Here is a 72089-nt window from a genome sequence, read left to right on the forward strand (position 1 = left end):
CCACTGCCGAGATTCCCTCCCTGTATTAAACTGCAGCACCTGGTGTGGGCCCGCAGCGCTTCTCCGATTCGGTCCCGATCCGCCTCGAGTCTGCGCCCCTCCTCCCGGTCTCGGTGCTTCTTCAGTTCCCTGGTTGTAGGGCTTCTGTTCAGCCAGATATCAGGAGGCTCTGAGTGATGGTTGTTCTGTATTTTAGTTGTAATTTTGATGTGGTTGGGAGAGGCGGCGGGTGCAGCTGTTCCCTACGCTGCCATCTTGTTTCTCTCCTATTCTTTATTATATTTCCTGTTAATATTTTTGACAGTCTATTTGCCTTTTAAGCTATGAACATAAAATGAATGTGTGTGGTCAAGTCTATTCTAATTTTTGTGCTTCAATTTACTGCCTCTAAGCTTAGAAGGTTCTTCTCCCCAAGGTGTTTCATAGGCAGGCGTTTTTGTTTTACTCTGGTTCTATGGTTTAATTCATATTTAACCCTTTAGTCCAAATGGCATTTATGTTTTATTGCATGGTGTGGGTGAAAACCCTTTCGTCTGCCTTCAACCCATCTATAGCTCCAAGTTTCCTTCTCTTGACCCTGCCTTCTCACTCCACAGGCAAGCAAAGAGAGAGGGAATGAAGTGAAAAAGAAATACAAAATTGGGTGATTTTTGTTTTTGTAATTAGAAGGGCATAGTTATCTCTGCAAGTGACCAACTTTTTCTGGACACTTTCCCTTTCTCTCCAGTAGTCTATAATGTGCACGTTTTCTCAAAATTAAAATAAAAGGTCTTTGAAAGTATCCAGTAGAAACCTGAAATGTAAGGTGGAAAATCAACTTAACTTACTGTTAAAGCAAATATGAGAAAAGAATGCATTCAGCACGTCCCATGGGAAATGCATTGAATTGGAAAAATTACATTTTAACCCAATTCAGTATTATGCAGAGTCACTTTATGTAAATAGTTTTCATTTTTTGCAGTGGTTTGACTTTCTGAGTTGTTGAGAGTTTTAACTATAAGTTCACTTTCATGGGAGATGAGCAGATGAGAAAAGCTTTAATAAAGGTAGTACGGGAAGGAGGAAGGAGAGCAGGGGAAAGAGGAGGAGTGAGAACATTGGTGAGGAGGAGTAGAAAGAATGGGGGGCTCGTGGGAAAGTGGATGAGTTGGAGAGTTGGGAGGAAAGGAAAGAAAGGAAAGGAAAGAAAAAGAAATTGATTTCCAGTCATTCAAAAGGGGCTCAGGTGCTATGTTGTCAACTTTTAAAAAATCGCTCACGTTTATTAAGTGCTTCCTCTGTGCCTGACCCTGTTCTAAGGTCTTTACAGATATTCTTTTAAATCAGTTCTCTCTCCTGGTGTATGATTAGACATTAGTGTCAAAATTCACTTTCCTGTTATTATTAACACATGTTACCAAGTCTTTTAATAAATCTAAGACCCACATGGGGCAGGCTCCTCCCGGTCTGCTACCTGGGGAGTTAGTGAAACTTATGAACAATAGTGTGTGGGCTCCTTTTCAGGAAAATGAAAGACAAAATCTTGCATGCTCTAGTTTGGTCTCAAGTCACTATGAAGACTGAAGGGTACAACTCTAGAAGCGAAGAAGTTGGCCCACTATACTCAATGGTTTCTAAGCTCCTGATCTAGCAAGCCCTTTGGGATACAGTCTTAATGCACTGTGTTCCTTCCACTGAAATGTCAAGTCTGCATTTATTACGGTAATTATCCACTGCACGAATATATGGACTGAACATTGATCGTGAGCTCACACACTGTAATCTATATAATATCTACTGAGCCAAATAACACCATCAATTTTTCACACTGTTTTAAAGCCAAATTTGCTGCTCAGATACTTAAAGGCGTCTTGTATTCTGGTAAATAATTGACACCTGTTTTTTGCCAGTCTCAATAACCAGTGTTGTGGCTTGCCTACCCTTGGGGTTCTTACAATAGCAAGATGTCCTCAATAATAACCATCAGAAAACTTTAGGGGGGGTTATTACTTACAAATCCTGAAAGTTACACAGCACACCTGGGGCCACACATGGAAGTTGCAGTGGGGAGAGAAGGGGGGAGGGGGGGAGAGAACGCATGAAGCATAAGCCTGGGATTCTGCTTTTATTGGGGATGCAGGTGAGGGCCTAGGGTTTTGTGGGCTCACTATTGGTAAATTTAAAGTACAAGAAGACTAGACAAAAAGTTGAAGTCCTAGCTAGGGAGAGAGAGGAGAGACACATATATGCATACTTATGTGTTTGGATAAGACTGGATTGCTACAGTGTTTTCTAAAATGAGACAGCATTTATTAAAATGAAAAATTACAGTCCTTTTAACCCAACAATTCTACTATTGAGACTGCCCCAGAACACATAAAAGCAGCAAAGGATGTATAGACAAAAGCAATGCAGCATTGTTAGTAGGGGGAAAAAGGGGAAACACCCTAAGTGTCTACCTACAGGAGCATGATCCCATTGTCAGTGGTAAACCCATAGTGTAGGATGTTATGTTACTAAAATTAAATCACTAATTTTTAATCTATAACTTCTGACCTGGAATAATGTCTGTTATATTCTGTTGTGTAAACAAAGAATAATATACATATAAAAAATAATAACAAAGTGCAAGAAGAGAAAAAGCAAGCAGGCCAAATGGTCAGTTATCAAAATCAACCAAGATCTCAGAAACATAGGAGCCTGGGTGCTGGGAGGGATGGGGGCGTGGCCTGGTTCTGCATCTAGTCCAGTGGCTGGCAGTGTGTTTATTGAGAGCCACCTTTGAAGTGGATGCCTTGCCAAGCAAAGCTTAAGTCAGGCACTTGCATTACAAAAAGAAAAGCCAACTGTCAGGGCTCACACTACAACCGTGTGTCAGACCAGAATTATAATCTTCCGATAGAAGAGATGGAAAAACTGTGCAATTTGTGGTAATTAAAGAAATACAAATTAAACCACAATGCTTTATCATATTTGCAAAAATGAGAATGACTGATAATATCCATTGTTAGGCAAGGTGTAGAAATTCTCATAAACTGTTAGTAAGAGTATAATGTATTTCCAGGGGCCAATTTTGTAATATGTATACAAAAAGTTTAATGTGCTTTTTTTTTTTTAACTTAGTATTTCCACTATTTGGAGCTTATCCTGAAGGAATATTGGGTTAATATGCCAAGTATGGTTTATAAAAATTATTTATTGTAACACTGTTAATAGTAGTAAAAGTTTGGAAAACTTTTAATATCTATTAACAGGGACTAGTTAAATAAATTATAGTATAACCATATCATGGTGTGCGGAAAAGACTCAGGCCATACACTGGAGGAGACGAAAGGATACCTTTATTTAATGCATGCAGACCCAGAGGAGGCAGTCTCCAAATTCTGGGCCCCGAACAATGGTCTTGGGTCAGTTTTATAGGGTTGTAGGCCGGGCCTGCTTTTGGCGTGAAAGCAGTGGGCGGGGTTACAGAAGCTAGATACACATTCTGGCAAGTAAGCTGATACTCGAAATGAGGAAATCTTCCTAAAATGGCTGTGGTTCCTACCTCATTTCCCCCCTCTGATGCTATTTGTTGCTGTAGCAATTATTGCATCATGATACATGTCCCTATACTCCGGGTCTTCAGTTTCCTGGAGCCTATGATAATGGACCTGCTGAAGGGCTAGAATCTTGGCGGTGGCCCTCCTGGTAACAGTGGTTTCCAGGGTCCGGATGACCGTTCTAATTACATACGTCCCGATAGATATTCCTATTAGGATGATAAGAACAGGGCCCGATTAAAGGAACGAGCCACCAGATCCAGACCTGAGTGTCTAGGCCCCAATTCCAGTTCCTAGCCTCCTCTCTGATGCTTTGTATGCTTTCTTTTAGTTCCTTTACTTTCTGCGTTATCAACCCGGATTGGTTGACAAAATAACATTCTTCACCTAGGAAAAGGCGTGTTCCCCCCTTCTCAGCCGTCAGTATGTCTAGAGCTCGGTGATTCTGCAGGGTTATTCCTGCCAGTGAGTTTATCTGTTGCTGGATGGTGGCTAGGGAGTCAGCTACCTTCTCCATGTCTAGATTCAGCCTCTCAGATAGCTTGTAATATGTTGAGGCTGAAAGCCCTAGTCCTCCTATGCCTGTGCCGACTCCTGCGGCTACTCCTACCCCGGATAATATGGTGATCCCAGCTGCTCTCTTCGTTCACCCTGTGGCTCCCTTCGGGCGGAGTGCTGCTAATACATCCTGGCTAGTCCTTAGGCTGATGCTAGGTACTAAGAATATCTCTACACACTTTCCAGTCCAGTTAGCGGGCAGGCACCAGTAGGCCTCTCTGCCACACAGGAGGAACAGACCAGGGTCTGCACAGAGGCTGCTATTGTTGGGTATGCTGAGGTTTTGGCACAGAGCTCCGGGTTCAGGGTCCCTATTGAGACCGTTCCTGGCGAAGCCTCCTGGGGTATTATACAGGTAACATTAGATCCTCTGGGATCTAGGAAAACGTCTGTGGCAACCGGTCCTAGCGAGAGAGTCTGATTAGGGTTTATAGGGGGCCTGGAGTGATTCCAGGTCCCGGGGACCAGAATTCCTAGGAGTTCCTTTTCTCTGAAAGGGAGGTGTACCCAGCATTCCTTTGTGTGGTTGCTTATGTTCTGGTATGCTGAGTAGATGGTCTGTACTATTCCCTGGACCTGTAGGGTTGGACTCAGCTCCTGTAGGGCTCTTTGGAAATTTGTGAGGTTAACCCCCTTGTAGGTTATTTCCTGTTGTTTTAGTCTCCGGGTTACCTCCTTAATTGCATTCCTTTTTGCTTCCTCAAATTCTTCATGATTCATGTTACTTAATGGCCGTATGAGATTCCAACATACTCGCCACCCAGGTGGTCCATATCCTTGGCACCTCTGAGCTTGGTAGCCCCTAGTTCCCTGCATAACCCCTGTCCAGTAGACCTTATTATTCCAGGTACACTGCGCCTTGTTAGTTTTTACACAGTCTGGTGGCATGTCAGTACTGTAAGGAAAAGGGGCTCCCTTCAACTACATACGATACTAAACCCCCTGAGAGTCTTATTCTCTCTCTCGGGGTGCTGCACTGGCACTGGGGAACTGTGACAACGGCAGGGGCAATTATAGGAAGCAAACTAGATATCCACACAAACAAGCAAAACCGAGGTATAGCCCCCCGAGGGCTACCCGCCCCCATAGGTTCCAGTCCTGAGGTGCCGTCGCCGCCAGTCCTACTCCGAAGATTGTGGTGAAGAGCTTGGCAGCTGCGAGGTACCATTCTGGACAACGGTCCATTCATGGGTCAGTCCTTTCCTTAGCTTCAAGGAGGGCAGCCGCGGCTGGGGCCGGTCCTCAGGTTCTCCGTCGACCTTGGGGTCGGCTGCCCTCTTGACTCGGGTGTGATGGACCCAGGGTGCTGCTCCTGAAATCTTAAGGGCAGTAGGGGTTGTTAATATGACTAAGTGGGGTCCGGTCCAAGCAGGCTGGAGTGGCTCCTTCCTCCAATCCTTAACCCACACGTAATCTCCCAGCCTGAAAGGGTGCGCTGGCCCCCCTCTAGGGACTGGGTCTGGGCCTAGTCCGGCCTTGTGTACCTGTTCTAGTGCCTTCCCTAGTTTCTGGAGATACCTAGTCTGATTGGCTTCCCCAATTACTCGTAACTCTCCCCTCGGGATGGGCAGTATTGCTGGTGGTTGCCCATACACGAGCTCGAAGGGTGTATAGCCCGTGGAGTTAGGAGCATTTCAAACCCTGAACAAAGCTAAGGGAAGTAAATCAGGCCATGGCAGGTTAGTTTCTTGATAGAATTTTGCTAGTGTCTCCTTCAGAGTTCGATTCATCCACTCTACCTTCCCTGAGCTTTGGGGTCTGTACACTGTGTGTAGCCCCCAGGTTATTCTTAGTTGCCTTGCTAGCTCCTGGATGACTTTGGCGACAAAGGCTGGTCCATTATCACTGCCGACTGATAAAGTGGGGAATTATTTCCCTTAAAAGGGCTTTTACTACCTCTCGGCTTTTCTCAGTCCGGGTGGGGAAAGCCTCTACCCACCCCGAAAATGTGCAGGCAAGGACTAACAAGTACTTGTAACCCCGGCTTGGCTTTATTTCCATGAAGTCAACCTGTAGGTCCTCAAAGGGCTGCTGTCCCCTGTGTTGAATGCCGAAGGTCCTTTGTGGGTGTGGAGCAGCGTTGTTCCGAGCGCAGGTTGTACACCGGGCTACAGTTGTAGCGCATATGCTGGCCAGGTTGGGGAAGTAATACTTCTTTAGCAAGGCCTCTAGGGAAGTTTTCCCTAGATGAGTCAGGGTGTGGCATTGCCTCACTAGATGGCTCGCCTGAGTCTGAGGCACATACAGCTGCCCATCTGGCAGTTCCCAGATGCCAGTCGTAGTCTGAGTACACCCCATCTGGATCACCCACTTTTATTCCTCAGAAGTATAGTCTGATTGCGTAGGGCTGAGATCTAACACGGCTCCTTCTAGAGCTGGAGCGCTGGCTGGGGCACTTGTACCCTGGGCTGCTTCCTTGGCCACTCAATCTGCCCGCCAATTTCTTTTTGCTATTTCCGTTTCTTCTCTCTGATGCCCTCGGCAATGGATTACTGCCACCTTGGCCGGAGCCCACACTGCCTCTAGTAGCCTAAGTATTTCAGCCCTGTTTGTTTTTTGTTTTTTGTTTTTAAATATATCTTTATTGATTTCAGAGAGAGGAAAGAAGAGGGAGAGAGATAGAAACATCAATGATGAGAGAGTCATTGATTGAGCCCACGACCTGGGCATGTGCCCTGACCAGGAATCAAACCCCGGTCACCTGGACCGTAGGTAGACGCTCAACCACTGAGCCATGCCTGGCCAGGCTCAACCCTGTTTTTAATGTCCTTCCCCTCGGCGGTAAGTAGTCCGCTCTCCCGGTAGATGGCGCCGTGGATGTGTACAGTGGCGAAGGCATACCTGGAATCTGTGTATATGTTGACCTTCTTCCCTTCTGACAACTCTAGGGCCCTGACCAATGCCCACAGTTCTGCCCTCTGCGTGGACCACCCGGTTGGTAGGGGTTTTGCCTCTAGTGTTTCTTTATCACTTACTACCGCGTACCCGGCCAGCTGTTTCCCATCGGTCATGTAGCTACTGCCGTCCGCATACAGGGTCAGGTCCGGCTGGCTTAGGGGCTGGTCCTGCAGGTCTGGCCTGCTGGTGTACACTTCCTCCATCACTTCTAGGCAGTCATGGTCTGGCTATCTGAGTTCAGTAGGGAGGAAAGTGGCCGGGTTCATCCGCCGCACCGTATTAATCTTTACTCGGGGGTTTTCATGCAGTATTCCTTGGTATTGGGTCAGCCGGGGGTTGGACAACCATTTGTGACCTTGTCCCGCTAAAGGGTTAGATACAGCATGCAGGACAAACAGGTTGATTTCCTGTCCCGAGGTTAACTTGTCTGCTTCTTGTAGGAGTATAACTGTAGTGGCTATCGCCCGTAAGCACGAGGGCCATCCAGCAGCAGCATTGTCCAGCTGCTTGGACAGATAGGCGACTGACCTCCGCCATGGTCCTACTTTCTGCGTCTAGACCCCTAGGGCTGTCTTTTCCTTTTCATGTGTATATAGTTCGAAAGGGCGACTCGGGTCTGGCAGGCCTAAAGCAGGGGCTTGACCAAGGCGGTTTTTGATGATCTGGAAGGCATCTTCTTTTTCTGCCTCCCATAGGAAGGGGGCCGTGTCCGGACCCTTCAGTATAGTGGTTTTGCGAGGGCGGCATACCCGGGTATTCAGATGCAGCAGAACCCAGCTGCTCCTAGGAACTCACGTATCTTCCTTCTGGTTGTAGGGACGGGCAGGGCCTGGATATCCTGCTTCCTCTCCTGGCTTAAGACTCGCTTTCCTTGGGAGATTAGGAACCCCAAGTATTTTACCCTGGGCTGGCAGATTTGGGCTTTTCTCCACGAGACTCAATATCCCGCCTGGGTTAAAAGTTCTAGTGATCGGCAGGTCCCTTCCCAACGTCGGTCCTGGGTAGCCGCTTCCAGTAAGAGGTCATCTACATACTGTAGTAGTAGGGTCAGGTCAGCTTCACTGTCCATGAACGGCCTTAAATCTCGTCCTAGAGCTTCCCCAAAAAGAGGAGGGGAGTTCTTAAACCCCTGGGGAAGCCTAGTCCAGGTTAACCGTGTTTTGGCCATTGAGTGCGGGTCCTCCCATTCAAAGGGTAGGAGGGGCTGACTCTCCTTAGCCAGTTGGCGGCAGAAGAAGGCATCCTTCAGGTCTAGGCAGGTAAACCAGGCAGCCTCCGGAGGGAGTTTCGGAACTACTGGATGCAGGGTGACGGTTGCCTTGTTTACAGCCCTTAAGTCCTGGACTGGCCTATATCCTGTCCCATCTGGCTTCTTTACCGGGAGTAGTGGGGTGTTCCATGAGGACTGGCAAGGAACGAGTATCCCCTCCTTCAGGTGCTTTTGGATAACTTCCGCTATGCCAAGCCGTGCTTGCCATGGGATGGCGTACTGGCGGATCTGCTTTGGTCCTGCTCCAGGCTTCATATTTATGATGAGGGGGGCGTGGTTTCTGGCCAGTCCTGGTGGGTTATCTTCAGCCCACACTTGGGGATACTGCACGCAGAGGTTGGCAATTCTTTCGTCTGCGTCTGGGCCTCTTGTGCTTCCTTCTAGTTTCTCGTAGAGGCGGTACTCCTCTCCCCTGGGAATGAGGACTGCCACCACAGATGGTGCCCCGACCTGTAAGTGGGCTTCCCCCGATGGCTGGAAGGAGATCTGGGCCCCTAGTTTGGCCATCAGGTCCCGTCCTAGGAGTGGGACTGGGCATTCTGGGAGGTACAGGAATTCATGCCTTACTTGATGGCCCCCTAATTCTACTGTTTGGGCTTGGCACAACCCCTTCGGGCCACTTGATAGAGATCTCACGCCCCGAAGGGGGGGGGCTATGGCAGTGGTTACCACAGAGTGTTCAGCTCCTGTGTCTACCATGAAAGGGAGAGTTTGGCCCCCCACAGTTAACTTGACCATGGGCTCGTGGGGGCCAAGATTCAGGGAGCCCGGTCTGTCCTAGTCTGAGTCCATGCCTGCCAGGCTGAGGACAGTTGGGGCGGGAGTCTCAGGCTGAGGGGAGCCCTGGATCTGCCTCTTCTTCCTGTTGGGGCACTCCCTCTTCCAGTGGCCCCTCTCCTTGCAATATGTACACTGGTCAGCTTCTACCCGGCAGTGCCCAACCTTTTCTTTAGTCAGGGGTCCTCTTGGAGGCAGTGTGGGTCGTCCTAGGGCTGCCGCCAGGAGGGCTGCTTTCTTCTCCATTCTCTTTCTGGCCTCCCTTTCAGCCGCTTCCTCCCGGTTGTTGTAGACCTTATTGGCGATTTCTATGAGCTGACTGATGTTCATTCCTGCGAAACCTTCGAGCTTCTGAAGCTTCTTCCTGATATCCGAGGAGGACTGGGAGACAAATGCCGTATTTACCATCCTTTGGTTGTCTGGCCCCTCGGGTCAAATGCCATGTAAATTCGGTATGCCTCACACAGTCACTTGTAGAAATCTCCCAGGCGTTCATCTGGTCGTTGGGTTACATTGGCGACTTTAGACATGTTGGTGGGCCTTCTGGCTCCTGCTCGGACCCCACGGAGGAGGGCTTCTCGATACCTCTGTAATGCCGCCCTGCCCTCTTCGGTGTGGTGGTCCCATTCTGGCTGGACTTCAGGCGCAGCCATTCTGGCCCACTGCGCCTGGTCTAGTGCCATGGTTTCTAGGTATTGGAGGGCTCCCTGGAGTATGCGCCAGCGCTCCTCTGTATTGAATAGGGTGAGGAGTAGCTGACGGCAGTCATACCATGTGGGCTGGTGAGTTTGCATGATCGACTCCATAAGGTCAATTAAGGCCTACAGTTTTTCAGAGTACGAGGGAGTGTGATGTTTCCAATTGAGGAGATCAGTGGTAGTAAAACTCCAGGGCCTTTGGTTCCAGAGCATTCGGTTCCGGGGTTCTTGGCTCTGGGGCATAAGGCAGGGGTGTGCTAAATGGGGGCTCTTCCTCTGGATCGCTTTTGTAGATTGGTGGGCGCCAACCTTCCCTAGGGTAGGCCACTAGTACTTGGGAAGCTTTCTTCTTAGCCCGGCGACCCCGACGGTTCGGGGTGTCTGTTTCTGGTACTGGGGAAGCCAACTCTGTAGCTCCCGGGCTAGTTCCTGCCACCTGTCTATGTAAAGGTATTGGTTGGGATGTCCTGGCTTTCCTGTAACTATTAGGTGTACTGCCTGGGTAATTCCCAGATTAAGAGTTCCCTCAGGGGGCCAGCCTACCCCGAATGACGGCCACTTGACAGAGCAGAAAGTGTCGAGCTGATCCGGGGTCAGTGAGGGGTCCTGTCCCCTGAACAGGTCAAAGTTCTTAAGCATGCAATTTAATACCATTGATGAGGTGCCCCCCATGGTCTTTCCTTCCCACGTTGGCGCAGACAAACAAGGGAGGGGGCATTCAGTTCACCTGCCTGGCCACTCCCCTTGCAGGGATTTAGGTGCCTCTTAGCTTTGGCAGGTCAGTATAAACGCCTGACCCGGATCAGACTCGCAGGGAGGCATGGGGTCCCCCAGAGTCTGACGCTGCCCTGAGCCATATGAGGTGCACCACGGAACCACAGGTTGGGGCTCACTCAGACTCCATAGGTGAGCGCCTGTGGAGCCATACAGACATTCACTCACTCACACTCACGCTCCAGTCAACCGAGTTTAGGGATTTCCGCCCGAGAGGATGTCCCTACTTGTGGCCAAAGAGGCCAAGAGAGGTGATCAATCTCTCCTTCTACCCGTAGGGTGGGCCTGATCTTGGGCTCCTGGTCCCCGGGGCACTCACCAGTTCTGAAGAGATCTAGTCCTGTATCCGAATCCGTTCGTCCTCCCCCAGCAGCCCAGGTGGGTGGACTCCGTGGGTGGCCGTCCGCAGAACTCTGGATGGGCCGGAACCAAAAAGACCAGGGTGCGAGTTTCCCTCCCACCTCTGAGCTCCGCCCCCCGGCAGATCCCTCACCAGTGGCAAAGCGCCTGCACGCGTGAGTCGTTTCCTGGTCAGGGAACCAAAATGTTGCTGAAAAGACTTAGGCCGTACACTGGAGGAGGCGAAAGGATACCTTTATTTAACGCATGCGGACCCAGAGGAGGCAGTCTCCAAATTCTGTGCCCCGAACAATGGACTTGGGTCAGCTTTATAGGGTTGTAGGCCGGGCCTGCTTTTGGCGTGAAAGCAGTGGGCGGGGTTACAGAAGCTAGATACACACTCGGGCAGGTAAGCTGATACTCGAAATGGGGAAATCTTCCTAAAATGGCAACGGTTCCTACCTCAATGGGATATATGTAAATAATTTTAAAAATTTATATTTATATGGGGAAAAGTATGCTACAGAAAGTAAAACTAGTACTATCCTTACACATAAAGTTCACAAAGGCCTTCCAAATTTCCTGTTTGGTATACACCTAGCTCGAGTTTTATAAAGCTCAGGTACTGAATTTATCATTGTGCACCAGTGCTATTTTTTTGTTTCTAGTAGCAAGAATCTGAATGTAACCCAATTGTCCATTAATAGAGGAAAAGCTGAATACATTATGATCTGGCCAGGATGTGGAATTGGATAGGAACTAAAAGAATGATTTAGAGTTGACCTGGGGAAATCTGCATGTTAGTGTAAGTTTTTTAAAAGAGAACTTTCAGCCCGGTCGGCGTGGCTCAGAGGTTGAGCATCGACCTAGGATCGAGGAGATTGTGGTTCTATTCCTGGTCAGGGCACATGCCTGGGCTGCGGGCTCAATCCCCAGTCAGGGGCATGCAGAGGCAGCTGATCAATGACTCTCTCATCACTGATGTTTCTCTCTCTCTCTCCCCCTTTCCCTTCTTCTCTCTGAAACTGATAAAGATATATTTTTTAAAAAAACAACCTTCAGGGTAATGAGCATGGTATTATCTTGTTTTTATTTTACAAAGAAAGCAATTACACTTCTGTGAGAGATATATGTGTGTTATATATATGTGAGAGATATATAGGATATATATACACATATATATATGTTTAATTCTCTGCATTTTCCCTAACTGGTTATGACAATAGGGTTGCTATATATCAATCTTAGGTACAACTTCAAAGGGAGAATAGCACCAGGCTCATTGACTGAAGTCTCCATCTTAATTATAATAGCAGTGTGTGTCTGTGTATGTGTGTGTGTGTGTGTGGAGAGAGAGAGAGAAATGTGGAAAACACACCTGAACGTGTTAACACTAAATACCTGTGTGCAGGAGAATTGAAAGAAGCTGGTGAGAAGATTAATAATTTTTCTTTCTATGCCTCTGGATTCTTTGATTTATAAGAAAGAACATGTATTACTTTTATAATAAAAATTCAGTGTCACAAAATTTAAGTTAGGTTAGTGAAAGCAAAGCTTAAAAATGGAAGCTGTTTAATCAATCTCCTATATGCTTATGCCTCGGTTGGCAATTTTTTCACTCTGCTCTAAGACCAGCCTCTGGCTGAATGCTTGTCTGAATTGTTCACGTTCTTTGTGGGCTGATAGTGCCCAAGTCACATGGTAAGTGCATAACCTAACAAATTGCTGGGCTTTATATTTTTCATGACCCCAGGCTCCCTCGTTCTTTTATGCAGACTAGACTCTGTACTATGGAACTAAAGTTACCAGTGTCTCTCTCTCAGGAGTTTAAGCTCACAGGAAAACTCATAGACTGATTTCTTTTCTTTTTTTAAAATTTATCTTAATTGTCCCATTTTCCCCCCAATTGACTTCCTCCGCTTGGCTCCCCCCCCCCCCAGGCCTTCACCCCATTATTGACTGTGTCCATGGGTTATGCATATATGCATATAACTTCTTTGGGTAATCTCTTCCCACCCTCCACCTCCTTCCCTCTTCCCTCTGAAATATGATCGTCTGTTGCTTGTGTCAATGTCTCTGGATCTATTTAGTTCATCAGATTCTTTTGTTCATTAGCTTCTTATTAAAGAAGACCCTTCAACATTTCCTGTAGTGCTGGTCTAATGATAATGAACTCCTTTAGCTTTTTCTTATCTGTGAAGCTCTTTATTTGACCTTCAGTTCTAAATGATAGCTTTACTGGGTACAGCAATCTTGGTTGTAGGTCCTTGTTTTTCATCATTTTGAATATTTCTTGGCACACACTCCCTTCTGGCCTGCAAGGTTTCTGTTGAGAAATCAGCTGACAGTTGTATGGGTGCTCCCTTGTGGGTAACTAATTGCTTTTCTCTTGCTGCCTTTTAAGATTCTCTCTTTGTTTTTAACCTTTGGCATTTTAATTATGATCTGTCTTGGTGTGGGCCTCTTTGGGTTCTTCTTGTTTGGGACCCTCTGTGCTTCCTGGACTTGTAAGACGATTTCTTTCCCCAGGTAGGGGAAGTTTTCTGTCATTATTTTTTCAAATAGGTTTTCAATTTCTTGGTCTCTTTCTTCCCCTTCTGGCACCTCCAAAATATGAATGTTGGGCATCTTGAAGTTGTCCCAGAGGCTCCTTATACTATCTTCATATCTCTGGATTCTTTTTCCTTTTTGCTCTTCTGGTTGGGTGTTTTTTGTTTCATGTTTCAAATTGCTGATTTGATTGTCAGCATCCACTACTCTACTGTTGATTCCCTGTAAATTATTCTTCATTTCAGTTCGTGTAGCCTTCATTTCAAATTGGTATTTTATTATGTTATCGATTTTCTCAGTTATTTCCCTAATATTCTGCTTAAACATCCTTATAAATAAAATTCTGAACTCTGTATCTGTTAGCTTGCTTGGATCTATTTCATTTAGTTCCTCTTCCAGAGATTTCTTCTGTTCTTTCCTTTGTGACATGTTTCTATGCCTCCACATTTTGGCTGCTTCCAGGTGTTTGATTCTATTTATTAGGTAGAGCTGCTATGTCTCCTGGAATTTGTAGAGTGGCTTTGTGTAGCAGGTGTCCTGAGGGGTCAGAGGCTCAGCCTCCCCAGTCACCTGGACCTTCTAGGTGCTCCCCTGTGTGGGCTGTGTGCACTGTCCTGCTGTAGTTGAGCCTTGGTTGCTGTTGGCGTCACTGGGAGGAATTGACCCTCAGGACAATCGGCTGTGAGGACCAGCTGCAACTATAGCCAAAGAGCTGCTGTGCTGGAGACACTCCTGTGGAGCAGGATTTACTTAATGGGGCTTTGATGTTCACCAAGTGTGCCCCTTCAGTGTGTCACTCGTGGATGTGGTAGGGTTGTAATCCAGTGTGGTCGAGTCTGACCACCAGGTGCACTGTCTCTGGGGCCTCCTGGGAGGTGCAAAGTCAGCTTCTGCCAGTGCCTTGCCCAGGGTCACCCAGCATGAGCTACACAGCTAACCATAGTTGGCTGCTACTTGTGCTGGGCTTGGAGGTGTCCAGGAGAGGCCAAGCTATGAGCCAATGCAGGCTGCTGCTAGTGCCAGGCCTGGGGCCACTTATCAAGCCCTATGGGGCCCACTGCTGCTTGTTTGAGAGATTTTAGGAAAGTCCTAAGCATGAGACTTGAGAGGCCACTTGCATAGAAAAGCCCCTGGAAATGGCCTGGATGAGCCTGCAGGTGGGGAGGGGCGGGGCCTTGGGGAATCAAGGGGTGGGGGGGAAGGTGTGAGTCAGGTGCTGGCGATTCAAATATGGCGCCTGCCTGCGGCTGTGTGCGGGGAGGACTCGCCACAGGAGCCATGGCCTCCGCCAGCCCTTCTGCCTGGAAGGAAGCCGCCCCTCTGCCTCTCGCCTGGATCTCAGGCAGGTTAGTTCCTCCCCGAGTGTCCCAGGTCATTTCAATCTGCTGCCCAGCGCTGGGCTCAGAGGGAGCATGTCTGAGTGAGTCCGTGCGCGGGCCTTTTAAGAGGAAAGCCTGGGGCTCCTGCAGCCTCCGGGACCCTCAGCCACAGTCCCCGCTGGTTTCATAGCCCGAAGTTGTGGGGACGCCTCTTCCTGGCCCTCTAGCCCTGGGAGGGGGGCCTGCTGTGGGGCTAGGACCCCTCGCTTCTCCAGGAAACCTCTGCCGCCAAGATTCCTTCCCGGGTTTACCCCACGGCATGGGGTGTGGGCCCGCAGCGGTGTCTCTGCGATTCAGCCCCGATCCCCCCGAGTCTCCGCCCTTCCTACGGGTCTTGGTGCTTCTTCAGTTCCCTGGTTGTAGGGCTTCTGTGCAGCTAGATTTCAGGAGCTTCTGAGTGATGGTTGTTCTGTATTTTAGTTGTAATTTTGGTGTGGTTGCGGGAGGCGGCGGGTGCAGCTGTTTCCTATGCCGCCATCTTGTTTCTCTTTTTTTGTTGCAAAAGATTTTTAAGATTTACTGTTTCAGCAGGCATTGCTGAAACCCCAAGAGAAAATGGGAGCCAACAACACATTACCTAGCTAGTTCTAACAATAAGGTTGCTCTTAGGCACAGTTTCTGTTCTAAAAAAAAAAACACTTTTCCCCATTGATTTCAGAGAGGAAAGGAGAGGGAGAGGGAGATAGAAACATCAATCATGAGAGAGGATCATTGATTGAAACCTGCTGCCTGCACATTCCCTACTGGGAATCAATCCGGTCTGACCAGGAATTGAACCAGGATCTCCTTTTTCATTGGTCAACGCTCAACCACTGAGCCACACCAGCTGGGTTTAGACACAGTTTCAAAGAGAGAGTAGCACGAGGCTTATTTACTAAAGCCCCCTTCCTAGTTATAATAGGAGGGAGCGCATGGGCGTGTGTGTGTGTGTGTGTGTGCATGAAACCAGAAGGCGTTTCTCAGGTTGCAAGTTATATATCCTGCTAGCCAACAGCCAAGCAGCATCTGGGAGAAATTATGTGACCAGCTTCTTCTACGAGGACAGGAAGCACATAAAAAGATGATGAAATAGGGTCAAGGAGTGGCCAACTTGCCGTTTCTTAGGGACCCTCTTGGGGCTTTCAAGTACTGGGGAAGTATATCTGAGGCTTTGTGTGTGTGCTTAGCGTACTTCTTGATGTTTTGGTTTTAAAATCTAGATGTAACCCTAGAATTGCATTAGTGTTTGATCAATTACATTTGTGCTTTAGAATTGAGTTTTGAACCTACAAAACATAAAATACACTAACACGAGATCCTGAAACTCAGAATCTTACCTAGGACCCTAAAAGCCAACAGCCAAGGAAAGCTCTGAACACTCACTGGGGAACTTCACCTTTTAAAGTGAGATGAATTGCAATTCTTCTAAAGACTGAATCCTGTACTCTGTATATGTGAGCCCCATATCAAGTAGCCCGACCCTTCAAAAAGATGGAACTTGGGTTGTTCCTGATTAGCTGTAGGACAGTAGGCAAGTGTGTGGATCTTTTGTGTTTTGCCCACCTGCCAAAAGAAGTTGTTGGCGATGTCTCTTCTCTCTCTCTCTCTCAGGCTGTTGTACTCGGGCTCACGTGGGATTTGTTCATTTGAACATGCAGAATCCTTCAGTTCCTGGCTTTCAGATCACTGATTATTGATATGGAAGAGCTGGTCACTTGACCACATACTTAGAGGCCTGATTATTATTTATAATAGAAATAGGTAAAGTTATGAACCTGACATTACTTTTTTCTTCAGGGGTGAGCAAAAAAGTTGAAGGGTAAAAATATTTTTATTGCAAAATCCATGTTGATTTATTTTACCATCTTTCATTCACATTTAATTTAATTTATCCTCACCCAAGGATATTTTTTCCCCATTGCTTTTTAGAGAGAGTGGAAGGGAGAGAGAGAGAAACATCGATGTGAGAGGGACACATCAATTGGTTGCCTCCGGCATGGGCCCTGACCAGGGTGGGGGACGAGCCTGCAACCGGGGTACGTGCCCATGGCCAGAATCTAATGGGACCCTTCAGTCCCTGGGCTGACGCTCTAACCACTGAGCCAAACCAGCCAGGGCTCTCATTCACATTATAATCTGTAGAGATGGAAGAAAAAAATTATTATGAATAATAATAACTATTTATTGAGAACTATGGTGTGCTAGACACCTAAAATCTTTTTGAGATTATCTTACAAAATCTTCCCACAAATCTATAAGGTCCATACTATAATTATTCTTATGTTATAGATGGTAAACTTGAGACTGAAAAACTGACAGTAGTGGCTTGTCCAAGGTTCCCCAGCTAGTAAGCTGCAGAGCTATAGTGGTTTATTTCTGTCTGTAAGTAGAGTCACCATACATCTCTGTTTGCCTAGAATAGTCTGTTCACTTGTAACCTGAAATAATTATTAAATGGGCTCAACAACAAATTATATGGTCAGTCTATCTCAAGGCTTCTCACTTTTGGTACTGACATTTTGGGCTGGAAATTCTTTGTTGTTGGGGGCTTTTCTGTGTATTATAGGGTGTTTTGCAGCATCCCTGGCCTCTACCCACTAGATGCCCAAAGGAACTCCCACCCAAGTACAGGAACTCTCACCCAAGTACAGGAACTTTCACCCAAGTACCAGAGAAACAAAAATGTCTCCAGATGTTTTTCCCCGAGGGGTAAAACTGCTCCCAGCTGAGAATCACTGCATCTAAAGCCTATGCTCATGAAAATTTAGCTACAGAAGGAAAAGATATTCATTACAGAAAATGTATCATGAACTCAACCTACCTACTACAGTGGCTGGCACACACACTGTACCCAATAAAAGTTAATTTCTGGGGGCGTTACTTGACTTCCCAATTGTGGAGAGGCATAAGGGCTAAACAAATAATGAACGAGATGACTGGCCATGCCAGTGATAAAAGCCCGTTTGCTGCAGTTCTTACTAGGGGAGACTGAAGCAGTGTCCTGGCCGCCCAGTTGAATGACATTGTGGCTTTTGATTCTTGATTGTGCTGGGCCTGCGCCTTAGTAATGAACACAAGAGCCAGGGAGAGAGCCAAGGAGTGAGACAGGAAGTTCCATACTGCACCTTTCTTCAAAAAGAACAGCTCAGGATATTCAGTCTTCTATTTTCTCCGGCTCTTATACTTAGAAATGACCACCATTTCTTTCATACCACCATTTCCATTTATTAGCAATAACAGAGGAAATACCAATAGCACCAATTAAAAATGAATCCACATGACGTGTTTTATCCTTACAGCTGTAATAACTAGTAACTAACATGGGTTGGAAAGCACTTTGCAAAGGTAAAAAGTGCTGTACAGATACATTAGAATTATCATCATTAATAAATCAGCCCAATTCTCCTAGTATTCAAAAGGCACGTAAGGTCAGATACACGGGTTTCAATGGGGCAAAATGATCACAACCTACAATGCAGAATGGCTCAGATGCGTTGGCAACACGCTTTACCCCACGCAGTCCTGCAGAGCTGAAGTTACACAGCCTTCAAAATATGGGAGAATGAAGCTAAAAGTAGACAAAACAGATTTTTTTTGAGATTTTCTGTTTTCGTTTTAATAACAGACTCCTACCTCTTTTATGTTAGCTTTGAAAATATAATGTAATTACGCAAACTTCTAAATTGTACATTTAAACAAAATTAAAATTTCTTCTCTAAGGTGACAGTAGATCTTACTATTCTCTCTGAGCTGATATTCCAGGCGCCGTTAGAATTTCAAAGCACTCTGCAGCTTGAAAGAGGTCAGATTGGTAAATTTTGTGCTTGCATACCCTCAGGGAGTATCTTCAGTATTCATTCCAGAATTGTTACTAGAAAAAAACAGCTTTATCCATTCCCTTGCCAGCAGGAGTCTTGGCAAGAGACAGCTCTTGGCTGACCATAAATAAAATTCCTTGAATCACCAGTATCTTGATTTAAGAAATAAATTTTACTGTGTCTTACATACACAAAAGCTGATCAACAATGGTTAAAAAAAACACTACTCCACTTTTTCACAGGTGTACAAAAGGAAATATAATGGAATTACATTCAACAATAAAGCTTAAAGTTCACTCTAGGTAATAGTTGCATTAACATTCACATACACAAGCACAGAGTAAGTATATTTCAGGAGTCTTATAATAGCATACAGCATACATATGGGAGGTTGATCTCAGGTAACATCATAGGTGTTAGCAAGATTAGCAATTCAGAGTGGTATAGAAAAGGTAAACAAAACCAGAGAGAAGGTGTAGGCTAGCGCACCAAGACAAATCACAGAATTAGAGGATTGCAAAGTCTGCTCACTGTGTGTAAGAGAAAACAATATTTTCTTCAATGTCTGGGTCTTTACATACTTGGCTAGAGAAGGTTGTGTATTCAGAGTGCACATAATTGTTTCTTAGAAAAGAGACAGAGAAAGATCCTTTTATTTAGTAATTAATACATGCAAGAGGCAGCCCAGAGTGACCTGAAAGAGTAAAGCTGTGATTGGCAGGTGGCCAGTATAATACAGATGTTTCAGGCAATTCTCTTAAAGCGCTTCTGTAGCAGCAATGGTCATTTAAATGGCTGTAGACTCAGTTCGCTTTTGAGGAGAGTTTAGGGGAATTGTCTTCTTCATAGCTCTCTTTAAAGATTTATAGTTATAGATTTTTTCTGTTTTAAATAAATCTATCAAACAACAAACAGCATAAAGTGAGGCGTTGGGGTTTTCTGTTTTCTTTTGCTTTTGCATATGTGTTGTGGGAAAAGGATCTGGCCTTTTCATAAACACTGTGTGCAAAAGAATTTTTAATAAAGTGAGCACAAGGACATGTACAGGAAACACATCAGATCTGCTTCTGTTGCCCTGGCTGGCCTCCTGCTAAACACTGAACTGTTGGCTTGTAGACACAATTCAGGTTTTAGGTATAATGACATCACAGCTGACAGCCTTTAGGGACTGCTAAAGCCTTGTCAGTGAAGGCAGTTTTTGTCTGAAAGAGGGTGGCCACCACCTCTTGAGTTGTAAGATTTAGAAAGTCTGGTTCCTTTTAAGTTTCACATTTCCCCTCCAGACTGGTAACTCCCACTGTTGATTTGCCTTTGTTTCCCAGCCCTCCTTGCACCAACTAGTCTAATCTGGCCCATCCCAGCCCAATGACTGTCACTCACACACCCCCAGTGGCCACACATACCTAGTGGCCACAGACACCCAAGCTGTTCAATCTCAAAACTTTTCAGCCTGCCCTGCAAGTGTCATCAAGACAGGATCCCCGGAGCACAGGGCAGAGAGTCCAACCTCTCACTGGCGGGGCTGGGAGGCCTCTCCTTTGCGGCGGAGGAGAAAGGAAACTTGGGTCTGCATTTTAGGTTCTGCAAACAAGCCAGAGCGGAGAGAGAGAGTTAACACCAGACTTAGTAAAGCTTTTCAGACAAAACCTGTTCAATGCGATCTAGACAGACGGGGAACTTCCTGCAGATTTCTGAGGTCTATTGGAGAGGGCTCAGGTGGACAGGAGAAAAGGAGTGGGCAGTTGCTACATGGGAGAAAGTTGCCATTATTACAAAAACTGGCTAAGTGGCTTTTTTCCATCCAGGACCTCACTGGTCACTGTTGTCGGTCGTGCTGTTCCCTTTCTCTCTTTTCTCCTGGGTCTTGTTACCCTTCTTCTTTTTCTTCTTTTTCTTGGTCTCCTCCTTTTTGCCGAAAGTTATGAAGTCACTTTTGTCAATTTGGCTGTTAGTGGGCTCCTGCCGGATGGAGATGATTGCAGGAGATCCTGGGATAATGAATTTGTCTGGTAACTCACCGGGACCAGATTGTTTGGGGTTGGCTGGTCCGTATTTAAAGGTCCAGCTGTTGCTGTTAACACCAGCACCGACTGGAGGGGACACCTCTCCTGCCTCTGGTTCTGAAAGACAAAACATCACAGGTCAGTAACAGAGTCAACACGCACCTTCCATGCCATGTTAGTGGGCAGAATATAGGAAAAGCTACACAGACAGGCCTGGTCCCCAAGAAAAAGGAAAAAACAAAAAAAAATCCTGAGATCTTAAGAGCTACTACAAACAGAGCATTCCCTGGAGCAATCAGCTACCTTGGGACTTTTTTTCTTATGGTCACAAACTGAAATACCTGAATCTCACCTGATGTCAAGTACTACACTACTGCCTCTCAAGGACCTCTTGCGTCTCCAAGTTCTGTCAGAATTTTTTAAAAGCAGGTTTCAATAACAATGGTAACTTAAAAGGTAGCTGATATGATAGATTCTGCATCATCTATCTAGACGATGCTCCTCAAACTAAGAACTGCCAGGGGATTTCAGAACCCTTGTCTGCTATTGTACTCAAAATGCTTTAATTATCTTCAGCTAATGGGAAAAGAAACCTAAACTAGAGATACATGATGCAGTTTAAGATGTTAAAAAAAAAAAAAAAAGCTGAATATGTTACTTTTAGTGTATGCATTCCAGAAAACTTGAGCTACAAATATATTTTGACACCTACTGTGTCCAAAACAAAAGATAAATTTAGTTGAATTAATTACAGTTGACCCTTGAACAACACGGGGGCTAAAGGCATCGAACGCCCACTCCCCAAGTCAAAAATCTACGTATAGCTTTTGACTCCCAAAAACCTTAACTACTAATAGCGTACTGTTGACCGGAAGCCTTATCGATAACATAGACAGTCAACACATATTTTGTATATTATATGCATTATATATTGTATTCTCACAATTAAATAAGCCAGAGGCAAAAATGTTATTAAGAAAATCATAAGGAAGAGAAAAATACATTTATAGTACTGTATGTATTTATTGAAAAACATCCACGTGTAAGTGAACCCCTGCAGTTCAAACCCGTGTTGTTCAAGGGTCAACTGTATTTGATCCTAATGTTAGGGGCAGAAATATTAATCATGCTCTGTTAACAGTGATTGTTCTGTTCTGATTTGAGAAAGCACATTCTAACCTGGCTGAGAGTTGTACCCCCCAGGACATGGGAGTTAACTTTGGAATACAGTCTATCATCATGGGAAGATTAAGTCTTGTTCCCAAAACAGTGGAATCCTGGAGATGCCCACACTGCCTGTGACCTGTTAGCATTATACCTTGCCTACTTCCCATGCCTGTAATCTTTGTCCTTCTACGCAATATAAGCAGATGGCTTGGGGGGGGGGGCAGATTTTTCAGGATGACCTAACAGCTCTCCCATATTGCCAGCATTATTGAAATAAACACTCATATACTATTCAATCCTCTCTCTGCTTAATTGGCTCAAGTGGTGACAGGCAGCCCGGACCCATTGTTGTCTGGTTTCACTAATTCTATTATAATAACCTTGTGGAGTGGTGGGATAAAGCAGAGAAGGGATGGTAGGAAGTGTGGACATAGAGGGATACTATGCAGCATAAGAGGATTGAGTCCTGTTGTAAGTTAGGCCTGTTTATTTGGATAAAGCACTGGTGAGAGGGGCACTTATAATGTCCAAAGATTGAGCACCTGAATTAATCTGAAATATAATTATATTAACTATAAAATTGTAGAGCTCGGCCCGGCGTGGCTCAGCAGTTGGGTGTCAACCTAGGATCCAGGCAATCAGGGTTCAATTCCCGGTCAGGGCACAGGCCCAGGTTTTGGATGTTACCTGTCTTCTTGGTTGGCTGGCCTTCTCAATAAATGCCTTATATGATTCAACCCTGCCTCCGTTGAATTGGATACAGTGACAGGCAGCCCAAAACCCACTGGGGTTTCCCAGTAACACTGGGAGCCAACCTCACTTGCCAAACCCACCCAGTCCTCTCCCTCAATGTGCTTACAGTCTTGGTTATTTGATAACTGCAATAACCAAGGTACATATAAAGTACTATGGGCCTCCAGAGGAGAAAGTTATTAATTATACTTGAGAAAGTCAAAGGAGATTCCAGAGGAGACATTAAATTTACACTGACTTGGGAAAATGATTATGTATCCACAAGGGTTTTCAACGCAAGACTTTCCCAAGAGTCTATTTGGAAGACACACCATAAAGTATACCAGTGACTTCTAGAAGAGTAGAGGTCAGAGCTAGAGAGGAAGAGTAATGGTCTGTCTGGGCAAAGTAATCCCAGTGGCCATGACATTGGAACCTTTGACATCACAGCAGTGCTCATGTATCTGACGCTGCTCCTTTGCTGGAGTCCTGCAGCAATTGGTGCAGGGTAAGGATGCTGCAAATTTAGTCCAAGTACCAGCAGGCAGAGGGGAGAGAGAGTAAGAAACTTTCTTTTCTCCCCTAGACCCCTTTCTCCATACCACACTTCCCCTGCCAGATCTGACTGACACTATAGCTAGCTCTTTGGACAAAGGCAATAGATATTTTTTCTCTGAGACTTTCTTTGATTCATCTAAGATAATCAAATCTTCAATTGAGCTCAGCTACAATCTGCCTGTTTATTTTTCATACACAGGCCCTGACCCTGAGAGACTAAGACAAAAGTGAGAAATGTATTTAAAAGCCCTCTGATTTGGCATCTAGGGTAACTGGGTTTCAACACCACTCTTCAGTCCTTTCATTTTTCTCAGGGGAGCCAAGGATGGAAATTTTTTCCAGCCACAGCCAGGACTCTGCATGAGGCCTTTAGGGCTGTCATCTGGAGACGCAGAGCTCAGAGACATCTTTATCTTGCAGAACTGAGAAACATTAATGGCCTTGCCTATTGGCCAAGGGCACCCCTCCAAGCAGGACCACTAAGAGTTAATGAGCTCTTTTACACATCATTGATCTTGTCCGGCCTTTGCTGGGAGTCTTGGTTGGGCCTGACTCAGCCTAAACTCCAAGAAGCAATGAGACAGCCATTCAGGTGCATCCTCCCATATTCAGCTTCTGCAGAGCAGAACAAGATCTGCTTTCTCCATCCCCAATCCCTCTCAGACCACTGTGCCTAACCTGTCCTGGCTGATGTGTAAGCAAACACCCTGAGGGCTCATTCAGGTGAAATAATAGCTTAAGGATCTGACAACATTTACTGACCTCCTGATCTGAGTCCCTTTTGGTCAAGAGCACTGAAGCCCTTGGCTAGCTTCACCTATAGCTGTGACTTTAGGGCAGAATCAAGGAGCTACTCCCTTCTGAAGATGAGAAAGACAGACATGCCTTTTATGCCCCTAACCCAGGCTCAGGGCCAGTCCCAGCAAATGATCAATCAAGGGAACATTGTTTTCCTTCAGAGCTGCCTCCCTTCCCCCTTCCTGGGGCCTCCCACAGGTCCCCTCCCCTCCCCTCCCCTCCGCTCTTGGGAACATAACTCACAGGAAGACAAAGGCTAGACTTGAAAAGCAGTCAAGACCCAAAAGAATGGATTGATTAGAGCCTAGCAAGGAGATTACAGACACTGAGCCACACAGGCCAGGGCACAACATCTATATATTTTAAAAAGCATATAAATCTGCAACTTTAAAAACTGCCCTCTGGAGGTAGCTGACCACTTAATCCTATAATCCAGTTTAGGCACTTCCCTTAGCCACTGCCCAGGGCTGCCTGGAAACGTTCCCAACTTCCCTTTTTTTTTGGTTTTGTTTATTTCTGTTTAAAATATTACAGATGTCCCTTTATCTCCCCAATGACCCATTCCACCCCGTACCATCCCCCTCCTCAGTCCCTCTCCCCACCATGGTCAGTGTCCTTGGGTTGTGCATATATACATATAAATTATTTGGTTAATCTCTCCCCCTCCACCCACCTGCCCTCCTCCATTCATCAGTTTTATGCTAAACCAGCTCTGGCGAAGTTCAGCCTCCATGACTGGAAATGATTAGGCTGGAGGCTTTGCCAATGCCAATGTCAGGGAAAGTCCTGAAGATTGTGAAATAAATTTCAGACTTGTAAACTCACCCCCAACCCCTATTCTGAACTGCCCTGGACAATCGGCTAAGGCCAGGAGAGGTTTATCTGACGTACACTGACTTCCCTTAACAGAACAGTACAAAGTCATTTTGGCGAAGGATGTTACATTGAGGAAAGCTCTTAGAAGGGCTAGAGAATTTGGAGGGTGTTTAACTCTTTTCCTCTCTTTATCTTGCTTTGCTCTTCTGAATTCAAGGGCCTGCCCTGCCTCTATCACTTGATAGTATGTAGTCCTGAGCAATGTACATAAATATCTCTGAACCTGTTTCCTTGTTCATAAAATGGAGATGACCACCCTCCTGTGTACATCAAGGTTAAGGGTGTAGTTAACATTTACTGCGCCCTTCCTATGTGCGTGGCACTGGGCTGAGTAGCTCTGCATGCAATGTAACTTTTCACTGAGCACAAGAACCACATGAAGTAGATATTGCCAATATCTATGTCTGTTTTATAGATACAACTGTTTTATAAATAAAAAGACTAAGGACCAATGGTCACATGGTCACTAAATGATGAGGCCTGGGACTCAAATCTAGGCAATCTTATTCCAGTTATGAGACCCAAATCCTGAGCTGTATATGAAGGCTCTTTGAAAACCCTGAAGCATTATATAAATGAGGCAATTATTACTATAATTATATCTGTTTTGTCACCATTTGGGAAACAGAGATGCAGGCAGGAGCCTTTAAGCTAGAAGCAGGGGGAGGGGTTGGATGTGGGAGTGAGGAGCTCAGGAAAAGCACAGCCCAGTCGCAGGTTTGGGCCCCTCCCCTTCGCTCCTCATTCATCCCTTTGTTACCATCTCTGGGATTTTGGCGCTAAGGTTATTAAAGAGTTTCCAGAAAACTCATCATTTTGATTAAACCTGGAACTATCTGGCCAGACAGCACTCTGGAGCCTGCCTGCCGCCCACTCTGCCAGGTTGGCGCAGCCAGCAAAGGCAATTACATGATTACAGCCCTTTCTGGCCCAGCGGCGCAGAGGCGCTGCCCCTGGCTGCGCGGGGAAGGGGCCGCTCACAGAAGGCCCGCAGATTCGGGGTTTGCGAGTGAACACGCTGGCTTTCTGCGCAGAAACTCCAGCCTCACCCCCTCCCTTGACTTCTGTCCGCACCGAGCCAGCCACCGCAGCAGATTTCATCTGAGCCACCTCTGGCTTTGAGCAACCATTTCATCCCTCTGTCTCCGTCTCTTTCTTCCTCTGCGGGCGGCTGTGCGCGCGCGCACCAGAATTTGGCAGGTTGTAGAATTATACACGCTCAGCCTGACAAAAGGCAGAAAGCATCCGCCATCAGCCCCATTGAAAGGCCGGGTTGTAAACCGTCTCTAGCCCCCCCCCCCCGTCTGCGGGCGGCGCGGGCGCTCGCACAGGCCCCGCCTCCCTCTCGCTCACTAGACCCTTTATGAACCGAGCAACGTTAATCTGGGTAATTACAGCCCACGGAACACAGGAGAACCGGAGTGTGAACCCAGATCTTTCTCTGGCGGGGGGGGGGGCGCGGAGGGGGAGCTCAAACCACCTGGGCTAGCGTTGCCAGCATTTCCCCAGGGCTTCTTAGCCCTTCAGCTGACGTGGAAAGAATTTTCCATGGAAACAAGAAATGTAAAAATATACCCCCGTTCTCTGCAAGACTTTAAGGCTCTATCAGAATGGTTTAAATCTGGCTACATCGTGTAACTTATGTAATGTTTTAGCAAAGTATTTAATATTTCCGGGCCTCAGCTTTCCTGCGTATAGGAGACAATAATAGCACCCACCTCATGGGCTGTTTTAGGATTAAATGTAATGATCCTTACGGAGCACATAAGCCAGTACCTGGTGCAAAGTAACAACTCATTACCTTTTACTTGTTAGTAAGATCAGAGCAGCAGCAGATTTATTCATTTGTTTACAGAATATTGATCAATTGCTTATGATGGGTTGGGCACTTCATTAAGCATTTTAAATATATATATTTATTTGAAAATATATATATTTTATACATGCATATATTTTTTAAAGATTTCCATTTTATAGATAAGGAAACTGAAGGCTTAAATGACAGCAAGATGATTTGCTCTCTGAATTACAGAGGGATTTGGTAATAAAGCTAAAAACTTATTCTCGCACTGAACTCCCTGGCTCAATAATAGATTTTTAAATTTTTTCTTTAATTTTTATTGTTTTAACTCCTTGAAGCTTTGGGAAGGGGGGAGGAGACAGAGTTGAGCTCTATTCACAGGCCTAGCATTCCATCCCCAGAGTAGCTGGAAAGGGATGGGGTGTGTGTGATCAGAGGGTAGGCTTGTGATGGAGAAGCTGATCTGATACCACTCCCCAGAGGCTGCCACTCCTGGTGTTTCACCAGCTCTAGGTGGGTGGGTTGAGTGAACTGGAAGAAGATTTGGTGGCTGCCTGGTGCCTCGGGCCACAGCTGGGCTAATTTTCAGTAATCTTGCAGCGGAAGAGATAAATACAGTGACATATTTTTAAGCCACAGCTCTTGCTTTGTGCCCAAAATAACTCTGCCATTTCTAGGTTAAAAGTATAAAGACATCACATGCTAGGAACCCAGATTTAAAAATCAGAATGGCCAGTGTCAAATCTCCCTTGCTCTCCATAGTCAACTAAAAAAATAAATATAGGAAAATCACATTTCTTTTTTCTGTGACCCCAGCAGGGCTCAGGCTGTATGGTTTTCTCTACTTTATTTCCCGGTTGCTAAAGATCCCCAGGGTCTGGAGAGGGCAATTTCCCCTTATGCCCTTCTTCTCACAATCCCCCTGCCTCAGCCTGCCATTATATGTTATATCCTCTGGGGAGCAGAATCATAAAATGGAGGTTTGAAATCCCCCAGATTTGAGTTGGAATCTCAGCTTGACCACTTATTCCTTGAATAACTTTGAGCAAATCGCTTGGCCTCTCAGCCCCATTCTTTCACAAGCAAAACAAAACAATAATATCCATCTAATGGGATTGTGAGCATTAAAAAGAGACAGTGCTCATACATCACACGGAACAACGTCTGCCTTGTAGAAACTGAAATAAAGGATCGGTATTATTACTACGTACAGATAATTCCTCTGACGAGCCTGACTCCCCCTTTAACATCTACTCCTGGATGCTGTACTTCCAGGAACACTCTTTTCCAGGGGCCCTCCTCCCCCGGGGCTCTGCCCCTCCCAGGGATCATTAAAGATGTCTAGCTGGGAAGTTTTCCAGCTTAGAGCTGGTTGCTAGGTAGGGAGCCATTCTCCGGAGCCCTCACAAGCAGGCAGGAACATGGCAGCTTGGACATGGTGGACAGTGTACTGGACCAGGTATCAAAAGCCTTGGGTTCAAATTGCATCTCCACCATTTTGCTTTCTACTCTTTTCTCCTATACTGTTTGGGAGACACTGACTGCGGTTTTGAGGCAGGATAGTAAGAGGCCAGGCAAATTCCTTGGCAAGTGGAATGGGGAAACTGAGACAGATGGCTGATTCACACTGGCCTCATTCAGCACCAACCCACCTGCCTCCACCCTTGCGCGACCACTCCTTTAAGCATTAAACCCTCAGGATAGTGAGGTTCTGATCAGCATCAAATAATCATAGGAACAAAGCTTCGGGTCTGTTGACCACAGAGACAGAGTTTTGGTGAAACTAGAGATAATAGCTAGGCTTCAGTTGTTTCAGCTCCAGGCCCAGAAAAGCAGCAAAACCAGATGAAGAGACGCCATGGCTGATGACAGGACCAGATGCAATGACCAATGACCCCCTACCCTAGCACCAACCAATCAGTAGAGACCATGACCCTGATCGTAAACACTCATTTGATACATCAGCATATTAAAGGACATACCTGGAAAGCTGATGAATATTCTATTAAGATCCTACTAAGATCCTACCCTGAGACCTCCTCTAAAATTCCTGCCTTTAGAAAAAAGATAGCCCAGCTGGGTGTGGCTCAGCGGTTGAGCATCAATCTAGGATCCAGGAGACAGAGGTTCAATTCCCAGTCCGGGTTGTGGGCTCGATCCCCAGTCGGGGGCATGCAAGAGGCAGCCAATCAATGATGACTCTCTCATCATTGATGTCTCTCTCTCTCTCTCTCTCTCTCTTTCTTCCTCTCTCTGAAACCAATAAAGATATATTTTAAAAAAGAAAACAGATAAAAACCCTTAAAACAACTCTCTCTAGAGCATGACCACACCTCCTTTCCTCAAGTGTGTATCTTTGCTTTCTTTTTCCTAAGCTCTAAGGGTCCCACAGGACTTGCAACCAGGGGAGCAGTGGGAAGTGTCAGCTCGTCTCGGGCTAACCCCCTCTACCTGTCTCCAAGGGCCCTTCTTTTGCCCCTGTAACTTGTTTCCTGGGTCCATGCAGCCTAGCTGGCTTGCTTCTTGTGCCTCTGACTTTCTTTCTAAAAGGCCAAAGCAGCAGCTCTCTGAGCAGCCTGCTCAAATTTTCCCTTCAAGTGTACTTTCACTTTGTATGCTAAATAAACTTCCTCTTGTGGTATTGTTCTTGGCTCTGAATTTTCTTTCTTTCTGAACTCAAGAACTGAGAGCCCACATTGCCAGTAACAATTGCTTCGGCTGTAACATGGACGAGGTAGCTACCTCCCAGTAGCTAGCTACTCATTCAACTAAATGTATTTATTATGTACAATAAGTTAGACATTGTGCTAGGAATCAGGGGTAGGAATATAAATAATATTAGGACAGTTACTCTGCCCTCAAAGAGGTAGAGTGTACAAAAACACAAGCAAACGAATAAGTAGAACATTGTTTTAAGAAATAAACAAGGTAGAGAGACTCTGGCATAAAGATGGCAGCACACTCTTAGGCACCGTGTGTGTGGAAGTTAAGAGCACTGGCTTAGAAGTCAAAGAGCCCTGCTCACACCCAGCCTCACTGCTTACTAGACAGATGTGTGCCCTTAACCCCAGGTGACTCAGTCTCCTAAGCATAAAAGGGGTATAACAGACTTATCTCTGGGGGTGCTTCTACGGGTAAAGGAGTTAATACTTATAAAGGTTAGAACAATACCTGGCTTAAGGGCACAAAACATGGTTTAAGTGCTCAGAGGTTAGCTATTAACAATTATTATTCACAAATCAATTCTCTCTTCTCTCCAGTCTTCTCAACCCTGAGGGCTAAGTCCCTTGGTAATGGTGTCACTGAGTTGACAGCACTAGCTAGAGGTAAGGCAGCCCAATCCTAGATAAGAGAGTGCCAATTTGATGAGATCATATCCTATAACCCAATAATCCCATTTCTGGAAATCTATAATACTAAGAGGAATATATAAAATATATCTATAAGAATTTTAAAAACATGGATACCAATAGGAAATTGGATACATAAGTTATAATACAGGCATACAACATACCTTATTAAAGAAGACTGAGGTGTGTCTATATGTGCTGACTTGAAAAGGTGTTTAAAAAAAGCTCTATATAAAAATATTCATAACATTTCCCATTCTGCTTTTTGAAAGCCTACATATTTGTTAATAACCATGGGAAAATGTTCATACAACAATCATGTGATTAAAATTAATTTGAAAAGTATTTCACAGAGTGAACCCTAGTGTGCACTATGAACTTAGGTGATGATATGTCAATGTAGGTTCATTGATTACAACAAATATACAAGTCTGGTGCTGGACATCAATAGTGGGAGAGGCTGTGCGGGTGGGGGACAGGTGCATGGGGACTCTCTCTACTTTCCACTCAATTTTGCTGTGAACCTAAAACTGCTCTAAAAAAAATATTCATTAAAATAAATATTTGGAGGATACACACTAAACTGTTAACAGTGGTTGCCTCACTGAAGGGAAGTGGGATTGAGGGAAACTTGAATATTTTCATGCACATGATGCTCTATTGTTTAATATTTACATCAACAATCGTAACTGCATATTATTTTATTCAGTATTTTAAATTTTATACTTATTAAAAAAATGGGGGATATTCAGTAACTATTGGTAGTGGTTACTTCTGGAGAGCATGACTGGAGGTGGGAGTGGGGCACTACTCATTTTTAGTTCTGTACAGGTTTAATCTGTTATGTTTTATACCCTTTTATAATTAAATCAGAGAGAGAGATTAAAAAGAATACAAGCCTGGCCACTACTTGATTAATCAGCTGCAAGTTAAAAAACTAGCTCAAAAACTAGCTGAGACAAAATGTCACTGTTCTGGAGAACCTGGCCCCGAGACCAACTACATCCTTTGCAGGGCCCAGTGCAAAACGAAAATGGGGGCTCCTTTTTAAAAATTCATTAAGAACTCTGAGATGGCGATAGCATAATATTAAACCAAACAGGGTTTTCTAAGTGCTGGGCCCCAGAAAGCAGCCTCGCCTGACCCCCAGAGCCGCTGCTGGGTTCCTCCTTCAGCACCACAACTTAACAGTGACTCTTCCCAGTCTCACACCCACCGACTGCCTGTCCCACCCCAAACTGTGCCGCATAATCATTTCACCCAACAATTACACTGATTCTGGCTTGGGGCAAGTTTTCAAATTTTCCTTCTCCATTCTCCCCCCTTACTTTCTTACAGTCTGTGCTTCTGAGATTTGGCAGCAGGCCCAGGCTCTGTTGCTGTGTCACTTCTCAGCCTTGAGCAACCATTTCTAGCCAAGCAGTGATATCCCTGCACTAAGGGTATAAAATGGAGGTGCTGTCAGAACACTGCAGTAGGAGAGCAGAGAAAGAGTCATGGGGAGAGGCCTCACCCCACTGTCCCCACATTCTGCACGTCAACACCATTCCACTGAAACTAGAGAAAACATTGTGAATCCTGTTTGCCATGTGCCAGGCATTGTACTAAACGCCAGGGTATTAAGTTGAGTAAACGCTACATTTTGCGTGCTTACGGGGAGCTCAGCCCTGCACTACGCATTTTTGCATGCATCACCTCCCTCAACCCCTGTAGCAGGCGACAGTCTTGCACCTTTCACACACTAGTAAATCCGAGGCCCAGTGATTAAGTGGGACAACAGCATCTGAGGCGCTGTGCAATGCCATGCTGCCTACCTTAAGCGCACACAGGTAAAATTTGAACAAACCTGCCCTTCACGCTCCACATTTTCTCAGACATAATCAAGACCGAGTCCACCGGAATTACCTAAGAACATTTCCGAGGCCAGTTCTTTTTACAAAAATGCTGCATCCAGCTCCCTTTTGGTCTCACATTTCTAGACACCCAGTTTCCAGTCCTTGGTTTAGGTAGAGTGTGTCTTGATATATTATAGGTTGGTTTTTAAAGGTTCTTAGAACCAAGGGGGCTCATAGAGCCTCCTTTCTTAAAAACAAACACAAACAAACCTTCCGGTGGCTCTCCATTGCCAGCAAATGAAACTACAAGCTCTCTAGCTGGATTTTTTAAGGCCCAACAAAATCTGACTCCAGGCTACCCTTCTGATCTTATTTCCTACCCCACTCTACCCCTCAAATGTACTCATTCCATTCACCCAGATTACACACTTCGGAGTTTTTTAGAACATATGTATTGTTCCTTTTGCCTGGAATTCTTTTTCTTCCCACCTCCTACTTACCTTTCAATACCCGTATTATATGTCACATAATCTCTGACCTGATCCCCTAAATTCCCAATTCCATCTTCTGGTTTCCCACAACAGCCAGTATTCATGGTTATTGAGGGAGCGTTTGCGCCCAGTGAAAACAACGTTGGGGACACTCTCAGAAAGGTGAACCAGCTCACCGTATTTATATGGGGTTTGCTTTGATTACAACATAGATGGACTGTGAGTCCCATTCTGGACTGGCAGGCCCTGGCGGTTTGTCTCTGCTACCTTCCCCTACTGGCCCTGCCTATGCACGGCACTAGGATGGTCCTTATTACATAACATTGTAATATTTCTGTCTTATTTCTTTACATTTCTATCTCCCTAAACTAGGCTATGAGGACAGGACTGTGTTATATTTAATATTATATTCGCATCACCTAGAACAGACACTGGCCTTAAGCAGATACTTAATAAATGTTTGTTTAATGACTATATAGAAGATGCCAACCAAAGTCTATATTGAAGCCAAGCCAGAGAAAGTACCTTTGGAAATTGTATTCTAATATTTTACTTCTTTGTGTGAGTGTGTGAGTGAGTGAGAGAGAAAGAGAATATGTAGGAACAAATGAATGAATAAATGAATGAAGATTTTAAAGAGAATGCTGGTGGTGGTGGTTTAAGGTGGGGTTCTCGAGACCTGATTATGAAGTGGATTCTGTAAGGGTCTTCACAGTGCCCTTCAAATCATAACCATTTAGAAGGCTAGCATCTTGGAGGCAAGTTCGTGACCCTGAGTTAGAAAGGATCAGAGCAGCTAATTTATATCTCTAAATCCCCAGATTTAGAGGGAGCATATGGAAGAGCTCATCTCCCCTAAAAAAATTTCACCAAGGCGGATATTTAGAATCAATTCATACTTGGTCCAATAGAAGGAAATTGACATGACGTCATTGACTAACACAACCCCATTCACTGCGGACTTCAGGGGCAGCAGTTTACCGACACCTTGGTGACTCAAGGAGCCTACACGGGATGCTGGGCTCCAAGGAAGCTCTTTCATGGGTCTCATGCTAATGACTGTCAGGGGCATGAGGAGGGATTCGTTCCCCAGTCAGAGCTACTGAAGGTACTGAGATGCTCAGGCTTTGGGGATGCCTAGCCTGTCTGGATTTCAAGGAGGTGGCCAGTACGAGAATAGGCTTGTTATGCAAAATGCTCCTAAAAAAAAAATCCTGAGTGCAGGTATATCCATAGAGTCGGCCCATAACCACACTGACTCCTGACCCTAACACAGGATGCATCACTGAGGGAAAGCAAGTGAGATTTACGAGGCTGAAGTACCTCCTCTGCCCCGCTTCCCAAACCCCAACACACGCATGCACACCACCCAAGTTCTGCACTTTCTTCAGGGAAGTCCCACGTATACACTGTAATCCGCTTTCACTTAGACACAGGAGCTTGCTGCATGCAGAACAGGCCATGTGAATTGCCCGTCTCCTGGCCGCACCCTGGGGACAGGAACTTTCTGCCAGCTGCCATGCCCTTCAACTGAATCCTTCCAGCTTAGCCTATGATGATTCAAAGAGTATTGTCTTGTCCTGACTGCTCCCGAACTTTTGGGAAAATACTCTTAAGCCTGGGATAGAACAATATCTCTTATCCCTTAATAATGTAGTGGGAACCATTTTCCTCATGTCCCCACATTTCCACCCCACCCTCAGGACAGGGAGCACCCCCAAACCAGTGCTGTAGGGATATGTTAGGCAGGGAGCTCTGACCTTCAGCTCCACTTCCTTCCTTACTCCCCCCAGTAAGGAAAAGTTGTTTATCTGATGGCGGAGGTTTCCATAAATTGTACTTTAAATAGACTGCCCTTCTTGATTGGACAAAATTAGCACCAGCAGTCACCATTCCTCCATGACTTACTTGTCTAATTCTCTTTCTCCTGCTCTTTTCTAGCTCAGCCTCTGTTTGGTAACTAAGCCAGGACAATTCTCTCTCCTCGCCGAGGGAGAGGTCTGCAGTCTTCATTTCCCGCCTTGCGTTTGGGAGGTTGGACACTCTCATATGCTCCAAACCATCTTTACCAATAATAAACCTGATTCTGAACTCTGTTCCCTCGGTTAGCTCCTTGCAGCTATTCTTAATTATTAAGGTTTGGAGGGAAAGTGGGGTGATTAATTAGTTTCCACCAAACTCTGACAATAAATAGCCTTCAAAAAGCATTTAAAGTCTTGTCCACACTGACTACACCCTTTTCACAGTCCTAATATGCACCTTATTTTACCTTTATCTCTACTGAAATTTACACACACAGACACACAGCCATCTCTGCCTGAACGTGAAAGACCTTGTGGTAGAAATATAATGATCCCCCAAAGATGCCCGCGTCCCAGTTCCTGGAACTTGGGGAAAATGTTACGTTTCACAAGAGACGTGCAGATGTGATCCTGAGACGGAAACATCATCCTGGATTAGCCAGGTGGGCCCAATGTAATCACAAGCATCCTTACAAGTGAAAGAGGGAGGGAGGAGAGTCAGAGTCAGAAAGAGATTTGCAGATGCTCTGCTGTTGGCTTTGGAGATGGAGAAAGGAGCCAGAAGTCCTGAAATGCAGGCAGCCTCTTAAAGCTGGAAAAGGCAAAGAAACGGACCCTCCCCTAGAACTTCCATAAGGAAAGCCCTGCCTATGCCTTGATTTTAGTCCAGTCAATCCCATTTTGGACTTCTGATTGCCAGAAATATAAGATAATAGATTTATAGTTTTAAGCCATGTGGGAACTTGTTACAGCAGCCCTAAGAAACAAATACAGATTTTGGTACCTGGAAGTGAGGTATCTTTCACCTGGTATGTGGGATAAAATAACAGCAGTGTGTCAGTTAAGTACATAGGGCTCACCATCAGAGAGTTAGGATTTCGAATGTTGCCTTTGCCACTGTATTCATTAACAAGCTCAACAAATATTTATTAAGCACCATTGTGTGCTACACACCCTGTTTGACACTGGAAATATAATGGTCACCAAAAAGAAGTCACTTAATTCCTGAGCTTCAATTTTCTTATCAAAAGCATGGGAATAATAATATACTTACCTCTTATTTAAGTAGGCAATGCATGTAAAGTGCGTTATCACAGTTCTTGATAAATAGTAGCTATTATTAAGTCTTTCTCTTGTTCTAAAAGGCTATTTCTACAACCCAGGGAGCAACAGCACAGGAGTTAAGGCTCTGAAACTTCAACGACAAAGACTGCCCCACTGACACAAACATACACACATCCTTGCTAATAGGCATTGGCTGAGAAGGGAACTTCTCATCATGAGATATAAACCCAAGCTCACAGGCACCATGGTGTCCAGCTCTGGCCTGGTTACATACCTGGCGATGACCTTCTTTCCCCTAAAACTAGACATGCAGCTTGGTGTGCGCCTAACATAAATCATTCATACTGGCTGAGGCTTCTAGGCTTGCCACAGATCTTTAGGTGACCCACAGTGATTATAAGAACAGAGATGTAGTATGTGTTCTTGGGCAAGAAAGTATCTATGATGCAGAGTCAAACAAGGTAAGTTGGGGGAACGTCACCTCACTACTCAGCTTGGCCCATGATGTCACTTACTCTGGGCATAGGATTGGCCCGATATTGGAAGTAAGCCGTAGCTGGCAGACATTCTTGGACCATCAACAATACACTTGTTTGTTCAGACTTTCTGATAGAACAGGCTTTACATATTTTTTAAGTTTGTTTAGTTGTTTTGTTTTTTACATTCAGTGGGAGCTGTAATCTGGAGACCCCGGGTGCCCTATTTGGGATCCAGCAGTAAAGGGGCACAGCTCTAGTATCAATAAGCTTCTCATCATTCCTGCTCTCTTGTGGTTCCAAATTTGGTTCCTAAAAGTTGCCCTAATCTTTCAGAGTTATACCTATTGAGCCTGACTTTTACAAAGTTCTCAATTTCCTGTTTTAACACCAGCACAAACATCCTTTTCCCCCTTATTTCCTTTGGTATTGCCACCCTCGGCCTGCTTTCTCCTACCCTCCACCTAGTGCAATCCCTTGGAGGTAGACCATTCCAGGCAGGGCTGCTGCTGAGGAAGCTCTTGGTCTCACTGAGATCCGAGATCCAAGAGGAGCAGCACCCATCTCTGCCTCCTTCCTTTTTCTTTTTTAAAGTTTAGCATTATTATTTTTAATAGATCTTTATTGATTTCAGGGGGAGGAAGGAAGAGGGAGAGAGAGACAGAAACATCAATGATAAAAGAGAGTCATTGATCGGCTGTCTCCTGTACACCCCCAAATGAGGATCGAGCCCGAAACTTGGGCATGTGCCCTGACTGGGAATCGAACTGCGATCTCGTGGATCCTAGGCTGATGCTCAACTGCTGAGCCACGCCCAGCTGGGCTTCCCTCCTTTTTCTGACTGTGGGTAACAAGCTCCAAGTGCTGAGACAGAAAGAGGCTCCTGTCCAATCCACATGCTTGCTTCCAGGTTTCTAGGCAATGAGCTCTCTTCTCTGGCCCTTCCCTAGAGGCCCCTATTCTCTAGCAGTGCTTGACCTGAATATGTTTCTCCAGATTAGGCAATGACCTTCTCAACTACAAAGTTGACTGCCTCTGTGAAAATGAACTTTCCAAGTTCTTTCGGAATCTGGGCTAAGTTTCTCTGAAAATATTTGTCATTGAAGATCCTTGCTGTTGCTGGGGACAAGCTTTCACTTCTAGTTTACTAGAATCAGTGAGGCTGAGGGCAACACTTGCTGCAGCTGCAAAGCTTAAAGGAATTACAGCTATCACTACTCCTCTGCCCTTGACCCAGATCATAAGTAGGTCCTTCTTGTCCAAGTACCTCCCAGAGAGGAGCTACAAGCCCACCATTTCTCACAATCCAAGCAATCTTTCCTACAGAATGAAGCGTGGACTTCCACCTCCTCTTCCCCATCCCCACAAAGCTCTCAAATACACAGGTAGCCTGTCATCTTTGAGCTAAGTCAGGTGACAGAGTTGGTGATTCCCTTCCTTGGCCCTTTGTGACACTAGGATCCTCCCTCCCCTGGATTTCCCTTCTGATAAAAGGCTTAAAAATTCAGCTACACAGCATGGTGTGTAGAGAAAGCTAGAAGGAAAGGTAATTCAGAAACTCTCCGATCTCATGCAACACTCTTACACAAAAAAAGGGTGTGTATTTTTCTAAGACATACTCAAAAGTTGTTTCTCATGATGCAGTTTTCAGGGGCCAGACTGTACTGCTCCGGTGGTACATTAGAGGGATCAATAATAACTGAAGAAACTGTAATGAGTCTCCACTTCCTGGCCCTGCTTTAGCTGTTTCGCTGTTTCTCTGCATCTGTGGGGCCTGAGGGAACAGTTCCTGCTGCTCTTCTCTGCTCCATCCAGGAGTACACATCTGAGGGCACACGGGACTGTGTTAGCAGGAGGCACAGGATCTCTTTTTGGACCACTGTTAGGGAAGACATTCATTTATTGTGCATCATGGCCCCAGCCCTAACTGTATTCTGCCTGGGGCTACTGATTCTGGAAGAGCTGATGAAGGAAAAATGAGGGAGATGAACAAACTACAGGGTGGAGAGAAAGAACTATCTCAGGATCTATTTATTAAACAGAAATGTTTCATTTCAGAAAAACCAGAAAGCCTTCACTCTAGTTGTTTATCTCCATGACCATTAAAAATAGAAGGTGCAGCCGGGTTGGGCGTGGCTCAGCGGTTGAGCGTAGACCTGGGATCCAGGCAATCAGGGTTCAATTCCCGGTCGGGGCACATGCCTGGGTTGTGGGCTAGGCAGCCAATCAATGACTCTCTCATCATTGATGTTTCTATCTCTCTCTCACCCTCCTTTCCTTTCTGAAATCAATAAAGATACATATATATATTTTTTTTTAAAAAAGGTGTGGTCTTCTAAGAAGGAGATAAGTCCTGGATGGATGGAGCTGAGACAGACGGAAGCTTCACGGCTTCTCCTAGGTAGAGGATTCAAATTCCTCTTCCACACCGCCCTGCTCCGTTTCTCTCCAGGCAGGTCAGAATACACAGGGTAAGCTACAGCGAGAACTGCAACAGACATGATGGGCTCCGCACCCCACAGAGTAAAAGGGCATCATACAGGACTCAGCTTTCCGCAGCTAGAGACCCATGAGCAAGCTGGCGTCGCTGGGCTGTGAGATGCCAGGTGAGAGTGAGGACCCTGCGGGAGGGAGCCCCGCCCACAGAGATCGCCGATCTCATTTCCTTTCCTAATAAGGATAGGCACACACCTCCCAGGACTATCGTTGCCATGACAACAACAGAAATTGAGAGTGAACGGGTTAGTGGAACAGCAAGCGTTGACTTCTAAATTCTCAAACAAGGCCCCAGGCTGCACTCGCTCACAAAGTGGAAAAATTCATGTTGGCAGGTCTCCTAAATGAATTCCAAAAAACTTAAAGATCGTGGCTTCTTTCTGGGGAAGAGTCAGAGATGGAGTTTCCATGGAGGCCCTCCGAGGGGAGTTGAGTTTGTCAGAGGGGTAGGAATCCCTAAGACAGTTAAGAACCTGAATCCCTCTTTAAAACTAGGACACATATACTCTGTCCATTTTCCACAGAGCAAACCAGGGCAACAACATCCCTCAAGGACACAAAAAGACAGGCACGTAAAAAAAAAATCTTCTATATAATAGAGCCTGCCCACAGAACCACTCAGACCTACATTCTGAAGCTGAAGGATAGACACATGCCTTGAAAAATCATAAATACAGCTACCATGTCCTAGGGTCTGTAATATGCATGTATTATCTCATTTTCAAGAATTATCTCATAATTCTTGCAATAACTATATAAAGTAGACATGACTATTATTTCCACTTCACAGAGGCGGAAACTAGGAATCAAAAAAGCGAAGTAATGGTTCCAGGGACATACAACTGCTGAGTGGCAGAGGTGGAATGCAAAGGAGAGTTACTCTGACCCAGAGCCTGAGCTCTTAGTGAATCTGTCTGATACAGGAAAAGGCTTCTGGCTTCTTACAAGAACCAGCTGATGCTTCCTTGCATGGTTTCTGAGCCTCCAAACATATCAGATGACCTCAAGAATATTTATTCCCGACTCTCTAGACCAGTTCTTAAACTTTAGGGCACATCAGTATCACATGGAGGGCGTGTTAAAGTAGATGGCTGGGTCCCACCCTGAGAATTTCTGGTTAGTGGGTATTGTTAGTGTTGCTGCTCTGGGAACCATCCTTTGAGAACCACTGCCTAGTCACTCTCTAAACTAAGGTTCTCTAACAGCCTCACTACATTAGTGGCCTCACCCACCTAACCTTTTACTGCTCAGTGCTGGATCCCCTGGGTGTTGCTTGACAAGCTATAAAGTTATCCTTGGCAGTGTTGTGTGTTTGGGAATTCCCTGAGCTCTTTTGAAAATAGTGAATAGCTCCCACTCCAAAAATAATTCACTTTTGCCTTAGGTAAGTCTTGTGATCCCTTGAAATGTAGAGAGAGGAGCCTGGATGAAGCAGTGGGAGACAGCAAAGCAGCCTGGCGCCCTGGAGCCAGACCAGCTCTCTCGAGGGCAGGGGCAGTTTTTTATAACCTCTCGGGATTCCCTTTAGGAACTAGTCACAAGAGGGCACTCATTAAAGCCTCCTCAGAGCATTCACATGGAGAAAATTAGAGTTGTAAACATGAAATGACTGGCCCTTTAATGCCCCTCTCCCCAAAACACATCCCTCCACCTGGAGGGAGGCTGCAACTGTGTGCCCTGTGCTCCCCGTCTAGATCATGTTCTTTCTCTGCTCAGTCTCCCAGGAATCTATCTGCAAAAGAAGTAAGAAGCCCGTAGTCCAGGTCCGCTCACACACAGGGGCTGCAGAAAGGGGCCAGTAATCAGGATTAGCAAATTTAACACCTGACTTGTTTATCTTGCAGGAAACCTCACCTGGTGAGTTACTGATCCCTTCAAAGCAGGGCTTTTGTGAACTGTGCAAATATATGAACAGTTTCGTGACAAAACAAAAGAATTCATCAATGGGAGAAAAACAACTGCCAGGAACACACGTGAATGGGGACCAGGGCGCAGCAGGTCCCCTACATCCATGGCTGCGGCTGGGGGGGCTGCCATGAGAAGGTGCCGCTTCGTGAGGTCTCAGGCATAAGTGCAGGGAGACTCAGGTACCAGGAGGAAGCCTTCTGGAAGCAACTGCACCTCCAGCAGGAAGCACTGAAGAACAACAATCAGTGAAAGGCAGGCTCCCCCAGAAACAACCAAGTTTTTTGAAACACTTTTCTTCAGGCAGAACCAATAAATCTTCCTCATTTCATCCCCAAGAGGGTGGTTGGGGAGCGGCTGGACTGTATAGATGTCAGGATGACCCAGAAAACCACAGAGGGTCTGTATCTGAGCCTAGAAATGAGAACTATTGAATTCTATCCACCAGGTTATCAGCCAAGTCCAGCCACATCACAGGAAAATAAAGTATCCCAGAAAAAAAAGGAGGGAAAATATCAGACATCCATTAATATTACATGAATAAGCACTATATTCAACTCTTTCTTCTTTAGTTATCATGGCAACTCGATAAGATAGGTGTTATTATCATACCCAATTAACAAGAGAAGTAATTAAGAAAACACAAATTTAAGCCATTTGCTTATGCTCACCCAGCAAGTAAGTTTGGAATTGTGATTCAGTTCAGGTCTGATCCACATCATAATCTTACTCTGTACGACATACCCTCCAAACAGTGCAGAACATGTTTTGAGTCTTAAAACCTAAAAGTACCAAAGGACAAAGCCAAAGGCAGAGGAACATCTCTTTAACTTATCATTGGCGCAGACATATAGTTTGGTCACCCACGGAGCAACTGGAAGATGTAGGCCCTGTCCAGCTCAGTCCATGAGGACTGTGACCCGTGAGTCAGCAGCCTGGCACAGTCCTGGAGAAAGGGGAATTGGGACAGAAGGGAAGGGGAGAAATGGAAACTCCTTCCCTATCTTCTGTCAAGAAGATGGGTTCCTAACATTCTTTTGAATTTGAAGGAGAGACCTGGGCCAAATGTAAATGAAATCAGTCAGTAGACAGTTCCTATTTCACATTTGCTTAGTACCAACCAGCATCACTGATGAAAGGGAGAATCTATTCAAAGCTAGTTCTTGGCTTACCAAACTGACCTACAAAGCCTCTACGAGAACAAGGAAAAGCCTGGCATGAAGATAGCAGGGCATGACTTCATGTGGCTGCTTTAACTGGGTACTTCTCACCTTTCCAGAGGCCTCCCTATCCTGCAGTACTTGGCAGTCTACATCCACCTGCTCATCCATCACTTCTTCACTCCGTCATTGGCATTGGGGCTACAGATTTGTCAATGAATGTTTTTCCCCTTGCCATCTGGCAATATTAGCTCTCTAATAAATTGCTTTAACTTGTGCATTTGTTTTTTTGATAAATGTGACTTTTAGTTGAATTATGCAACATTCATAAATAGCAAATGCTGGCTTGTTAGAATCAATGAAAGCCCTTAGAGCTGCCAGCAAAAATGGGCCCTTAACTGCACATGTTACTTGGATAGCTTAATCATTTGAAAGGCACCTGATTATTTTTGGAAAGTACTTTTTACACACAAACTTGTGTCATCTGTTATGTATGTGAGCATGTATTTGAATTTGGATGAGTTCTTGCAAGCCAGCCATGCTCTGCATATAAGTGCTAGATATACTTGGCTTTGAAGCAAGATACACTTGGGTTTGAGTCCTGCTTTTGCCACTTACAAACTTCTGCCACATGAACCTGGGTATGTTTCTTAACCTCTCTGTGACTCTAGTTCCTCATATGTAAAATAGATATACTAAATCCCCTGCAAGACTGTCATGACAAATAAATGAAATCAGGCATATTATGTGCTTGGAACAGAGTCTGGGTATATTATGGCTCAATAACCCATTAACTATTATCATCATAATACTCTATTCATAGAGGATTTTGGTAGACACCATTCGCAGTCTCCACAACCCTTCCTTTCTGAAAACTGCCGCGGGAGTGAGCCTCCAAAGCCATCTTTTTGTTATATGACACTGCTCCGGTAATTGGACAAGAACAAAGAAACTAAGGAAATGTGACTTGAAGCAATTTTTCTACACTCACCTAGCCACTGGGTTCTTGATTCAACCTGGCGGATTCTTTTTCCTGAAAGTTTGAACTAGGAATTGGTCTCCATTGGTCCTCTGAACTAAGAAACGGTGAGGCAGTCATGTTTGGCAGTGACATGCATGTTAAGGTGGTAAAAGTCAGTCTACAGAATGATGTGGTTGTGCAGAAAAGAGCACATCTGACTTTGACTTTAAACCAAAGAGAGTGGTGCCTTGGTTCTGATAAGTTTCCATTTCCAGGAGAAACCGCATTCCATCTACCTATCATCTATCTATCTATCTATCTATCTATCTATCTATCTATCTATCTATCTATCTATCATCTATCTATCTATCTATCTATCTATCTATCTATCTAAACTACCATCTCCCTTTTGCTCACTACATTGAGTGTGTTTCCACTGTCTTCATTCAAAAGATCTTTGCTAACAGAGTCATCTCTGCACATGAGGCCACCAAATCTTCTCTGTGAAACTTGGAGAAGCTAAGCATTTGAAAGTTAGCTGATTTTAGAAAATTACACACAAACACCCCCCCAACACACACCCCTTATGTTATCTGTTCTCAACTCTTGAAGGACACTAAGCAGAAAATCAAAATAATTATGTCTGTTGGGAAGACACACGTGTAAGGAAAAGAAGAAAGAATAAATAGAGAGCCATTAACAATTCTGGTCTTACAAAACAGGTTAGCCAATTGCTTTCCAGAACCCAAGCAAGAAGGGAGAGACCCTGGGTCTTTACCTGGTGTCGCACTGGATACTGTTGGCCACTGCTGATCAGGCCCTCCTGGACCAGCCCGTAGAATGCCAGCCTCCTCCAGGTGCACAGAGCTGAGTAAACACATAGACCCAAATAACAGTTAGACCATAAATGCCTTCCCAGATTTCGCTCCACTCTCAGAAAGTGCTTACACCTCTGGAGGCAGGGCTGCAGCTTACACATTCTACTCATGCTCGAACAGAAGCAATTACTGCTGAGCAGTCACCTTGCAGAGACTGTAAAAGCACTGCTGACTTACTGCCTGCTATATTTAGGCAATAAGCATGTTTTATTTTTATGGCAATTTTGGTTTTCATTAATGCCATGGTGTTTATTTAATCTAACTGGAAACCCATCAGAGGGCTAATGCTGTTTTAACATCTTAATGCTGAAACAGATGAGGAGAGCTTGTTCTCAAAAACCCTAAGCCTCTCTTGCTGGTTCTCGTTTCTGGACTCTCTATAGCAAAGAGGAAAACACACAAAAATTATTTGCTGATAACTGTAGTATTCCAGTTTGGCTGCCCAATTAATTCTTATCCTTATATTCTGACTTACTCTTCCCATGTCTTTTACTCATAGACAACCCACCCTAAATTTAGGGACTAGAGGAAGCTTAACACCATCACTGACGGATCCCAGTTCAAAAGAGATTAATTCAACATCAACTATGCAGGGAGTGAGACATGAACTAGGAGACCACTAGAGGCAAGCAGAGATAGAGCATAAACCATTCAAGGGTGGAGAGAACATCAGTCACTTGTGTATACCTAATGCTAGCACATATTAGACCCGCAAATATTTGTTGGATGAACTAAGGGAGGAAGAAACAAATGGGACTCTAAAGGTAAATATCATCCAGAAAACCCTCACCAGAATTAGAGGACTCTTTTAAACTACATATTGGTTAATCTTGCAAATTAAATTGCTAAAATAAAATGTATACACTGTTTGAGGGGGTCATGTGAGGCAAAGGAGCAGGCAAACCTGAACTATTGTGGGCGAAGGCCATCTAAAGTTTAACATGCTTTTACTCTTTGGCAATTCGGTTACTAAGCTCTGTCTAGTTGCTATTATTCCCTTCACCCACACCCTAGAATCTTCTCTTTTTTCCAAATATCAATATCCTTTAGGTGTTCCTGGATCCTACCCACAAATTATATAGGTTTAGTCAGATTCATTCTGAAGATGTAACTGCCCTAGAACCAGCTCAGTTCAACAGAACTTTTAAAGGAGCAGTAACATGATGTCCGAGGCTGGAAAGGCCAAGAAGCCAAGCACATGTGTGAAAAGATGAGTGTTATTTAAGTTCACAACTCTCATGTATGGCCAGTGTACTTACATTGTGAGTAATGTTACATTTAGCTTTAATTTTTATTTCATCTTTATCCTACTTAAATCTCATATCTTAATTGAAACCTGAACAGGAACACATTTGGATTTTTTCATTTAAAAATGGGATAAGGATGTGATATATTTTAATATTTAAATGTAGCTTTTAAGGTGCATTGAATCATTTCGGTACTTTTCAAGTAAAGCACTAACTCGTTTGGGAAAGAGTTGGTATGGTAAGCCATGCTTTTTCTTATTGCATAGCTCCACCACAATAGCTCAGATGCAGGCAAAAGCATAAGCTGGTCTCTAACAAACATAAAAAAATCCTTCTGATATCTACTACTATGGCATCTGCATAAATGTTCCCAGCCTAAAATTATGACCCAGGTTCCAATGTCACCAAGCCAACTACCAATCTTCAGTCCTTCATTGATTGCTTCTCATTCAGAAATAGCAGCCAGTACAATGATTTCTGCTCAATTTGTAATGTAATGCTTAAGACTATGTTATTTTAATTTAGTACATTTTTAGTGGACTAAAACTAATTTTTCATTAACTCAACATATACTTTGTAAGCTCTCTCTTTAGAAACTGATCTAGGTTTGGTGAAGATCAACTTTAGAGTTGCCCAGATATTTTGAGGGGCTTAAGTTTGAAGTTATTTCTTCTTTAAAACAAAATCTTCTTGGTGCTAGTGATCATTGGTTTCTTGGCCCTTCCCATTTGGTTTCCAAAGACACTCACAAATAATGAATCTTTTATTTGGCCCCATGGCATAGATACTAAATCAGCTCTGGGAATAATGGTCGTTAATCAATTACTGTCAAAGAGACAAAGTAGAGAAAGCAAAATTATATTTAACCTGGGTCTTAGAGTAATACTATTACTCTAGATTAATTTAAAGTAAGCTAGATTTGGTCTCCAGATATTTAATAAAGGCCATTCACATGGCTCATCCTCCAAAGAGCCCATGTCATTGATGGCCATACGATAGCAGTGAGATGGAAGGGATAAAAAGACTCTAATAGGGGTGAACACGAACAAGAATAATTATCAATTATTGTGGTTGATAGGCTATAACTGTCAGTGTGCAACAGAAAACCAAGGTAGACGCATGTACATCTACATTACACAATGTACTCAAGTCCAGAAGTATCAGTATTAATTACAGGCGCTGGCCGGGTGGCTCAGTTGTTGGAGCATCATCCCATACAACAAAAGGTTGTGGGTTTGACTCCTGGTCAGGGCACCTACCTAGATTGCAAATTTGATGCCCAGCTGGGGTGGGTACGGGAGGCAACTGATCAATGTTTCTCTCTCTCGCTTCCTCTCTCTCTAAAATCAGTAAAAACATATTTTCAGGTAAGAATTAAAAAAAAAAAGGGAACAGAAAGTATAGATGGAGAAGGTGAAAAAGGAAGTTGAAATTACTTCCTTATAGAAACTCTGGTGAGAGAAGGTATACAGCAGCCTGTCTGCGATTTTACAGGGGACATTTGCCAGCACACGAGAAACATTTGGCACTGACCACTTCCAATGTTTCAAGGAACAGACAGAGACAAAAGTAATTGCATTCCCCTGGCAGTGTCTAAAGCTTCCTAGTTTTGACAGCTGCTTCCGGCTTATGGAGACATAGTTTATCTGAGCCACGCAAAGTTCAAGTTACTTCTGAGTGAAGGAGGGAGGAAAATACATACCTGTGCATTCCTGCTCTCAGGGAGGCAGAGTAACGCCAGTCAGGATTGGGCTGTCGTGGCTGTAAAATCACAAAGCGAGTTTTTGTTAATATGGCCAAACAGCGATCTCCTAGTGATGATGTTTGTTGACTAGTTGTTTCTTAAATATTTCTATGCATCTAAAAAAAAGTACTGAAGGAGCCATTTCATGTGCAACTCTAAGATGATATCCATATATATAGTGCACTTCAGGAGAAAATTAAATTAGCTCATCAGTGTCCTTGCACAGGCTAAATATCATGGAAAACCAGATTTAATGATGCTGTCAGGACCAGCCTTGGCTTCACCTTGCCCCAAACAGGTCTGTGTTCTTAAAGCAGCACTGGGGAAGGGCAGCCTGTTTCAAGACAGGAAAAGCTTTTGTTTTTGCCCTAAATGCCCCATTGAGGGAGCACCCCCAATTTGGCATTCTAGCTGTAACAGGGCACATGACTGCACAGGCTCTGCTGGCCCCGCTGGGCTGCAACGCTGCAATTCCTGTGGCTCATAGACTGCAGCATGCTTGACCCAGGCCGCATGTGCCTGACATATCTGATAGCTGCCTCTCCTGCTGATTGAAGAGGAATGCTAGGAAGAAGAAAACAAACCACGGCGGACTTTGACCTTGTTTTGCTGCATAATCCTTTTCATAAAATTGTACTTGTTCCCTGCTCCTCTGAGTGCTTTGCCTCCTCATGCAATTACTATTCACTAGGCCCTGATCAGTTCACAGGGAGTAGCTGACATCTAAGAAGCGGACTCATTCTGCACCACCACCGTGTTGCACAAACTGTCAATCCACAGCGGGGGGGGGGGGGGACACACAAAGAGGAAAATATGGGCACCTAAATACTGATCGGGGAGTTGTATGCCGAGTAGAAGCTACTCAGAAATCAATAGGGACAAAAATCAATACCCATCACTATCTTGTATCAATTAGCAAAAGTATTTCAGGAAAAACCTGTGATAGATATTCCTCTTGAAGTGGCCCTGTCACTAAATACTGAGGCCTATTTGAGTGAAAAGATGAGAGACAGAGGTTGTATTCTATATTTTCCTTTGGATTACAATGATCATATTTGGTAAACACAAAGCCACAGTAATGCCAATAAACTATTTCAAAATGTCAATAATCCCTGTTCCTAGCATTCTTCATAGTTCATTCATGGGATGCACAGTATTTCATAACTGCACGGCATCTAGGGAGGTGATCAGCAGCTCAACTTCCAGACAGACTCTGGGGTGGCTACATGGTATGCAAAGATTCAGCCAAAGTCCAGGCCCAGAGAAAGCTACAGCTCTAGGGTACTTTAAATGTCTCCATACACTAACTGCCCCCTCTGGTCCCTTCCACTCTATTGGCAAGATATGAACATATAAGCTGCTTCATCTTTGGTTTTTAAGTTCACAAAATGCTATGGATATTCCATATAAAGTAACATAAAACCATCTACAGACAAAAGGAAGGGGTTCCCATTTTCTATCAGTGGTGATAGAGGGAACAAAAGAAAATATTTGCAAATCATTTTGTAAATGTGAAAATATGACTGAAGTACTTTTTATTAATCAGATCATCACCATCTTTCACCTTACTGTCAACAGCGTTAGCGTCAGCTTGTCAGCTGTGAAAACCTTCCTTCAAGAAAGACTGACATCTGTTGAGTTCATGTTGCCAATTTTTCAATGATTGGGTAACATTCATGATAGAAATTGCTGCAGCTTGATCTTTGGAATGAAATCACCAACCTCATTTTGCTGAATGGCAAAGTCCTAGCAGGACTGACCAGGAAATTCAGTTCATTACATAAACTCACTTCCTCAGCAACATTTAATTTGTCATGCTGCTATTTTCTGGAATAGTCCATCAGCAACAAAATGGTTCTGAGATTCATTTGCCAGAATCAGAGTTGTGAGGGCAGTAAGATTAGGCAGGGAAAAAAGTAATGTTTTAAGTATCCACACAATACTAGGCAGTGGGATAAGCACTTTATACATATTATTGCATTTATCCTAAGGCTTTCTTTGTCAGACAATAATTCTATGAAAAGGATTATATCTGTACCAGGGCAGGTGACTACACAGGAATAAAACATGAACATCCTGAAATATTCATAATACATACCTCTATCCTCAGAGCCCCACAGGGTTCAGGTATTTGTAGGTTTTTAAATGTTTTTGAATAAATGAACTATCATGCAAGGGCAACATTACTGTACTTAAATTACAAAAATGAGAATTATGAGCTTTAGAGAGGTTATTTGCCTAATTGGTGGACTTGGCTGATGGTCATGTTTAGATCTCCTAATGTGAAAGTCTGTGCTTTAAATAAATTTACATGAAATTATATATATATATTTTTTTCTCTTTTACTTCTGAGTTTCCCACATATTGCTGTATATTAAAATGATACATAATTAAAAGTAATAAAATGTACAAATCAATAAAAATGTGATTAAACTTGGAAAATTTCAAGTCGAAAGGCTGACTTTTTGATACACCTGACACAATGAGACATCTATATTAAGGCCTTGAGCCAACTGCAGTTATTTAATCCTCTAAAACTTGGATTTTACATCCCAGGACTATGCTTCATTTCTATTGGTGAAAAGCCCCACTATGCTCTGTAGTTCCAAAGCTTAGTCCTTTAGTAGAATAATGGTCACAAAATTCCAGATGCGGAGCGACTCAGTCAGGTATCCCTGTGGGTGACGCAATTTAACTGAAGAACCAGAGCCTGCCGGAGTTACTGTCAAAATTACAGCAAAGATTTAACTTACCCTGCAGTGGCAGTCTTATCACTTATACCATAGAATATTTGAGCTACAGAAAGGTGAGTCAGCTCTCCCAAGACAGATTTAAAATAAAACAGGTTAAAAATACCCCATGTCTATGTCATTCATATACTCATAGGGCTACCCAATATGCTATCTTCTTACCATGGAAACCCATGTTGAAGTTATCAATAAGTGGCCCTCTGAGACAAGAGACTAGATGGAGCATCTCATTTCCTTTCCTAGTAGGACTCTATTGAGGATGAATCCATTGTAGATTTTTCACAGTGATATTCTGTGTGCACTGATATAAACTATGCCAGCCAGAACCCTAAGATGGCCCCCAAGATCCACACACCCCAGTGTATATGCCCTGATAATCTCCACGACTCCGTATGCTGGATCTCATGCGGTTAGGTTATGTTACACGGCACAATTGGCTTAAGAAAGGGAGACCACCCAGGAAGGACAGAGCTAATCACAAGAGCCTTTTAAACCCAGGTCTAGAGATCAGAGACAGGTATCAGTGAAATTTGAAGCATGAGAGGGATTCTATGTGAGCGAAGATTCTCCATTGTTAGCTCTGAAGATGTCAGGGGCCATGCTCACAGGCCAGAGAGCAACCTCTAAGAGCTGAGAGGGACCTACAGCCAACAGCAAAAAATGGGGATCTCCGTCCTCAAGCAACTAAATTCTGCCAACAACGCAAATGAGCTTGGAAGCAGATTCTTCCCCCAAAGCCTCCAGGAGAGAACTCGGCCCAGCTGCCCTGTTGATTTCAGCCTTGTGAAAACCTGAGCAGAGAACCCAGTTACATCGTGCAGGGCTCTGAGATAATAAACAAGTATTGTTTTTAACCACTAATTGGTGGCAATTTCTTACAAAGCAATAGAAAATTAATATATAGACTGTCGGTTATTAAGGCAAAAAGGAATATAACATTTAAAATAATCATTATGTTACATATTAGTTGTCTAGTAAAACAAACTGAAAAGATGATAAATACGAGAATTCCGGGTTAATTACTTGCCTCTGAAGTCTTTTACAACCCTGAATCCACAGAGCAGGAAAGTAAAATAAACATGACTTTAAAACATGCCTAATAGGTTTCAGTACAACAGAAAATACTAGGTTTGCTTAATTCTGAATGCACAGCCTGCTAACACAGCGGTTACTCTCTCCCTCACAGTTTCACTTTCCTGGAGCCCAGAGTTCTCACCCTGCAAGGCCAGAAAGGAACTGATTTTGCTTGTGTGCCAAGGAACTAACATTTCACTCCACCTTTGCAATGTCAGATATTTCTTTGCATTTCTCAAGTTCAAATTCTTGAAATAAAAACTTGTATAATATTTAAACTAGCAGATTTAAAACACTAAGAAGTTCTCTTGACCTCTGATTTTTGAAATCATGATTAAAGATTACAATGCTCAAAATATTATATGAATAAGTTAAATTTATACTCACACTACAATATGCATGGGGACATTGATCCAGGTGAAGACCTATAAAAGTCACATTCAAAGACACCTGTAAATCCCCATTAAATTTAGTTAAACCTCTGGGCTCGGTGATGATAATTTTTCCTCAGACATTTACAAACTGATATCATCCTGACCTCCCATTGACAGCAAAAATTGGTGGCCAACCAAGGCAAGTATCCAGAACTGTCTCTGCTATTCTGTCAAGCAGACAGCATGCCAATAGACAATTTATAATATGCCAGACTGTGTCCCTGCAGAGTGTTCTGAGGTAGACCAGATGCCCATATGACGGCTCACTCCTGGGTCAGAGGAAAGGGTAGGCCAATGACATTCAAGCTACAATAAATAGATTTCTTCATCAGTCAGAATATGTACAAGATAAAGAGACAGAGAAGAGCTCAGCCATAATTCCATCTGGCTCAGCAGATCTGTAGAAAAGGGAGGAAGGAGGTAATTTGAAGAAATTATTATATTATATAATTATTATTATATTATTACCAGATCAAAGAAAATAAACCTTTTCTCAGAAGAACAGTCCTGTAACCAATATGGAAATGGCAAAACAAAACAGCCCCACCCACTTAAGGATGAAACACTGGAATGGAAGCTCACAGATATAATTTCTTTGTCTATTCTGACCATTGTGCGCTTTTTATAAGTTTGCCACCATATCACTTTCCACTAAGTGTAAATTCTGATCCAGGACAGTCATCAGAGAGAAAAGTCAGTCCTGGGGGAAATAAATTAGATGCCACTTAAAAAGAAGTGTCATCTGGAATTAGGGTAAATATGTACACACAGTGGCGGAAATAACTGAAAATTTGGTGACTACTAACTGTTTTGAAATAAGTGAAAGTGGGTGCAAAACAACTCATTTCTGCTAGTCTTTGGGGATTTTCACATCTTGTACTAACTGGGCCCACTGAGGCACAGTTGGACAAATCTGGCCAGAGCACTCAAAGTGACTCAGTAGTAGTCAGTAGCCACAGGACCACAAATGCACAGAATTCACCTTAAGATCCAATTCCTTTTCTTAGAGACTCTGAAAGCAGTGCCAGCCACATTCAGTATCAGGTTTTCAGAAATCTCCAAAGAGAAATCCTGCCCTGTTGCCAAATAGTTACTTCAAAAACCTCATTGCACAAGTGGCTCACTGGGGGTAAGATTCACCAAAAGATTAGAGTCTGGTGTTAAATGCTGATGTTTAATAAGCAACAAGAGAGAACTCAGAGAAAGAACAGATAAAAGATGTTAATAGGCTATGCCAGTTGTAAAACAAATAAATAAAAATATATTAGCTTGGCAGTAACATTTTTACTCACTGATCCTCCCATGTGTGACCTACTTCTATGCAAGGAATTACTCTTTTTCCAAAAGCAGTTAATTTACACCACCTTGGGAACCCACGGTAGCCTAAATGCCTGAGTATCCATATCGAAAGGAGTATAAATATTGGAGTCTTTGTAGTCAGCTAGACATGAGTTAAAATACCACTAGCAGAGTGACTTGTATGTCACTTAACCTCTCTGACCTTCTTGTTTTCTCCCATCTTAGATATTGATAGATGTTTATTTAATGTATGACTTATAGGTAATGAAACCATACATATATTGCAAAGCAGAACATTGTTATACAGCAGGGGAGTCAGTAAGTGCAAATTCCCTTACCTATCCTCTCCAGCCCCTATCTAATTTCATATAGGCACATGGCATTAATTGCACCCCAGGACTCCCCTGCCATCTGCAGTAACCAGGTATGGAAAAGAGAAAGCCTAACATGGGAATTTAGCAGGTTGATCTAGCAGCAATGACTTTCAGAGCTGAGTGATTTTTGTTCCCATTTTGCCGTGCTATGACAATGTGACACTCTCTCCCCATCACTGCAACAATTTCTGGAGCTGTAGATCTTAGGGCCTTTCACTGGATTTCCGAAAGTGTCTGGCAGAAATTTGCCTTTATTAAAATTATGCACTCTCCTGGCAAAATCCCACAAGAACAAGCACTTTTCTCACATAATTTGCTCCCTAGATTAAAGGCTTGTATACCAAGTACATAGTAACGCACAGGCCAGTGTAAAACAAATAGTTCATGTACTGAAATCCCCCAAGCTCTGAGCCAGGAGAGGAGGGTGAGCATGTCACTCCCCTGAGCTTCCAGCTCACAGCGAGTGGCCAAGCTCGCCTGGCCTGCTCTCCATCCATCTTCACCATCTGTGGCCCACCCCAGGCCCAAGAGGGCTTCACAGCAATTTGTTAAGCAAATGTCTTACGGCATCCTTATTTAAAGCTAATCCCTTGACATGCTTCCAAAAGCTATGATCTAAAGAATTCTAGAAACTCCTCGACTTCCCCCCGTTTTTCTTAATCTCCAATCTGCCTCCCATGGCTGCTCAGCCTTGACTAACATCAGGTTCTTCTGATAAATCTGCCTACAATGTACAAGGAAATTCTCTCAATCCATCTATGTTTGTGTGTTTGTTTTCTGTGTGTATGTATTACTTTCCTCAAGTTTAGCATGAATTTAGAATGTGAAATTATGGACATTAATAAAAAGATAGCAGTATGGTAATGAAAATGTATCACAAAAATATAGGAGGGACAATTACTATTCACTTATTTTTTTAGTAGCTTTAAAAGTCCTAGCTACAAAGTAGTTGTGTAAGAAGATAACAATTCATCACTTATTATGGGACAAAATTTTGGCTTCTGAAATCCAAGTTTAAAGTATCACAAAGCAGATCTCTCTTACTCAAGCATGCCTATGAAGACAAACACACTATAAAAACACATCCACACATGCGTGCATTGTCCAGTAACTTACAGGCATTCTTCATAATAATGAGCAGGCTGGCCTTATGCTCACTTAACACTAGTGTATTTACTAACACCTGTCTTTCATGTACAGTAAGCCATCCACTTTCCAAGGCTTTTGTAGCTATTGCAAACTAAATTTTAGACCCCAAAAATGAACGTGTGCTCTGGAACACATTGAAGTACTGTCATTTAAATTAAAGACATGAGGGATTGAAGAGGATACTTCATATCTCATCAAAACCTTAGAAATTATCAACAGGGAATCAAAAGATTACAGATTGCGTTTAAGCTAAATGCAGGGAAATCCTCTTACAGTGAATTCACTATATGCCAAGAAAGGTGACCAGTAGGAGAGTTCCCCTCCCCTTCTCCCCACTCCCAGCTTTTCTGGCCTTCTGCATATCACCACATCCCTAATCCACTCACTTTAATATCTCCCTGGCCCAACCAGACAAAAATTGGTTCTTCGTCTCTCTGCTTACCACCATTCATTTCCTCTGACAGCCCCTACAGAAGAACTGCCACAGCAAACTGCCAAAGCGAACGTTGGCTTCAGGGTGAGGTCCACATTCTTTGGCTTTACTACCCTCTGCCATGAATTTCCAGACTATCCTATCACATTCATTCAGTGCAACTACTAGAAATATTAATTGTAGAATTTTTCACTGTAGACAGTTCAGGATATAATCAGGGACAGCATACAGAGGTGGCCACCACAGCCCCTAGAGTTTTCAGAGCTTTTAAAAACACAACACTCCTGTAGCATCTTAGAAGAGGGCTTTCCCTGTATATAACACAGCAGAGGCCATTTCTCCTTGAATCTCATGTTACACCCTATAGCATCACTTTATTCTCAAGCCTATACTATTTCTCTACAGAGCTGTACTTTAACATCATTTAATATTTAAGGCTAATCTTCATTTCTCAAACAATTTTATGGACAAGTCTCCATATACCTGAAAAGAAAATGGAAAGTAAGACAATTCTCTAGTACTAGTTTTCTAGAGAGGAAACTGAAGATGATAATCAAATCGCAGGTACTATATATACTCAGTTTACCAGATAACCCCTGTCACGGTTAATAACCTAATAAAGCCACACACATAATACTGGGGGCAGAATCGGGGAGTGAAAAATGCATGGGTTTATGGAAGACCCCCTGATTACTATCTCACCTCATTTTGAGAAACAGCCTCATTTTTTAGAATAATCAGGTTCCCGGCACTCTGTCTACTTTGGCTTGTGAGGTGCCTGCTGTCACTCGCTGCTGCTTGGGCTCCCCCAGGCCCAGGTCCTGTCTGTGCCCCTGTGTTGTAAAACATGAAAGTGTCACTCCCTGAGCCTGCTGTCAGGCAGGCCTTGTAGCAGTAGGTCTTGGTGAGGGAGCCATTCCCTCGCACTTCAATGAAGTGAGGCTGCACTTTGAGGCCATGTGGTATCCTGGCGTCAATATTGTTATTGGCCTGTTTGTACAGCTCTGCAGGGCACCGCTCTCTCACGCCGCAGAAGCCGCCACAGCACGCGGTGCCGTATGCGGTGTAGCGGTAGCACTTGATGACGCTCAAAACAATGATTGTCAAAAGAAATATAAAAGACACTGTGCTTAATGCTATTATTAGATAAAGTGTAATTTCAGAGTATGTCCGCGGATTCCTGACGTGTCTCTGAGTATCAGGGAGGATTCTGGAAACTCTATCCACCACAGCTACAGTAATGGCCACAGAGGCCGACAGGGACGGCTGGCCGTTGTCTCGGACCACCACGGTCAGGTTGAAAGTGGTTCCAGTCTCATCTCCCATCTTCCTGGTAGTCCTAATTTCTCCTGTGTGTAGTTCTACTTTAAAGAGGTCCAGGTCAGAAGCCTGGGCCAGGTGGTAAAAGAGCCAAGCATTTTGCCCAGAGTCCGAGTCCATGGCTATGACTTTGGTGACCAGGTAGCCAGCAGGGGCAGTCCGAGGCACCATCTCAATGGCTGCTGACGAATTGGTTGAGGTAGGGTACAGGATGTAAGGGGCATGGTCATTCACATCCACCACATACACGTTAGCGGTCACAGTGCTGCTCAGCGGGGGGCTCCCCTTGTCCTGGGCCTCCACAGTCACAAAGAACTCCCGAAACTTCTCATAGTCAAAGGAGTTGACAGCATAAAGGCTGCCGCTAGCACTGTCAATGGAGACATAGGAGGCGACTGGCAGCCCTTGAACCTCCCTCCCCAGGAGGGAGTAAGTCACCTCTGCATTCTCCCTCTCATCTGGGTCTGTGGCTTCCACAGTGCAAAGCAACACCCCTGGCAAATTGTTCTCCTGGACGTAGATGGAGTAGGAGTCCTTAGGGAAGCTTGGTGGATTGTCGTTGATGTCAGAGATTTCAACCCGCAGCGTCCGCTGGGATGTGAGCTGTGGCGCTCCCCCATCAGTGGCTGTCACTGTGATGTTGTAGGCAGCCACCCGCTCCCTGTCTAGGGGGCCACTCACCACTAGTGTGTAGGAGTTCCCAAAGCCATTCAGTCGAAAAGGCAGTGTGGCCTCCAGGCCCAGGCTCACTCTCCGGTTAGGGCCGGAGTCTTGGTCGTTCACACTGAGAAGGGCCACCACGGTGTTGGGCGCAGCATCCTCAGGCACTGGGCTATACAGGTCTGTGAGCACCACTTCTGGTGCATTATCGTTCACGTCCACGATGTCCACCAGCACCTTGCAGTGTCCCACCATGGGCACTGGACCCCGGTCAGTCGCCTGCACATAGATCTGATAAGAGGAGGCTTCCTCATAATCCAGCGCTCCGCTTACCCGCACTTCCCCTGTAACGGCATCGATGCTGAACAGCTGCCTCTCCCTGTCGGACGTGTAGCTGCTCAAGGAATACCTGAGCTCCCCGTTGGAGCCCTCATCCGGATCTGAGGCATTCAGCTTCACCACCAATGTGCCTGGGGGCGCGTCCTCCCGAAGCTGGACGCGGTAAGTGGACTGATCGAAGGAGGGGGAGTTGTCGTTAGTGTCCAGGACACGCACGGAGATTTGCGCGGTGCCGGAGCGGGCTGGGCTGCCGCCGTCCACGGCTGTGAGAACCAGGCGGTGCCAGACTGCCTGCTCGCGGTCCAGGCCCTTACGCAGCACCAGCTCCAGCACCTTGCTGTTCTCCTGCAGGGGTTTCAGGTCCAGCTCGAAGTGCTCGCTGGGGCTGAGCTCGTAGGTCTGCACGGAGTTGGCGCCCACGTCGGGGTCCTGCGCGCTCTCTATGTGAAAGCGCGCTCCGGGTGCCACCGATTCGCTCACCTGAAGCTGGTAGTCGGGCCGTGGGAAGCGCGGCGAGTTGTCGTTGATGTCCAGCACCTCCACCTCCACGGCGCTCACCGCCACGGGGCTGTGCGCCAGCACCTCCAAGCTGAGCAGGCAGCGCGGCCGCTGCTCGCACAGCGCCTCCCGGTCAATGCGCTCGTTGACGAAGAGCGCTCCGCTCGTCAGGTCCAGCTCCAGGTAGCGCGGGCTGGGCGAGCCCAGATGGTTGATGCGCAGGCAGCCGGGTCCCAAGCGCCGCAGCTCCAGCCCCAGCGCGCTGGCCACGTTGCCCACGAGCGCGCCGGGTGCCTGCTCCTCCGGCACCGAGTATCGCAGCTGGGAGGCCGCTGGGCCCGGCAGCGGCAGCAGCAGCAGCAGGAGGGACAGCGGCAGCAGCCAGGACATGGGCGGCCGGGGTTGGGTCTGCTGCTCCGTCGCCCCAGGTCTGCTGCCCGCCAGCTCCATAGCCACTGGCCGCGGCGGAGGCAGCGGGGCAGGGCCGGAGGCCGCAGCTTCCCCAGCGGCGCTCCACGCCCGGGCCCGGCGCCCGCTCGTGCCGCCCGGCGCCCGCTCCCCACGGCTCACGCGCTCGCGAACGCCGGGGGCCGCTCCCCCGGTCGGCCCTGCGGAGGGCTCCTCGCCCCGCCGCGCCGCGGACGCCCCATATCCCGGCTCCGCCGCTCGCCTCCGGTCGCTCTGCTTGGCTGCGCTTCCCGCGGCCGCCGCTCCAGGGGCAGGGAAAAGGAAGCGGGGGGAGGGGGCGTAGTGCTCGGCGGCTCCGGTCCGAGTCCGCTCCCAGGCAGCAGACGCGACCCGATCGCTCCGCGGCTCCTGCCGCGCCAGCCCAGCTCTGTGGACCCGCCAGATCCCAGCAGACCGCGGGAGCGCGGCCACTCCCTTCCTCCCTGCCCCCACCGCCGCCGTTCATCCGGCCCCCACCGTCCCTCGGCTGCTTAACGGGTCTTGTAAGGAGACCACAGTGGGAAAAGCAGTTGTCTCTAGGACTCGGGCTGTCAGCTCCCCAGGAGAAGATTTCCAAGCGCCATTTAGGAAAATAAACTGAAGGTCTTAGCTGAGTAGGGCGCCTAGATGGAGGGAGGGGTCCAGGTTAAAAAGAAACAAACTCAGGGGAGGCCGCTGTGGTTACTGACGGTGGGGATTAAATATTTACCTGACCCCAACATTTTCTCTGGAAAACTCATAAGTACTGCAGAAAGTGGTCAACTCCTAGGGCAACAGGGGAGTGGGGGTGGGGGGAGTGCCCTCTTCTTTCAGAGCAAACCTAAAACTGGCATCCTGGGATTCAACACTCAAGTCTGACCCTAGCCATGTGGCCCTTGCGTTCAGTGTGTGCCATGGCACATAAACACTATTTCAGGTTTTAAAATTCTCTCTTTAAAAATTTGGCCCCGTGAAGCTGCAGGCTCAGCTCTCATTTGACCCTTTTGATCACAGTGGGGGAATGTGGTAAAATTTTAAAGAGGTTCTTCCCTCAAGCTTTTCCTTATTTTACTTCAAATCTTTTACATTTATCACCCAAGTCATTTTCTTTGTTCTTTCAAGAGTGATTTAAATTTTTTTCTTTAATAGATGACAATGTCTTCAAGAGCCTGCAAAACCATTAAATCAAGAGAGTTACTCTTGATCTCCCCAGTCTGGCTGGAATTCGGACTCCATTAATGCTTTGCCATGAAAAGTCTGCTGTTATTAAGCAAAATGTGGGATGCTGGGATTTATCTTACAATAGCCAACAATTTCTATGGCTGCAGCTCATCTTCCATAAACACAGTGCTCCTTTACATCTCTGAGCTTCAGTTCCCCTAAGACTCCACCTTGCACTGCTGCAGAGGTAACAAAAAGACAACCAGTTCTCTTCAGGGAGCAAGAAAGCAGAAGGATCACTGGAAGCCTTTCCATGCTGTGTCATTGCCTCTGCATCTCTGTGCTGATCAGACACTCTTCCAAGGCCCTCTCATCTCTTCCACAAGAGTGTAAAATCCATGGACCCACAGGCAAAAAGCACTCACTAAAATGTCCTTTCTCTTCTTTGTCTCCTAACATCTTCTTACTCCTAGCATCTTCCTCTATGGGTCATTTTCTAGCTGTAGACTGGGACAAAGGCAGACTGAGACCTGACATTTGGCATACTTTCCTTCTTGAGAGGGGTGCTGAAGAGGCCAAGGCAATGATCCTGACAACCAGATTTCACAGGCCTGGACTAGCACATCCCTTCCTTCCAACCACCAAATACACTCGTTGACAACTCCCCAACCTAACCAATTGTATTCCAGAGAAGGTTCTAGCTTCCTCCTATCACTGCTGCTTCTTATTTGTCCTCTTTGTTCCCTCAAGAGTGCAGAGTGGGAAGCAATTTCCATCACATTCTATTTCTGTCTTCTTTCTTAGGTCTCTGGCTTCTCCCTCTCTGCTTCCTCCCAAAATGTCCCTACTGTAACATTGTCTCTGTTTGCTGCAGTAATTTGATCTCAGAAAGCCTCAAACTCTCAAGTGCATGAAATGGCCTTTGTCTTCACCCATTACTTATTTCTGAAAATAAATGGCTTATAAGTGGAATCAAGTTATAAGTTGTCGGGAAGAGTGACCTTTTCTTCCCTTATCTCCCCCCAGGCCCTCACAGTTGCTGCCTCTCCTGCCCAAAGCTCAGAAACCTGGCCACTGGGTATTGACCATTCGTGGACCTGTGCCCTAGAAAAGATCACAGGCACTTAAGGACCAGATTAAAGTGACAGAGGCTTGCTGATGTTCTTAATGGAAGCCCCAAAGTGTCACATCTCGGGAGAGAAACCAGGGTCTGTCTTTTAGCAATCTTGTCATCTTCCAGCAAGGACACCTGCCTGGTTGTCCATTTTGATGTGTCAGGACCATAAGCTTCAATTAGTGTTCATTCCCTCAAAGACTGAGAAGGCAAGCATAGAGCCTGCACAAATCAGCCACCTCAGAGACATCGACCTAAAGAGATGGTCTACTATCTTCATGCTATTGTACTTAGCCTCCTGCCAACCTGACTAGTTGGTGGAATGGTATTGCTTAGACTCCTGGCAAGTGCCCTGTCTACAAATATTAGTGCCAATGCTTTGACCACACCACTGTGCATTCCCTTCCCTTGGATCTTCAAAAACTTCCTATTACAAAGCAGAATAGGACAGTGATTAGGAACATAAACTTTGGAGTCAGTCACACCCCTGCCAATGACTGACTGTGTGGCCTTGGCCATGTTACTTAACCTAAGCTTCAGTTTACTCATTTTAATTGGGGAAGACAATATTAAATAAAACTCATAGGGTCATTATGATTACATGAGATGATGTATATGAATTTGCATAGTGACTGACAAGTATAATATTACTATTATTATTAACATGCAACAATTTATTATCATCAGATAATACCTTAGTTGACAGTCTATGTATGGCAAGGTCCTTTAGGTGTGAAATACAGATAAGCACCTGTAACTATGTGGGGCAGGAAGTCAATGGTGATGGGGAAGATGAGTGAGCACCAATGTGATGCTTTCCCAGTTATTTCTAGAGTGTATCCTATAGTTTGTAAACAAAAAACAGTCCCTTTCTATATCACCAAGGAAAAGGGACTTCTGTCATAAGTATTTCTTCGAGGGATTTATTTCCTCGCAGAGATTTAGGATATATGAAAATACTTTAGCAACAGAGTACAGATGAGTTCCCAAGCATGCTGTCATCTCCAGTGCCCAGTGTAGACGTGGCGCAGAAGTACTTAATTAATGTTTTGTTGTTGTTTTTTAACAGAACTGAGTTTACAACTTTACTTGTGCAATTCTCTCAAATAGAACTAGCTTCTTTTTTTCTCCCCCTTTCTGAATCTTATGTGTACTCCAAGGTGCATCTTAAAACCCACCTAATCCATGAAACATTGTCTATTCTAAACATAATGGTATTTTTTCTTTTTCACAGCCTACCACATACCTCTGAATGCTGACATGTGTCATTCTTTAATTCATCAAAATTCTTTCATATTATTTATTTCCCTTAATTATAAGCCACTTGCAAGCAGAAGCCATGTCTATATTTCTGTGTATTCTTCACGGTGTGAGAAACCTTAAAACCCTCAATAATAAGTGATTATTGTTTCATTTTCTTCAGATCTGTTTTTAGCAAGTTCAAAACGAGCTGCTTCAATTCAGTCACTTTCCCTTTGTTGTACATGGACAGACCATGACTAATGGAGAGAGGGCCCAAGAGCCTATAGTTCTCTTCCCTTAAAATTTGAAATACAAAGTATTTCTAACTTGGAGACCTAAAGCCCACAAGTAAAGCTGCTGGACTCTAAGAAAGGCTCTGCCCCAAAGTATTATGTTATCACTCTTTCTACTTTACATTATAATTATAAAATGAAGGCATTCCTTGTTCATAACTAACAAGAAAAGTGACATGATAAGAGAAGTACCATTATAAGTCATGGTTTTCTTTATCCCCATACTAGACAAGAATTCTGAAATAGTATCTCTCAATTGTACCCCTTAATTGTATTTGTAAAATGCATCTATCATGAGGTCACTGGGCACAGGAGCAAAACCGATCACAGTACAACTGTATTAAGCCTATAAGAAAAATACTGGCATCTGTGAGCTCTCCTAATACACATAAATTTTCCTTTCTCCATTATTAGCATCAAAAATCATTTTGCTTTAGGGAACCAAACAATCTGGAGTCTTTTGACCACAGGGCAAGGGGACATGCTCATTGGTTTGATCATTGGCTTTGGGTTGACCATTATGAAAATACCTGCCAAATAGGGGAAGACCTAATTTTCATTTTTAAGTTGTGTATTTATTTGGTTTTCATCCACTGCGCACATGATAGATAATTTAAAAACAGAGACAAATGAACATCCCAATGTTTAGTCCAAGGTCGTTTTTAAAAACTCCATCTTGTCACAAAGGGATAGTACTTTTCCAGAAGGAAAATACTTTGCAATATGATTACAGCATTCTTTACAGGTACAGCATCCAGTGGATGGGGGGGATTAAAAAAAAGATTTTTCATGTAACATGAGAGCTGCATTTTTTTCACATTCCCTTTCCTGCAGAGGGAATACATTATCTTTTAGAGAGAGATCCTCTAAAAGTTTAGTTCTGCAATGTTTCGTTGATCCTTAACTGAGGCATCAGAAAATTGCTCAGAGTAAACAAAAGGACTCGCACCGTCTTTGGGTGAGTAAGAATAAAAGGAGAATGGGCTGAAAGCTGGGACGGGGTGTGCAATATTAACAGATAAAATCAGCTTCTCAATTATTTGGGGATTCTGCTTCTCTATCAGTGTTCTCAATTAAGATGGCCTAACAAAAATCATAGAATGCTAAAGGTTGAGAGATATTTAGAAAATATCCCATCCAAATTCTTCCCTTTTCATTGAAGAAATTGTTTAAGCAAAACTTGAGCTTCAAGATCAGTGAGGAAATAGGAAGTATAAAAGTGCTATAAGTAAGTCAGGTGTACATAGCAAGACAGTGATCTTAGGCCAAAGGAGCAAATTTCCTTTTTTTCTTTTAATCCTCACCTGAGGATATTTTTACACATTGCCTGGTTGCCTCCTGCATGCACCCCGACCAACCGGGGGCAGGGATCGACCAAGGGGGGGCTGGGGATCAAGTCTGCAACCAAGGTACGTGCCCTTGGCCAGAATCAAACCTGGGACACTTCAGCCCGTGGGCCGACGCCCTAACCACTGAGCCAAACTGGCCAGGGCACCAATTTCCATTTTTATAAAAGCATCATTGAGCTTAACATAAATTCTTTCAAAACTCTAATATTAGTAAAGTTACTATTTATGGCCACTTAGAAATGAAGGCATTCATACTAGGGACTACTTTTTAACTAAAAGCTGGTAACATCAAACCAACCATGTACACACACAAAATTACATAGGCGTTTCAGATTTTCAGTTGCTCAAATCATTGAGAAGGGAAATGCTACAGGCACAGTCTATCTGGAACTCACAGAGACACTGAGCAAAGTCTCCTAATACCTTGCAGACAAAATGAAAAAAGAAAGGCAGCAAGACAGGAGAGTTAGGTGATTTTATAATTGTTTGAATAACTATGCCAAAGAGTGTTTACTAACGGAATGCTGCAACTTGGAAGAAGTCTAGTAGGTAACTGCAGAGATCATCCGCCACTGGTCTCATCCCATTCAGCATTTTATCAGGACACAAGACAAGGAAGCATCAAGTTTCTAAGCCAATTCAGCAGTAAGTTGAGCTCCCTGGAGTACAAATAACAACTGCCTAGGTTAAGGCATGTTTCTAATTCATTAAAATTACTACCAATATTCTATTTGAGACTTAATACATGACAAACATTTGTAAGTTTGTATTTAAGTTAATATCTGGCTTCTACTATTGCCATTAGAACCAGTTCCAAGTCTCCATTCATCACTTGGGGCCTTTTATTTTAATAGAAAACTTTGTTTGGCCCTGTTTCTCCTCTGCAATTCTTGGGATTTTAGCCATAGAATAAAATAAGATGGTAATTTGGCACTATAGAACTTTATTATTCCCAAGTGGGTTTTAGCCAAAGCATTCATTGATTTGGATCCTTTTTTTTTTTTCTATTTCAAAAAAATGTAGATATTATTGAAGTACCTTGAATTTGAACTGTTTTCCAAGATAAGACCTAAGCTCAGTCTGAATGAAGGCCACAGTTTCTCTTTTCTATACCCACTGTGTTTGCTGCTTGAAAAAAACTAAGCAGTCCTATACCTCTGTCTAAGAAGGGTCAATTCTCAAAAGTTTCTGTCCATATACCCAGAGTATCAAGTAATTGTTGGCTTTTGGAGTCCTCCTTATATGCTGATGCCTTAGCACTAATAGTTTACATACTATTTCTATACCTATTATCTCATTTAATACTCACAAGAGCCCAATGAGGTTGGTATTAATGAAGAAACTGGATCCCAAAAAGGCAAAGGAATTTATCAGAATCTCCAGGAAGCTTTTTTCATGCCCGTTTCTTGAGATTGTAATACAACATCTGACCACTACACATGCATCCTAATCATGAACCGTATCACTCAAAAACAAGAGTCGTATGCTGAGCGAAATAAGCCAGTCAGAGAAAGACAAGTACCACATGATCTCACTTATATGTGGAATATAATGAACAAAATAAACTGATGAAAAAAATAGATCCAGAGACACAGAAGCATGGAACAGACTGAGGGATCTCAAAGGGAAGGTGGGGGTAGGGGAGTGGAGGGGGGGAGAGATTAGTCAAAGAACTTATATGCATAAATGCATAACCCTTGGACAGAGACAATAGTGTGGGGAAGGCCTGGGGGGGGGGCGGAGGCGGGGTGGAGGGGATCAATGGGGGGGGAAGAAGGAGGCATCTGTAATACTTTCAACAATAAAGATAAATTTTTTTAAAAATCATGTTGTACACCTAAAACTAATATAATGTTACATGTCAATTACACCTCAATTTAAAAAAGAATTGTATTATTGGTCTCAAACTATTAATTTCCAGGCATTTTATATGAGATCCTAGTCAATCGTTTTCACAACTACAATTTTTTTTTTCTAGAGACTTCAATTGGATTTTTTGTATATATTTTTTTTCAGTGACTGGACTTTGCAAAATTGTGATGTTAAACAGACTTGTATTTCATATCCCAACCTCTTCTTTCAGTACCATCTTCCCACTCACAATATTTTGCTTAAGTAATGGGGTTTTACAAGTGACTTTGACTTTTCTGATATAAATCCCACTCATGTATTCTTTGTGATAGATTTTGTTACATAATTCCTTCTGCAGTTATCTGAAGAATTTTATCCATAAGGTGGATAAAACATAAATCCTCTAAATTAGCCAAGTGGATATGTTACTGTGTTTTCTGTGAACATTAAAAGATCCTTTAGCCCGGCCGGGCGTGGCTCAGCGGTTGAGTGTCGACCTAGGATCCAGGCGATTGGGGTTTGATTCCCGGTCAGGGCACATGCCCGGGTTGCAGGCTGCTGCCAATTAATGACTCTCTCATCACTGATGTTTCTCTCTCTCTCTCTCCCTCTCCTTTGCTCTCTCTGAAATCGATAAAGATATATTTTTTTAAAAAAGATCCTTTAAGATATTTTTATGAGATAATGTTACCTAAAACTTTTCTTTATCAAAGCTCATTTACCACTTATTTAGAAAAGAGTTATAGATTCTTTAATTTTGTGGTAACCTCAGAATTTTTTACAAAGCATTTTTTAGGTAGTAAGATCTAGAATTAAATTCCACTGGCAATTACAGACCACAATCCCACTTCAAGGTTTTTAATCACACTGTTGCTTAGATCATGAACCTAGGCATGGGGCCTCTTAAAGGAATCCTGCTCAATGTAGTCAGACTCAAAGATCAGTTTCTACTGTTTATTAATTATGCATCCTTGGGAAAGTTGTTTAATTTCTCCAAACCTCAGCTTAATAAAATAAGGAAAGAGGTTACTTACCACAAACAGTTCCTGCAAGACGTTTATTGAGATAAGTATATAAAATTTTCATTATATAAATTCTCAATAAATTCAATAAAGAAGAAAAAATAATTATTAGCCAGAAAAAAAGAGGAGGCAGCATGGGGCTAGAAGTCTCATGAAATTATCCAAATAACCTGAGGAGAAGGGAGGGATGAGTCAAAAGAAATAGAAAATTCAATCTTCTGTATACTCTCTTTTTTTCCTATCACAAGTAAAGGAAGCATACTCTACTTGACTGACAGGATTGAGAAGGAAAATCTAGTACTGGTTCTATTGATACAGCATCTCTGAAACAATGATCTCAAAGACATTAAAATCACTTAACTTGATGTACCTACAACTTGAAATTGGTTGATACCAACTTCAGCTTTTCAGTACTGAATAGAAAAAAAATACACAAAATCCCCCAATCAAGTAACACTTTAGCTTTTGGATGTTTTAATCTAAATCTATTGGGTAATTCTCTAATAAATCCAGTTAACCAAAGACAATGGGGTCATACAAAGATATAAAGATATAAAATTGAAACACAGAATGGGTCAATGATTTCCTAGGAATACACAGTTGATTTCAAGCAGAGCTGAGTTAAAAAATCTCACTTTCTCTCTTTCTGATTCAATGTTACATCTATTATAACAGAGTTGTCACCCTAGGATATTCAATATCCTTTATAATTAAAATTTTATCATAGACTCCCATGATTGCTTTTCTGCAGTACTGTCAAGCTGGACTAGTATTCCTTTGATCCAATTACGATCAGCTCATTTAAAATCTCAACTGTATATGAAACATTTATTGGTTCATAAATCAATGTGTACATAGAATATATTCGACAGCTATGTCTCCTAGGATATGTGGATTTAGTGTGACATAAGCTAGAAGAAAGTGAGGAATAAAGGGCTTACAAAAAGTCATGCTTTGCAAGGGTTAATAACAATGTGCTAAGAAACTAACACCTACCCTGATAAAGTCAGACTGTGCATTTTCTGGGTGCAAGGGTGAATCTGACGTCCCTGATGAAAAAGCCAGCTATAATTCTGCAAAGTTGACAACTGATTACTTCCTATTCTTATGCCCTCGCCCCAAATACTTTGAAAAGACTCACAGAGGGATTTCGGAGTGTTGCAACAGGAGAGGCCAACTTGGAAACGCAGGGAGCAAGTAATCACATTCTTCTTAGTAACTATTTTTAAAACTCTTGTATGTTGGTCTAATGAAGCAAGATTTAAATACCAATTTATTTTTTTATTATTTTTTATCCTTTTATTATTTTTTATTGTTTTTCCCATTGCTTTTCAGAGAGAGTGGAAGGGAGAGAGAGAGAAACAACAATGTGATAAGAGACTCATCAATTGGTTGCCTCCCACACATGCCCCAGGGCAGGGATTGAGTCTGCAACCCAGGTACCTGCCCTTGGCCAGAATCAAACCAGGGACTCTTCACTCCCTGGGCCGACGCTCCAACCACTGAGCCAAACTGGCCAGGCCCGCATTCATTTAGTACCTAGTATGTGACAATCCTAGAGCTAAGTGCTTTCATGTACGTCACCAAATTTAATTCTCATTAAAGAAATATTTTAATATTCATCAAAGTTATTGAAGCAACACCAAAAGTGATTGTAAAAAACTGAACCGACACATACAAAGAATAGATTGGCAGTTGTTGGAGGGGGATAGGGAATGGACAAATTGGTAAAATGTGGTCCAAAGGTACAAACTTCCACTCATAAAATAAATCAGAGAGATGTAATGTCCAGCATGGTGACTATAACTAGTCATACTGTATTGTATATTTAAAAGTTGCTAAAAGAGTAGGTCTTAACATTTCTCAACACAAGAAAACAAATGTAACTGTATGTGGCGATGGATACTAACTGAACTGATTGCTATGATCATTTTGCCATATGTACAGATATTGAATCATGATCTACGCTTAAAATGAATATAATGTTATATGTCAATTATATCTCATTGAAAAAAAGTGAATGGAGTAAACCCTGTAGGCAAGCAAGAGCACTTTATAATTATCCAACAATACCTATTTATCATTTATGTTAAAGGCAGAAAAGTTTGAATGTCCAGATATAGACATTTATATTGTTCCTGGATTTAGATAAGTTTAGTGGTTTTGAAGCTTTAGTGTACATGAGAATTTCCTGGTAGAGTGGTACCAATACAAGTAGGAAAATTGTCCTTGGAAAGATTTATGTGATTTTTCAAGCTTGTTATTACTTTAACATAATATTCACCATATACACTTACTTTGGAACCTAACCCTTGAGTAATATGTTATTGCACTGTATTTCCATTTATTTTTATCTTTTCTCTATTCTTTTGTTATTTTGAAATCTCAGAATTTAAATAGAAAAAAATATTGCCTTAAGTTAGACTGTCAGAATATTAATTGCAGAGATAAATCAGAACCAAACAATCTCATTGCATTCTAAAAGAAAACACGTCCACTTTCTGATGCTGAGGAATTTTTCATTCATTCAACATTTACTGAACATTAATTTTGTGACAAGGACTTAGCTAAAGCCTAAACTTCTGAAGCACTTTTCTGGTACCTTTGGTGTACAGTTTTAATTTATATATTGTATTAGAGTTGGCGTGTACTTAACTTATCTCCCTTACTCAACATGCTTAAGGACAGGGTTCACTCATTCATTCTATAAATGTTGACTGAATGACTGTTATGTGTCAGATTTTCTTAGAGTTCCTGGAGAACCATTGCAAAAGAAATAGGCATGATATTGATCACCATGGAATAGTTCACTGAGGGAGGTGAAAGCTAAACAAGTGAATAAATAAAAAGTAGGCAAGAAAAGGGATAAATATCATAAGAGAAACAATAAATAATTATAACAGATATTTGAAGGAAACATACCTAGATATGGATATCAGGGAAGATCTTTCTGGGAAGATGAAATTTAAACTGTAACCTGAGGGTGAGAAGAGGCCAGCCCTTGAAAGAAAAGTGGGGAGAGTATTCCCTGCTGAGGGAACAGCAAGTGTGAGAGACTAACAGTAAGAAAAGCCAGGATATGCTTGAAGATTAGAAGATAGCCAGTGTGGCTAAAGCATAAGAAGCAGTTGGAGATTGGCAGAGGTGGGTGAGAAACAACCAGCGGCCAGATCTTATGGTCTTGTACATAACCCTAAAGAGTTGGATTTTATTCCATGTCTTCCAAGGCAAGCCACTGTAGGTTTTCATAAGGGGTGTGAGATCATCCAATATATATTTCAGAATCTTATCATAATTGCTGTATAGAAAATGGTCTTTTGAGAGCAGGGATGAGGGTAGGGGTGCAGGAAAACCAGTTACAAGGCTCTTGCATCCCTCCAAGGGAAATCAGATGGTGTTGTGGACCAAGATCATGGTTGTCAGTGGAAGATCGACACCTGTAAGCTAAATTTCAGAGAGAGAATTTACAGGACCGATTAATGAGAGGACAACTTCCCCTTGACAAAGGAACCTGTTCAGAATGTCTCCCCAGTTTCTGGCATAAAGAACTAAGTGGACAGTAGTATCAGTTTCTAAATAGACTGTTGGAAGAGATAGGCTGAGCAGGCCTGGAAATCAACAGTTCAGTTTTTAGACATGTGGGAATTGCCTGTGAGAAAACCAAGCAGAGATGCTGGATCACAGGGTATGAGAGTTTGAAGATCAGCAGAAAGATCTGGGTGGATGAATTTAAAATGGCAAATGAATAAACATCTTCTGAATGAAAGCAGACGCTGGGCACTGTGGAGCAGTTATCCTTTACCCTTTAATAGCACCTCCCATGCTGACCTCACTCTCTTTTTCTGCTGCAGTGATGCTCCTTGTTTCTTAAATGTAAGCCTCTTCCTGAAGTGGTTCCAAAGTTGTACAGAATTGATGTCCTACCCAAAGCAAAGTGTACTTGAGGTTCTGGATATTCCTAGAAGCAGCTAACGAAGGCAAAACACCTGTGGATCACTAGCCAGTAAAGTATATTTGCTTATACTGCTATTTTTTTTTTAAGCCTCTCTTGTTCACATATATGCTTTTTGTACAAGTGAATGCAAATAGCCATATATTCGAGGCTTTTAAAGATAAATTTTACTAATACTTCCTGTGTGATTTATTTTTATTTTTTTCTTGGCCTTCTAGTTATTTTTAGATTCAATAATATTAAAAATATATGCTGCTTGTACAAAATTCAATCCTTCCAAAATTGTAAAAAGCAAAAAAAACTGAAAGTCCTTTCAAATCCCATTCTCTTGCAGACTACACCATTAACGGATAATTATAATTATATTCCTCTAGACTTTTATGCATGCATATGTAAATATGTGCATTTGTATACTTTACCAAAATGTAACCACACTTTACATACTGTAATGAAACTTTGCTTTTTTCATTTTTACTTAACATCTATGATGGGCATCCTTCTGTGTCAGTACATGTAATTCTGTTACATCTTAGTAATGGCTGCATAAGATTCATTATATGGCTATTTCATAATTTATTTTGACATTATGATTGAATATTTAGGTACATTTCCAAAAGTATGTGCATGTATATGCCTGTGTGTTTATTCAGAGAGGTGCTTGGTTAAAAGTATATACATTTTAATCTTAGTTAGACATGCCAATATGTTTCCCCAAATTTTTATGCCTATTTACTCTCCATTAATGTTAAATGAGCCAATTCACTTACTTCTGATTTGTCTCAAAAATTCTTAATTCATAATGAAACACAGAATCATGTTTACAGCAATATTTTGTCTTCCTTAATAAAAAGGTCTCATATTATAACATACTTCTTATGACTCCGATACATACCTAAATGCTTACTGAAAAAGTCATCTCACTTCTTTGAATTAATTTTACTTAAATTGACTGGTTTTTTCATAGTGTTTCTATATCATCTTTACCCCATACCCATCAGGGTTAAAGTATGTTCCTTTAAGAATATGTATTTCTATTTTTCTTTTCTTTTTTTAAAAAAATATGTTCTTATTGATTTCAGAGAGGGAGGGAGAGGGAGAAAGAGATAGAAAAGTCAATGATGAGAGAGAGTCATTGATCGGCTGTTTCCTGCACACCCCCTACTGGGGATGCAGCCCACAACCGGGCATGCGACCTGACCAGGAATCAAACTGTGACCTACTGGTTCATAGGTTGAAGCTCAACCATTGAGCCATGTGAGCCAGGCAAGAATATGCATTTTTTGATATCTAACTCTCCAAACATTCATTCAACCCTTTATCTAGAGATAAAGAAATTATTAAACTTAATTCTTGGGTATATCTAAGTAAGTTCATAACAGATAGGCATTTCCAGAGATAACAACTGTAACCTCTGGGCAAATATATAAAGCAACTCTCTGAGAGCTCTTGAGAGTAAACGAAAGCAAGCAGAAATGAAGCGGTGGGAAGGAGCTCAAATTTGGAGAAAGGGATTTCTATGGAGTAAGTTGACTGTTTTGTTGCTTTTTGGTCTGACGACAGGCCATTCGTTGTGGCACAGCAGGAGAGTTAAAGCTCTGAGAGATAGTCTTCAGCATGAGGAACAGGGGAAGAAACCAGTAGCAACCACAACCACTGGAGATTGGTGGTTGGGGGGGGGGGGATTCTCCAGTAAAGAGAGCCAGAGAAAGGGATCTTTACATTCTGTACTTGAATTCTTTGTACATCCCTGGAGACCCCTGAATAACATATAGAGAGCTAAGGCTAAAGCTAAAAGAACTAAACTGAATATTGAACTATTTCTCATCACAATCAAGAGAGAGTTTTGCGTATGTAGTCTAACCAAATTTATTCTCTACTAAAACAAAAACATGAACACCCTTCAGAGGAATATAACAGAATTCGGAGTCTCTACAACCTAATATTTATAATATCCAGGATATAATTCAAAATTACTTAACATACAAAGAAAAAGGAAAATGTGATGCATTTTCAAGGGTAAGGAACATCAAAGAGCCAAACTTTAGATGATGTAGATGCTGGAATTAGCAGACAATGATTTTAAAGTAGCTATTACTGTGTAACTATATTTAATAAGGTTGTATCTTTCTCAACTTTTTAGCAGGTATATGTTGGTCAAGACAGGATCAGAGGCCATGGATATGGACAACTGATTTGCCTGTTTTATTCTTTTAGCCTTTTTCCATGACTCTATCTTCTGCCTCATTTTGATTTATAAGCAAAATCTGGAAAACCTACAAAAATGTGTTCTGTGGCTATCTAGGAATAATACGGAAAATATTGCTGTTATTTTTGGTGAAAAAAGTCAATTTTGTACAGTTTATTTCAACATAAATGTGATTTTTGTTTTTTTAAAAAGATAGACATATGGATCAAAGGAATGAAACAGTCCAGGATGAGGCCCATATATATATGGCCCATTGATATTTGACAAAGATTCCAAGATAATTCGATAAAAAGTAGCTCTTTTCAAAAAATGGTACATTAGATATTCAAATAGAGAAAAATAAAGCTAGACATTTACCTCATACCATTCTCAAAAATTAACTTAATGAATCATAGAACTAAATCTAAAAGCTAAAACTATAAAAGTTCTAGAAGAAAACATAGAAAAAGTCTTTCTAAACTTGAGGTAAGCAAAAGTTTCTTAAGTAGACAAAAGACATGAATCATAAAACAAAAAATAATTTACCCTCATCATATGATTTAAAACCTTGGTTTTCAAATGACACTATTAAGAAAAGGAATGGGCAAGCCACAGAGCAGGAGGAGATCTCTGCAGTACAGAACATATATCTGATAGAGAACTTATGTAGAGACTTTTACAACTCAATAATAATGTGGTACTCAGCTCAATCATAAGGGGCAAAGAATTTGAATACACTCCATATAACAAGCAAAGGCTAATGCTTATGCTCTCAAAGTTATAAGGCTCTTTGCTTTCCACAGGGAGCACACTGCCAATTTAGACCTGTTTGATTTTTAGTTAAATGGAAGTTGAGAGACATCATAGCTAATCAATTTTTCCTTCTACACCCTCAACTTGCTCTGGTTAGAATGTGTAGAATACATAGTATGTAGGATGGACCCCAGATCCACACTCGAGTAGAACCCTGTACACTGCAGGAAAATTCCGAAGTGATCTCTACAGAAATCAGAAAAACTGTAATCCCCAAATGCCCAAA

General features: G+C 43.5%; 1 protein-coding gene across 1 annotated transcript; it reads right to left on the bottom strand.

The window, feature by feature from the left end:
* Positions 1-18712: 18712 nt before the first annotated feature.
* Positions 18713-56973, bottom strand: PCDHAC2 (protocadherin alpha subfamily C, 2). The gene is made up of 4 exons (XM_016205628.2): positions 54341-56973; positions 46084-46142; positions 43035-43123; positions 18713-20681 (listed from the first exon to the last, which is right to left on the bottom strand). Exons 1-4 carry the CDS (start codon positions 56903-56905, stop codon positions 20371-20373), a joined length of 3024 nt encoding a protein of 1007 aa, XP_016061114.2. The 5' UTR covers positions 56906-56973; the 3' UTR covers positions 18713-20370.
* Between the last annotated feature and the right edge of the window lie 15116 nt (positions 56974-72089).

The sequence above is a fragment of the Miniopterus natalensis genome, chromosome 4, assembly GCF_054644295.1.
Source record: "Miniopterus natalensis isolate mMinNat1 chromosome 4, mMinNat1.hap1, whole genome shotgun sequence".
Taxonomy (NCBI): Eukaryota; Metazoa; Chordata; class Mammalia; order Chiroptera; family Miniopteridae; genus Miniopterus; species Miniopterus natalensis.

Excerpts from the sequence above, each read along its gene's own strand:
- PCDHAC2 (XM_016205628.2), bottom strand. The coding sequence starts at position 56,905 with ATGGAGCTGGCGGGCAGCAGACCTGGGGCGACGGAGCAGCAGACCCAA. Across the intron at positions 46,143-54,340 it reads AGGCTGTTTCTCAAAATGAG|CCACGACAGCCCAATCCTGA; the intron begins GTGAGATAGTAA and ends GTGATTTTACAG. Across the intron at positions 20,682-43,034 it reads AGTATCCAGTGCGACACCAG|AACCAGAGGCAGGAGAGGTG; the intron begins GTAAAGACCCAG and ends TTTGTCTTTCAG.